This window comes from Lampris incognitus, chromosome 2 (assembly GCF_029633865.1).
Source record: "Lampris incognitus isolate fLamInc1 chromosome 2, fLamInc1.hap2, whole genome shotgun sequence".
In the NCBI taxonomy this organism is placed as follows: Eukaryota; Metazoa; Chordata; class Actinopteri; order Lampriformes; family Lampridae; genus Lampris; species Lampris incognitus.
Window position 1 is genome coordinate 80538007 of NC_079212.1, and position 72089 is coordinate 80610095.

The 72089-nt window shown below is 41.6% G+C and overlaps 1 protein-coding gene across 1 annotated transcript; it reads right to left on the reverse strand.

Annotated features, from left to right (window-relative positions):
- Positions 1–3597: 3597 nt before the first annotated feature.
- inpp1 (inositol polyphosphate-1-phosphatase) lies at positions 3598–56171 on the reverse strand. Its single transcript, XM_056274628.1, has 6 exons — positions 55775–56171; positions 54956–55168; positions 54770–54830; positions 43603–43803; positions 43315–43489; positions 3598–4801 (listed from the first exon to the last, which is right to left on the reverse strand). The coding sequence occupies exons 2-6, from the start codon at positions 55157–55159 to the stop codon at positions 4291–4293; spliced, it is 1152 nt and encodes a 383-aa protein (XP_056130603.1). The 5' UTR covers positions 55160–55168; positions 55775–56171; the 3' UTR covers positions 3598–4290.
- Positions 56172–72089: the final 15918 nt, after the last annotated feature.

The following is a 72089-nucleotide window of genomic DNA, read 5'->3' on the forward strand; positions in this document are numbered from 1 at the left end:
GGCACGGATCTGGGGAAGGGTACAAAAAAATGTCTACAGCTTTGAAGGTCCGGAAGAGCACAGTGGTCGCCATCATTCGTAAAAGGAAGAAGTTTGGATCCACCAGGACTCTTCCTAGAGCTGGCCGCCCAGCCAAAATGAGCAATCGGGGGAGAAGGGCCTTGGTCAGGGAGGTGACCAAGAACCCAATGGTCACTCTGACAGAGCTCCAGCGTTCCTCTGTGGAGATGGGAGAACCTTCCAGAAGGACAACCATCTCTGCAGCACTCCACCAATCGTGCCTTTATGGTAGAGTGGCCAGACGGAAGCCTCTGCTCAGTAAAAGGCACACGACAGCCAGCTCGGAGTTTGCCAGAAAGCACCTAAAGGACTCTCAGACCATGAAAAACAAGATTCTCTGGTCTGATGAAATCAAGATTGAACTTTGGCCTGAATGCCAAACGTCACGTCTGGCGGAAACCAGGCACCTCTCATCACCTTGCTAATACCATCCCGACAGTGAAGCATGGTGGTGGCAGCATCATGCTGTGGGGATGTATTTCAGCGGCAGGAACTGGGAGACTAGTCAGGATCGAGGGAAAGATGAATGGAGCAAAGTACAGAAAGATCCTTGATGAAAACCTGCTCCAGAAGCGCTCAGGACCTCAGACTGGGGCGAAGGTTTACCTTTCAACACGACAATGACCCTAAGCACACAGCCAAGACAACGAAGGAGTGGCTTCGGGACAAGTCTGTGAATGTCCTTGAGTGGCCCAGCTAGAGCCCAGACTTGAACCCCATTGAACATCTCTGGAAAGACCTGGAAATAGCTGTGCAGCGACGCTCCCCATCTAACCTTACAGAGCTTGAGAGGATCTGCAGAGAAGAATGGGAGAAATACCCCAAATATAGGTGTGCCATGCTTGTAGCTTCATACCCAAGAAGACTTGAGGCTGTAATCGCTGCCAAGGGTGCCTCAACCAAGTACTGAGTAAAGGGTGTGAATACTTATGTACATGCAATATTTCAGTTTTTTATTTTTAATAGATTTGCAAAAATTTCTAAAAAATCTTTTTCACTTTGTCATTATGGGGTATTGTGTGTAGATTGATGAGAAAAAAGGAATTTAATCCATTTTGGAAAAAGGCTGTAACATAACAAAATGTGGGGAAAGTGAAGCTGTATATCTAGGGCAGTGTGAGGAATACATCTGCCCTCTGGCAAACACTTTAGTCCTGTGTGTGTGTGTGTGTGTGTGTGTGTGTGTGTGTGTTGTAGGGGGCATTTTCCTGGAATGGTTTACTCCACGGTCACTGCAAATCAAAACAGTTATTGTGAGTGATCACCTTTATCCATGATGAGACATGTCTTTCCTGATGGGAGAGGTCTCTTCCAGGATGATGATGCCCCTATCCACAGGGCACGAGGAGTCAATGGATGGTTTGATGAGGATGAACATGATGTAAATCATATGCAATGGCCTTCACAGTCACCACATCTCAACCCAGTTAAACACCTATGGAAGGTTTTGGACCGACATGTTAGACAGCGCTCTCCACCACACTCATCAAAACACCAAATGAGGGAGTATCTTCTGCAAGAATGGCGTTCATCCCTCCAGTAGACTTCATCCCTAGAGTACAGTTCATCCCTCCAGTAACTTCATCCCTCCAGTAGAGTTCATCCCTCAAGTAACTTCATCCCTCCAGTAACTTCATCCCTCCAGTAGGCTTCATCCCTCCAGTAGACTTCGTCCCTCCAGTAGACTACATCCCTCCAGTAACTTCATCCCTCCAGTAGACTTCATCCCTCTAGTACCCACATCCCTCCCGTAGAGTTCATCTCCAGTAACGTCATCCATCCAGTAGACTTCATCCCTCCAGTAACTTCATCCCTCCAGTAGAGTTCATCCCTCCAGTAACTTCATCCCTCCAGTAGAGTTCATCCCTCCAGTAACTTTATCCCTCCAGTAGACTACATCCCTCCAGTAACTTCATCCCTCCAGTAGACTTCATCTCTCCAGTAACTTCATCCCTCAAGTAGATTTCATCCCTCCAATAACTTCATCCCTCCAGAAGATTTCATCCCTCCAGTAACTTGTCCTTCCACTTGTCCCTCATTTCATTTTTAACATGTGCCTGTACATTGTTTTTAATGAAAATACATTGAATTGAATTGAATTGAACTTCATCCCTCCAGTAGAGTTCATCCCTCCAGTAACTTCACCCCTCCAGTAGACTACATCCCTCCAGTGGAGTTCATCCCTCCAGTAACTTTGTCCCTTCAGTAGACTTCATCCCTCCAGTATCTTCATCTCTCCAGTAGAGCTCATCCCTCCAGTAACTTCACCCCTCCAGTAGACTACATCCCTCCAGTGGAGTTCATCCCTCCAGTAACTTTGTCCCTCCAGTAGACTTCATCCCTCCAGTATCTTCATCTCTCCAGTAACTTCATCCCTCCAGTAGAGTTCATCCCTCCAGTAGACTACATCCCTCCAGTAACTTCATCCCTCCAGTAGACTTCATCTCTCCAGTAACTTCATCCCTCCAGTAGATTTCATCCCTCCAATAACTTCATCCCTCCAGAAGATTTCATCCCTCCAGTAACTTGTCCTTCCACTTGTCCCTCATTTCATTTTTAACATGTGCCTGTACATTGTTTTTAATGACAATACATTGAATTGAATTGAACTTCATCCCTCCAGTAGAGTTCATCCCTCCAGTAACTTCACCCCTCCAGTAGACTACATCCCTCCAGTGGAGTTCATCCCTCCAGTAACTTTGTCCCTTCAGTAGACTTCATCCCTCCAGTATCTTCGTCTCTCCAGTAGAGTTCATCCCTCCATTAGACTTCATCCCTCCAGTAGAGTTCATCCCTCCAGTAACTTCACCCCTCCAGTAGACTACATCCCTCCAGTGGAGTTCATCCCTCCAGTAACTTTGTCCCTCCAGTAGACTTCATCCCTCCAGTATCTTCATCTCTCCAGTAGAGTTCATCCCTCCAGTAACTTCATCCCTCCAGTAGACTACATCCCCCCAGTAACTTCATCCCTCCAGTAGACTACATCCCTCCAGTGGAGTTCATCCCTCTGGTAACTTCGTCCCTCCAGTAGACTTCATCCCCCCAGTATCTTCATCTCTCCAGTAGAGTTCATCCCTCCAGTAGAGTTCATCCCTCCAGTAGACTATATCCCTCCAGTAGACCTCATCCCCCCAGTAGACCTCATCCCTCCAGTAACTTCATCCCTCCAGTAGAGTTCATCCCTCCAGTATCTTCATCCCTCCAGTAGAGTTCATCCCTCTAGTAACTTCATCCCTCCAGTAGAGTTCATCCCTCCAGTAACTTCATCCCTCTAGTAGAGTTCATCCCTCCAGTAGAGTTCAGACACTTGTAGCATCAAGGAGCATTGATGCTGTTCTGGGGACTCAACAACTTCCCAAGACACTTTATGTTGCTTTCTCATTTAATTTTTCACCTGTACACACACACACACACACACACACACACACACACACACACACACACACACACACACACACACACACACACACACACATACACACACACACAGAGTCAAAGCACATCATTGTTTAACAAATCCCCAGGCCCGAGACAAACTGTATTCATGAGTACTTATGTTTATTTGTGGCTGCTGTAAGTAAAAGATGGGCAAGTTTACTACAGCATATTCACTACGTAAGACACGTGCCCTACAGGAAAAATAAGGTTTACTACAGCACATTCACTACATAACACAACTGCCCTACAGGAAACATAAGGTTTACTACAGCACGTTCTCTATGTAATACAACTGCCCTACAGGAAACATAAGGTTTACTACAGCATGTTCACTACTTAAGACACGTGCCCTATAGGAAACATAAGGTTTACTATAGCACGTTCTCTACGTAACACAACTGCCCTACAGGAAACATAAGGTTTACTACAGCACGTTCTCTACGTAACACAACTGCCCTACAGGAAACATAAGGTTTACTACAGCACGTTCTCTACGTAACACAACTGCTCTACAGGAAACATAACATGTTTTCTTCTGATTGTCTGAACCTCTGTGGTGAGCATTGTATCACACATCAGGCACGAAAGGCCAAAAACACAATTACTCAGCCCGGGTATGACATATTCCTACCTACATTTATAATTGCATATATATGTATGTTAAATATGAGAAAGCATAGTTGATCATAACAATAATTTTCCCCATCCCGAACCCTACTTTTTCACAAACTAGAAAGGATGAATAAGAGCTCAGCAGCAGCAGCAGTTACAGCAGCTGGACTGCCTCTTCACTCATAGTTTGCCCCTCATGCCCCCAGTGACAGCACAGAGCAGAGCACCGTCTAGATAAGCCACCAAGCCCCCCTGGTTGGCCCAGCGGTCTGCCCCCTGGTGCTCATTGTGAGGCAGGTGGTATGTGAGTTCTGCCTGGTGACCCTCTGTTCCCTCGCTGGAGCGGAGACACTTGGTCAGGTCTGCCACGCCGCCCCCCAGCGCCCGCAGCAGGGCGTGAGGCGCACAGGAGTCCCACTTGAAGGTGCTGCCCTCTGAGAGGACATAGATATCAGCCAAGCCCTGGATCACACACAGGATCTTGTAGCCAGCTCCAGAGGCGTACATCAGCCTGTCAGGGCCACACAGTGGGACCAGGGCTTCCTTCACCACCTGCTTCTCACTGGAGCTCAGCACCACCGACAGCCCTCTTCCACCCCCTCTGCTCTTGTTAGGTCCATGTTTGGGTTGGGAGACGGAGCAGGCATTGATGCTTCCATATGACACACCCCAGAATTGTTTTCCTCTCCAGCTGTGGAGAGCATGAATATGAGTTAGCATCATTTCCTCTGGTGTTACAGTATCACATCTACATGTAGCTGCAGCTGTATCATCACTTCACACTGCCTCCTGCTATGAGAGAACAACGTCAAATCCAGACTGACCTCATAACCTACAGTTGTTTTAAGCCACACCATCTCTGCAGACATCAGTTCTACTAGTTTCATTAAGTTTCTTTAATGGTGAACAGCAAAAGGGTATAATTTCTGTCTGCCACTACAATATGAGTTTGCTCGCCTCTATTTTATTGGGTAGTTTATTTGTATTCAATTGATATACTTATTTTACCAATATTTGTCGCTATTGCTACTTAGTTTCATTTATAGATTTAGTCAAGTCTTAGGACAACAATGACATAGGGATGTAAAACAGCTCAGTAATTCACAGACAAACAGTTCTTTTTCATAAGGGATCAAGCTCAAATGATAAAAACGGAGTTGATGAAAAGGTAATTGAAGTGATATATTTGCTCTTAAAATCTAATTTGGTTTTCATAAAGACATGAGTTATTTGATACAAACACACTTGATTCTAACACATTAATTGATACAGACAGGCCTGATTTGATAAAGGCCTTTATCATTCACCACAATTGTGTCTGCCATTTATTATATAATGCATATTGCTTATTGTTTATTGCCATTTATTGCATGCACTTCCATTGTCACCGATGAGGCTGCATCAATGGTGGGACAACACAAGAGCTTGGTGAGCAGGCTTGCTGCTGTTAAGCCAGTGCTCTTAGCATTTCACTGCATTATTCACACATCAGTGTTGTGCACTAAACTGTGTGTGTGTGTGTGGGGGGGGTGAAGGGTGACGGATGCTGTGACGAGACTGGTAAATTTGGTTTGCGATAGTTCAGTCTGCAACATCGCCTTTTCAGAGCACTGCTGGAGGAAATGTCAGCGGAACACAAGGCTCTTTTGCTGCATAATGACGTTCGCTGGCTGAGTAAAGGTCGTGTGTTGGAGAGGGTGTGCGACCTGCGTGATAAGCTTGTGTCATTTTTATCTGGATTGCAGAACCAAAAAGCCCAAGAATATCAGAGGTTTTTAAGTGACAATAAGGTGATGGCATATGTTTTTTTTCTGCCATCTGCCACATCCAACGGCAAGGTGCAAGACGTGCAGCGGCTGCTGGTGCTGGGCCCTGAAAAGGGCCGTTGGTTCAATGTTTTCTTGTCAGAAGACATGGAAAAGGCTCTTAATAGGAAAAGCTCTTTGACAAGGGAAGCTCTTTCAGTGTGAAAACATAGGACGGAATAACGACAGTTTCACCAGTCTCACATAGGCCACTGAGTCAGCTCTGCCCATATCATTTGCCCACTCAGTGGGCACCGTGTTGCAGTTTTCAATGTGAGTGTGCATTTCACACGAGGACAAGCCTGTAAGGTGGAGCCAGATGGCAGAGCCTGCATGAAATCGAACAGATTGATATATTTGAATCCAGAACCCCAGCCACCCCAACTATGGACTGTTCCAGCTGCTACCGTCAGGCAAGCAGTACCGCAGCCTTAAAGCCCAGAGCAGTCGGCTCCGGAATAACTTTTTTCACCAAGCAACCAGGCTTTTGAACAAAGAATATTAAAGACACTAAGCCTGGTGCCGGACTGACTGGTACTGACCTATGGTCTTCAGCCGATCATCAGTTTACACACAAACACACTCGCGCAGACGTAGCTTGGCATACACAAACACACAAATATACAAACAACTACATACGCATATGCACATTTATTAAGGTTGGGCCTACACACACACACACACACACAATACCCTGCATACACCACACACTATTTATTATTGTTACTGCTTTTTTAAAGATTCTTGAATCTTGAATTTGTAAAGGCTTTACCAGGGCTTTCCCTGGCTCATGCTTGAGTTCAGTCTGCCAATCAATTTGAAAGGCACGGTACATTGTGCATGGCTGAGCACAGGATGCACTTGTTAAATATGATGTCTACATATTGTAAAGACCACGGATGACTAGACTCACTAGCCCTTGGCTAACAAGTTGGACCTTTTAGTTGACTGGTTAGCGCAGTTGCCCATGATCCGGGCGACCGGGGTTCGATTTCCCCAGCTCTTCATCCTTGGATTCTTGCCAGAGTAATCTATGCAGGTGTACTTCTCAGTCTTCTAACCAAAAGGAATTTTACATCTTTTTTATGTCACCCAGAGCAGCGTATACTTCACCCCTGTATCTGAGAAGAACAGCACAAATCTGGACCTTTCATTAGCAAGTCGTTCTAGCTCATGCCTCTGAACAACATCCTCTTACATCGCTTAGATACTTGGGTTGGCATCAAGGGCTCGGCTCTAAACTTATTAAGCTCTTACCTCACCAACAGAACTTTTTCTGTTGTTGTGGGTAACTCTGCCTCCTCAGTGGCTCAGTTGAGTTGTGGTGTCCCTCAAGGCTCAGTTCTTGGCCCCCTTCTCTTTTCTATATACAGTGCATCCGGAAAGTATTCACACCCCTTCACTTTCCCCACATTTTGTTATGTTACAGCCTTATTCCAAAATGGATTAAATTCATTTTTTTGCTCATCAATCTACACATAAAACCCCATAATGACAAAGTGAAAAGGTTTTGTAGAAATTTGTGCAAATTTATTGAAAATAAAAAACTGAAATATTGCATGTACATAAGTATTCACACCCTTTGCTGTGACACTCAAAATTGAGCTCGGGTTCATCCTGTTTCCACTGATCATCTTTGAGATGTTTCTATACATCTTGATTGGAGTCCACCTGTAGTAAATTCATTTGATTGGACATGATTTGGAAAGGCACACACCTGTCTATATAAGGTCCCACTGTTGACAGTGCATGTCAGAGCAGAAACCAAGCCATGAAGTCAACCAAGATTGATCTCTTTGGCCTGAATGCCAAACGTCACGTCTGGATGAAACCAGGCACCTCTCATCACCTTGCTAATACCATCCCTACAGTGAGCATGGTGGTGGCAGCATCATGCTGTGGGGATGTTTTTCAGCGGCAGGAACTGGGAGACTAGTCAGGATTGGGGGAAAGGTGAATGGAGCAAAGAACAGAGATCCTTGATGAAAACCTTCTCCAGAACGCTTAGGACCTCAGACCGGGGCGAAGGTTTACCTTTCAACACAACAACGACCCTAAGCACACAGCCAAGACAACGAAGGAGTGGCTTCGGGACAAGTCTGTGAATGTCCTTGAGTGGCTCAGCCAGAGCCCAGACTTGAACCCCAATTGAACATCTCTGGAAAGACCGGAAAATAGCTGTGCAGCTACGCTCCCCATCTAACCTTACAGAGCTAGAGAGGATCTGCAGAGAAGAATGGGAAAAATAACCCAAATATAGGTGTGCCAAGCTTGTACCTTCATACCCAAGAAGACTTGAGGCTGTAATCGCTGCCAAGGGTGTCTCAACCAAGTACTGAGTAAAGAGTGTGAATACTTCTGTACATGCAATATTTCAGTTTTTTATTTTTAATAAATTTGCAAAAATTTCTACAAAACCTTTTTCGCTTTGTCATTATGGGGTATTGTGCGTAGATTGATGAGAGAAAAAAGGAACTTAATCCATTTTGGAATAAGGCTGTAACATAACAAAATGTGGGGAAAGTGAAGGGGTGTGAATACTTTCCGGATGAACTGTACATGCTGCCTCTTGGCCATGTCATTCAAAATCACGATGTGCTCTACCATTTTTATGCTGATGACACTCAGTTATACATGCCACTAAAACCCACAGATCCTAGCACCCTAGCAAATCTCACAACTTGCCTCAGTGACATTAAATTCTGGATGTCCAATAATTATCTTAAATTTAATGATGATAAGTCCGAGGCATTCTGTTCGGTCTCAAAAATTCCATCAGTCTGTTTGCTACTAATCTTGGTGGTCTGTCAGGTAGTCTTAAACAGGCTGCTAGGAATCTTGGGGTAATATTTGATGCTAACCTCAATTTTGACAATCAAATTAAACATGTTGTTCAGTCATGCTTTTTCCAACTCAAGCTAATCTCCAAAATTAGATCATTTTGATCAATTGCCGATTTGCAAAAAGTTGTACACGCTTTTACCTTTTCTTGGCTCGACTACTGTAATGCACTTTATTCTGGTATCAGCAAGGGCTCACTCCACCATCTACAGTTGGTACAAAATGCTGCTGCTTGGCTCATTACAGGGACAAGGAGGCATGACCATATCACTCCTATGCTTACCTCCCTACACTGGCTCCCTGTTATATATCGAATTGATTTTAAAATTGGAGTCCGCGGTGGTGTAGTGGTCTAAGCATCGGCTTTGTGTCGATGCAGTTGCCCACTGGGGACCGGGGTTCGCGCCCCGGTCTTGTCAGCTCCGACTATGGCCGGACTCGATGAAGCAGCAATAATTGGCAACGTTGTCTTCGGGAGTCGGCTTGTATTTGTCACATGAATGTGTCTGTGTGTGTGTGTCGGAAAAGCAGTGGTTCGGCCTGGATTCACCTTGTCACGAAAGTGGCGAGGCGTCTCCTTCGAGACAGCCGGCCGAAGAGATGCAGTCGGCGAACGCATGCAGTACGGGGATGGTGTTTAAACTTAAATAGGGATCGATTGACCACTAAATTGGGAGAAAAAGGAAAAAAAAAACCCCAAAAAAATTACTGCTCACTTTTAAGGCTTTAAATGGTCTTGCTCCTTTATACATTTGTGATTTATTGACTTGGTATGCCCCTCCCCCCGACCATTAAGGTCTGCAGATGGAGCCCTGCTGGTTATTCCCAGGTTGGTTACAAACCACTCGGTTGGTTACAAAGGGTGGTCGGGCTTTTGCTGTTAGAGCCCCCACACTATGGACCTCTCTTCCTGCTGAGCTAAGACGAACTAAGTCTCTAGCTTCTTTTAAATCTCGTCTTAAAACTTTTCTTTTTATGAAAACTTTTATAAATGTTAGATATTTGTTGAAATTTTTACTGTTTTTATTTTCACTCTTATCTGATCTTATTCTTATTCCTGCCTTGTCTGGTTTTATCTGTTTTTTGTTTTGTTTTTTGCTTTTTCTTTTGTGAAGCACTTTGTAACATTGTTTTAGAAAGGTGCTATATAAATACAATTATTATTATATTATAATTATGGGCCACATGTGTCAGTTGTAGCGCCCCCTATGGACTAAATTTCACAAAATTTGGCATGCTTCCAAAGAATGTTGTGGCGATTGTGCATAACAAGTTTCGTTAAGTTTGGACAATCACATCACTAGATATAGGCAATACAATCACAATGGGCCACACTCTAAATTTTGATTGACAAGTAACTTCGAAATGGAATGACATATCAAAATTCGTTTGACAACTTTTTATCAGCATTGTCTGGAGATGACGCATACCAAATGTCATGCAAATCGGATGAACAGCCTCAGGCTAGTTCATTTTACTGTCACTTCCAGTTTTTTGAAAATGGCGGGAAATTTGGCAGGCGGAAATTGGCGGGTGCGTTGGATTCGGGAGCTTTCAGGGAATTAGAGTATAAAATAATTTCTCAAAAAATTCCATACAGAGCCCGAGATATTGCCAAAACATAAATACGCTTATTGTAGCGCCCTGCGGAAACAACAACAACAATAATAATCTTTGGAGAAACGATAGGGTTCCCGCAGCTAGCGCCGCTTGCACCCCTAAACAACAAGCTCACTGAGGATGTCGCGTGAAAATACTCTGGCCCAGACAGCTGTAGTATATTCCATTTTTTAAAGAATGCTTATTCCAGATTGGCTGGACATTTAGTTTTTCAGACAGAGGGTTGGTTGTACCCAGTCAGTGTTGTCTTTCTACATGTCTTTACAAGACAGCTCCATCTCATATCTTGTAGGAGACCGGAGGGACATGGTTCCTGGGTCTCCTTGTTCACTTGGCAATCATCACATCGGAAGAGTGAATCAGAGGCCTATCCTCAACTCAAATACGTACAACTCTTCTTAGAGGGACAATAACTTTATCATTGCTGCGGGACACTGAATAGTTGAGGTAAGACAGAAAAGTCTTTCAAAATGATTTGAAAACAAATGATTCAGATGAGTTACAGTACTTTTGAAATATTTCAGCTGAAAATCTGTATTTATTAGACAGAGGAATGTGTTTAGAGCAAAATAACCTAAGAATGATCAATGGAAATCAAAATCATTAGCCCATTAAGGTCTGGATTCAGAATCATACTCAAAATCAAAGTGGAAAATGAGAACATAGGCTGATCCAACTTCTGTGGAAATTCTTCAAGACGATTCAAAATGAGGCTCAGTAGTGTGTGTGGCCTCCACGTGCCTGTATGCACTCCCTACAACGTCTGGGCATGCTCCTGATGAGACGACGGATGGTCTCCTGAGGGATCTCCTCCCAGACCTGGATCAGGGCATCGGTCAACTCCTGGACAGTCTGTGGTGCGACATCGTGTTGGCGGATGGTACGAGACATGATGTCCCAGAGGTGCTCGATTGGATTCAGGTCTGGGGAACGTGCAGGCCAGTCCATAGCATCAATGCCCTCGACATACAGGAACTGCTGACACACTCTGGCCACATGAGGACGAGCATTGTCATGCATGAGCTGGAACCCAGGGCCCACTGCACCAGCATATGGTCTGACAATGGGTCTGAGGATCTCATCCCGGTACCTAATGGCAGTCATGGTACCTCTGACTAGCACGTAGAGGTCTGTGCGGCCCTCCAAGGATATGCCTCCCCAGACCATCACTGACCCACCGCCAAACCGGTCATGCTGGAGGATGTTGCAGGCAGCAGAACGTTCTCCACAGCGTCTCCAGACTCTCTCACGTCTGTCACATGTGTTCAGTGTGAACCTGCTCTCATCTGTGAAGAGCACAGGGCGCCAATGGCGAATCTGCCAACCAAGATGTTCTCTGGCAAAGGTCAATCGGGCTGCACGGTGTTGGGCTGTGAGCACAGGCCCCAATTGTGGACGTCGGGCCCTCATACCATCCTCATGCATTCTGTTTCTCACTGTTTGAGCAGAAACCTGCACATTAGTGGCCTGTTGAAGGTCGTTTTGTAGGGCTCCGGCAGTGCTCCTCCTGTTCCTCCTTGCACAAAGGACCAGATAGCGGTCCTGCTGCAGGGTTGTTGTCCTCCTGCGGCCCCCTCCACGTCTCCTGGTGTACTGGCCTGTCTCCTCCATGCTCTGGACACTGTGCTGGGAGACACATCAAATCTTCTTGCCACAGCACGCATTGATGTGCCATCCTGGATGAGCTGCACTACCTGAGCAACTTCTGTAGGTTGCAGATACCGCCTCATGCCACCTCTAGTGGTGAGGGCACTAGCAAAATGAAAAACTAACCAAAGATCGGCCAGAAAAGATGAGGACAGGCAAATGGTCTGTGGCCACCACCTGCAAATCCATTCCTTTTATAGGGGTTGTCTTGCAAATTGTCTAATTTCCACCTGGTGGAAATTAGACAATTTACCAACGGGTGAAATTGATTCACAAATCAGTGTTGCTTCCTAACTGGACAGGTTGATATCTCAAAAGTGTGATTGACTTGAAGCTACATGTCATTGCTTATGTGTTCCCTCTATTTTTTTGAGGAGTGTATATATGTATATGCATGTAAGGTAGTATTGTAAATCCACCACAGGGTGGCACTGTTACGCTGTATGTTCTCCTGGGAATGCCGCAAATGGCGATGTTTGTCCCTTTTGCAACACCGTACCCCTAAGTCTTGTCCCGGACAAAAGGCTACGTTGATCAAATGTTTTTTTGTTTCTTCTGCCGGAAGGTGAGCAGTGTTACTGGCGGTCTGCATTATCATAAAAATATTGATTTATATCGCACATATTGTCTAACTGTTTATTCTGTGGTGTTAATAGACAAGTTTGCTTATAACCTAGTTAAAGTTTGATGTCGAACATTGTATTTGGCAAGAGAAATGTGACAAAAAGTGTTGGCTAGCCTGTTGAGCATTAGCATGGCATATAACGCAGGATGCAGTATTATTTGAGCAGATTATCCATGGTTTTTTTGTTTAATTTTATGGGTAATAAGTGCCTTATTTAATTTATAATGGATGACATTTACTTTGGTTTTGCCGTAAAGTAGCATTTTGATATGAGATGTGTTTATTTGCACATTTGCACTTTTTATTTTAATTTTATTGAGAAAGAGAAATGTTTTTTTGTTTCTTCTGCCGGAAGCTGTGAGTATGATGAGGCCAGCGGCCAGCTGATGGATGAGAGGTGAAGTGCAAGCGAGTGCCAATAAAGTGTCCAGGTCTCAGCCACGATCCCAAGCCTCCGCCTCCTTCCTTTTCCACGCAAACATCATACTACAACAAACACAACGCAGAGTCCCAGGGCGTGTAGGGAGACGACGGCCGAACGCAAAGTGCGGGTTACATACACATACACACACACACATATATACACACATATACACACACACACGCACACAGAGGCGCCGGCAGCCGTAATTCTGTACGCACCGTGCGTCCATTTTTAATTATTTTGTTCGTCTTTTTTTTTTTCATTCACGCCGTTTGACGCAAATACATTTGATTGGTGTTAACATCACTGGCTAACAGCGCACGCAGCCGGCTAATAGCGCCACCAGCCGGTGCGTACAGGGATCTGTACGCACCGGCTGCCGGCGCCACTGTATATATATTTATATAGATATAGACGTATAGATATATATATGTCATGTGCATAAACGACAGGCAAGGGAGTCGCGATTAATAACGTGCTTTATTCAGCCATCTGCTTCCAGTCCCCGACCCGGACAATTCCCAGAATGCGCCAGTACAGAACCGCGCTAAAACATATAGTTGCGTGCCCCTCCTCTTACGTACACAGCATGCTGGGCACTGTAGTTCTCATCACAATATAGATATAGATATATACGTATAGATATAGATATATATGTATAGATATAGATATAGATAGATGTAGGAAAAACCTTTAATACTAGCAGTACAAGCTGGTTTCGTGCGTCGCGTACTCATCAGCTGCCTATATTGTGGGAGTGCAGGAATGAGACGGAGCGATCGAGTCGAGTCAATTCTGTTTACTCGCCACACCAAACAACACCGATACCACACAATCTCCAATGGCAACATGCTAACCGCTAGGCTGCTGAAAACATGGTTCCACTTCCTGGGAATCTCTAAGCAGTGCCTACGTCAGCACTCTGAACGTCTGCCTTAAAGGAGCAGCAGCCCCTGGTGAATCTACCCTCAATTGTGTATCACCACACAGCCCCCTGCTCCCTCACAATTCACCATCACGAAATAATGCAAAACAGTAATGTAACACAACAGTACTCAGTGAAACACAAACAGCCAATAAGCGAACAGTTCCCAGTGAAACAGTCAACATCTCATGGGGCGGACTAGGCGGCCAAAACGGCTGCGCTGAACGGGTATGGGGGCGGGGGCAGGGGCAGGGGACAGAGCCGGAGCCCGAGAAGGGGGGCGTCCACGCCGCGAGGGCAGGGCCAGTTCGACTGGCCCACCCAGGTCCAAATGGGCAGGCTTGAGATGGTCCACTGAGTCGCGCTCCGGCTTGCCCCCCATGTCCACCAAAAAGTTATTAGGCCCTGCTTCCAGGACACGGGCTGCAGGGGGGGTACGGTAGCAGATTCTTGGGGACGTAGAACTGAGGGAGGCAGTCAGTGGTGAGATGTAGGGATTGGAGCGAAAGCGTTGGCATCGTCCCGGGCCACAGCCCGTTGAGAAGCTGCAGACCAGGGGGCCACGGCGTCCGGGAGAAACTCACCCGGGACACGCAGCGGCTGGCCGTAAACCAGCTCGGCAGACGAGGACTGGAGGTCTTCCTTGGGGGCAGAGCGAAGGCCGAGCATGACCCACGGGAGGCGATCGACCCAGTTGATGTCCGTGAGGCTGGCACGAACAGCGGCCTTCATAGACCGATGAAACTGCTCACAAAGTCCGTTGCCCTGCGGGTTGTACGCTGTGGTGCGGTGGAGCTTCACCCCCAGCCCCTCCGCGACTGCACTCCAGCGATCCGACGTGAACTGCGGGCCCCTGTCAGAGGTGAGGTCAGCCGGCGTGCCAAAACGGGCCACCCAGGACCCGATGAACGCCCGGGCCACCGCAGTAGACGTGGTCGATGACAGGGGAACAGCTTCCGGCCACCTGGTGGTCCTGACCACCATGGTGAGAAGGTGAGTGAACCCGTGAGAGGGGGAGAGGGGGCCCACCAGGTCCACATTCACATGGTCGAAACGCCTCTCGGGCACCAGGAATGGCGCCAAGGGGGCTTTGGTATGACGGTGTACTTTGGAACGTTGGCACGCCACACAGGAGTCAGTATAGTGTTCTCAACACTACAGCTGTGTAATATAGTGTTGTTCTCAACACTACAGCTGTAATATGGTGTTGTTCTCAACCAAGGCCAGCGCCAAGGCCAGCGCAGCCTTGGCGTCGTCGAAAGCGTCGTCCATCCCCGGGGACCAGTCTACCTCAACCTTGACTTCCTTGCTCTCCAGGGCCTTGTACAAGGGCCGCATGCGGTGAGCTGTGCGGGGAATGAACCTGTTATAAAAGTTCACCATGCCCAGGAACTCCAGCAGGGACTTCACGGTGCAGGGGCATAGGAAACTGGCGACGGCGTCCACTCAGGCGGGAAGTGGAACGGCTCACGCGGTGGGTGAGGAAGTTAATGGACAACAGGCCAAACTGGCACTTGGCTGGATTGACTATGAGTCAATGCACACTGAGCCACTCAAACAACTGCTGGGGGTGCGTCAGGTGCTCCTCCGCGGATGCGCTGCCCCCGAGAATGTCATCCAAGTAAACAAACAACAACGGCATATCCAGTAGCACAGAGTCCATCAGCCACTGGAACGTCTGCGCTGCCCCCTTGAGGCCGAAGGGCATCCTCAGCAACTTGAAGAGTCAAAATGGCGGGATGACCGCTGTCTTGGGCACGTCCCGAGGGTGGACTGGTACCTGGTGGTAGCCCCGCATCAAATCTACTTTGGAAAAGATGGTGGCCCCCGCCAGATGGGCGGAGAGGTCCTGTATGTGCAGGACGGGGTACCGGTCGGGGATTGTGGCGTTGTTCAGGCGACGAAAATCGCCACAGGGGCGCCAACCGCCATCAGCCTTAGAAAACATGTGCAGGAGGGAGGCCCACGGGCTGTCCGAGCGGTGCACAATGCCGAGGCGTTATATATATTTCACAGCTGTTGTGTTGAGAACAACACTATATTACACAGCTGTAGTGTTGAGAACAACACTATATTACACAGTTGTAGCGTTGAGAACAACACTATGTTGCAATGTTGTAGTGTTGAGAACAACACTATATTACACAGCTGTAGTGTTGAAAACAACACTATATTACAACAACACTATATTACACAGCTGTAGTGTTGAGAACAACACTATATTACGCAGCTGTAGTGTTGAGAATAACACTGTGTTACACAGCTGTAGTGTTGAGAACAACACTGTATTAAAACAACGCTACATTACACAGCTGTAGTGTTGAGAACAACACCATATTACGGCTGTAGTGTTGAGAACAACACTATATTACACAGTTGTAGCGTTGAGAACAACACTATGTTACAATACCACTACTAGTGTTGTTCTCAACACCACAGCTGTGTAACAGTGTTGTTCTCAACACTACGTCTGAGTAATATAGTGTTGTTCTCAACACTACAGCTATGTAATATAGTGTTGTTGTAATATAGTGTTGTTTTCAACACTACAGCTGTGTAATATAGTGTTGTTCTCAACACTACAGCTGTAGTGTTGAAAACAACACTATGTTACACAGTTGTAGCATTGAGAACAACACTATGTTACAATGCTGTAGTGTTGAGAACAACACTATATTGCACAGCTGTAGTGTTGAAAACAACAATATATTACAACAACACTATATTACATAGCTGTAGTGTTGAGAACAACACTATATTACTCAGACGTAGTGTTGAGAACAACACTGTTACACAGCTGTGGTGTTGAGAACACTATATTACAACAACACTATATCAGACAGCTGTAGTGTTGAGAATAACACTGTGTTAAACAGCTGTAGTGTCGAGAACAACACTATATTACGCAGCTGTAGTGTTGAGAATAACACTGTGTTACACAGCTGTAGTGTTGAGAACAACACTGTATTACAACAATGCTACATTACACAGCTGTAGTGTTGAGAACAACACCATATTACACAGCTGTAGTGTTGAGAACAACCCTATATTACACAGCTGTAGTGCTGAGAACAACACCATATGACACAGCTGTGGTGTTGAGAACAACACTATATTACACAGCTGTAGTGTTGAGAACAACACCATATTACACAGCTGTAGTGTTGAGAACAACACTATATTACACAGTTGTAGCGTTGAGAACAACACTATGTTACAATACCACTATATTACACAAATGTAGTGTTGAGAACAACACTATATGACACAGCTGTGGTGTTGAGAACAACACCATATTACGGCTGTAGTGTTGAGAACACTATATTACACAGTTGTAGCGTTGAGAACAACACTATGTTACAATACCACTATATTACACAAATGTAGTGTTGAGAACAACACTATATGACACAGATGTGGTGTTGAGAACAACACCATATTACAGCTGTAGTGTTGAGAACAACACTATATTACACAGCTGTAGTGTTGAGAACACTATATTACACAGTTGTAGTGTTGACAACAACACTATATTAAACAGTTGTAGTGTTGAGAACAACACTATATTACTCAGATGTAGTGTTGAGCACAATACTGTGACACAGCTCTAGTGTTGAGAACAACAATATATTACAACAATATATTACACAGCTGTAGTGTTGAGAAACCACTATGTTACATATCTCTAGAATTGAGAACAACACTATATTACAAACCACACTATATTGCACAGCTGTAGTGTTAATTACAAAGCTGAAATGTTGAGAACAACACTATGTTACGAGACCACCAAATTGCACAAATGTAGTGTTGAGAACAACACTATATTACACAGTTGTAGCGTTGAGAACAACACTATATTACACAGCTGTGGTGTTGAGAACAACACCATATTACAGCTGTAGTGTTGAGAACAACACTATATTACACAGCTGTAGTGTTGAGAACAACACTATATTACACAGCTGTACTGTTGAGAACAACACTATATTACACAGTTGTAGCGTTGAGAACAACACTATGCTACAAGACCACTATATTACACAAATGCAGTGTTGAGAACAACACTATATGTCAAAGCTGTGGTGTTGAGAACAACACTATATTACACAGCTGTAGTGTTGAGAACAACACCATATTACACAGCTGTAGTGTTGAGAACAACCCCATATTACACAGCTGTAGTGTTGAGAACAACACTATATTACACAGCTGTAGTGTTGAGAACAACACCATATTACACAGCTGTAGTGTGGAGAACAACACTATGTTACAACAACACTATATTTCACAGCTGTTGTGTTGAGAACAACACTATATTCACAGATGTGGTGTTGAGAACAACGATATGTACACAACTGTAGTGTTGAGAATAACACTGTGTTATACAGCTGTAGTGTTGAGAACAACACTATATTACAGCTGTAGTTTTGAGAAAACCACTGTGTTACACAGCTGTAGTGTTGAGAACTACACTGTATTTCACAGCTTTTGTGTTGTGAACAAAACTATATTACACAGCTGTAGTGTTGAGAACAACACTATATTACACAGTTGTAGCATGGAGAACAACACTATGTTACAAGACCACTATATTACACAAATGTAATGTTGAGAACAACACTATATGACACAGCTGTGGTGTTGAGAACAACACCATATTACACAGCTGTAGTGTTGAGAACAACACCATATTACACAGCTGTAGTGTTGAGAACAACCCCATATTACACAGCTGTAGTGTTGAGAACAACACTATATTACACAGCTGTAGTGTTGAGAACAACACCATATTACACAGCTGTAGTGTTGAGAACAACACTATGTTACAACAACACTATATTTCACAGCTGTAGTGTTGAGAACAACGCTATATTACACAGCTGTAGTGCTGAGAACAACACCATATGACACAGCTGTGGTGTTGAGAACAACACTATATTACACAGTTGTAGCGTTGAGAACAACACTATGTTACAATATCACTATATTACACAAATGTAGTGTTGAGAACAACACTATAAGACACAGCTGTGGTGTTGAGAACAACACCATATTACAGCTGTAGTGTTGAGAACAACACTATATTACACAGTTGTAGTGTTGAGAACAACACTATATTACACAGTTGTAGTGTTGAGAACAACACTATATTACTCATATGTAGTGTTGAGAACAACACTGTGACGCAGCTGTAGTGTTGAGAACAACACTATATTACAACAACACTATATTACACAGCTGTAGTGTTGAGAAACCACTATGTTACATATCTCTAGAGTTGAGAACAACACTATATTACAACAACACTATATTGCACAGCTGTAGTGTTAATTACACACCTGCAGTATTGAGAACAACACTATGTTACAAGACCACTATATTACACAAATGTAATGTTGAGAACAACACTATATGACACAGCTGTGGTGTTGAGAACAACACCATATTAAAGCTGTAGTGTTGAGAACAACACTATATTACACAGCTGTAGTGTTGAGAACAACACTATATTACACAGTTGTAGCGTTGAGAACAACACTATATTACACAGCTGTAGTGTTGAAAACAACACTATATTACAACAACACTATATTACACAGCTGTGGTGTTGAGAACAACACTATATTACAACAACGCTACATTACACAGCTGTAGTGTTGAGAACAACACCATATTACACAGCTGTAGTGTTGACAACAACCCTATATTACACAGCTGTAGTGCTGAGAACAACACCATGTGACACAGCTGTGGTGTTGAGAAAAACACTATATTACACAGCTGTACTGTTGAGAACAACACCATATTACACAGCTGTAGTGTTGACAACAACACTATATTTCACAGCCGTTGTGTTGAGAACAACACTATATTCACAGATGTGGTGTTGAGAACAACGATATATACACAACTGTAGTGTTGAGAATAACTCTGTGTTCTACAGCTGTAGTGTTGAGAACAACGCCATATTACACAGCTGTAGTGTTGAGAACAACCCTATATTACACAGCTGTAGTGCTGAGAACAACACCATATGACACAGCTGTGGTGTTGAGAACAACACTATATTACACAGCTGTAGTGTTGAGAACAACACCATATTACACAGCTGTAGTGTTGAGAACAACACTATATTACACAGCTGTAGTGTTGAGAACAACACTATATTACACATTTGTAGCATGGAGAACAAACTATGTTACAAGACCACTATATTACACAAATGTAGTGTTGAGAACAACACCATGTTACATATCTCGAGAATTGAGAACAACACTATATTACAAAAACACTATATTGCACAGTTGTAGTGTTAATTACACAGCTGTAGTGTTGAGAACAACACTATGTTACAAGACCACCAAATTGCACAAATGTAATGTTGAGAAGAACACTATATTACACAGTTGTAGCGTTGAGAACAATACTATGTTACAAGACCAATATATTAAACAAATGTAGTGTTGAGAACAACACTATATTACACAGCTGTGGTGTTGAGAACAACATCATATTATAGTTGTAGTGTTGAGAACAACACTGTATTACAACAACGCTACATTACACAGTTGTAGTGTTGAGAACAACACTATATTAAAGAGTTGTAGTGTTGAGAACAACACTATATTACTCATATGTAGTGTTGAGAACAATACTGTGACACAGCTGTAGTGTTGAGAACAACACTATATTACAACAACACTATATTACACAGCTGTAGTGTTGAGAAACCACTATGTTACATATCTCTAGAATTGAGAACAACACTATATTACAACAACACTATATTGCACAGCTGTAGTGTTAATTACAAATCTGTAGTGTTGAGAACAACACTATGTTACAAGACCACCAAATTGCACAAATGTAGTGTTGCGAACAACACTATATTACACAGTTGTAGTGTTGAGAACAATGCTATATTACACAGCTGTGGTGTTGAGAACAACACTATATTACACAGTTGTAGCGTTGAGAACAACACTATGTTACAATATCACTATATTACACAAATGTAGTGTTGAGAACAACACTATATTACACAGCTGTAGTGTTGAGAACAACACCATATTACACAGCTGTAGTGTTGAGAACAACACTATATTAGACAGCTGTAGTGTTGAGAATAACACTGTGTTACACAGCTGTAGTGTTGAGAACAACACTATATTACGCAGCTGTAGTGTTGAGAATAACACTGTGTTACACAGCTGTAGTGTTGAGAACAACACCATATTACACAGCTGTAGTGTTGAGAACAACCCCATATTACACAGCTGTAGTGTTGAGAACAACACTATATTACACAGCTGTAGTGTTGAGAACACCATATTACACAGCTGTAGTGTTAAAAACAACACTATGTTACAACAACACTATATTTCACAGCCATTGTGTTGAGAACAACACTATATTCACAGATGTGGTGTTGAGAACAACGATATATACACAACTGTAGTGTTGAGAATAACACTGTGTTCTACAGCTGTAGTGTTGAGAACAACGCCATATTACACAGCTGTAGTGTTGAGAACAACCCTATATTACACAGCTGTAGTGCTGAGAACAACACCATATGACACAGCTGTGGTGTTGTGAACAACACTATATTACACAGCTGTAGTGTTGAGAACAACACCATATTACACAGCTGTAGTGTTGAGAACAACACTATATTACACAGCTGTAGTGTTGAGAACAACACTATATTACACATTTGTAGCATGGAGAACAAACTATGTTACAAGACCACTATATTACACAAATGTAGTGTTGAGACCAACACCATGTTACATATCTCGAGAATTGAGAACAACACTATATTACAAAAACACTATATTGCACAGTTGTAGTGTTAATTACACAGCTGTAGTGTTGAGAACAACACTATGTTACAAGACCACTATATTAAACAAATGTAGTGTTGAGAACAACACTATATTACACAGCTGTAGTGTTGAGAACAACACTATATTAAGCAGCTGTAGTGTTGAGAATAACACTGTCTTACACAGCTGTAGTGTTGAGAACAACCCTATATTACACAGCTGTAGTGCTGAGAACAACACCATATGACACAGCTGTGGTGTTGAGAACAACACTATATTACACAGTTGTAGCGTTGAGAACAACACTATGTTACAATATCACTATATTACACAAATGTAGTGTTGAGAACAACACTATAAGACATAGCTGTGGTGTTGAGAACAACACCATATTACAGCTGTAGTGTTGAGAACAACACTATATTACACAGTTGTAGTGTTGAGAACAACACTATATTACACAGTTGTAGTGTTGAGAACAACACTATATTACTCAGATGTAGTGTTGAGAACAACACTGTGACGCAGCTGTAGTGTTGAGAACAACACTATATTACAACAACACTATATTACACAGCTGTAGTGTTGAGAAACCACTATGTTACATATCTCTAGAATTGAGAACAATACTATATTACAACAACACTATATTGCACAGCTGTAGTGTTAATTACACAGCTGCAGTGTTGAGAACAACACTATGTTACAAGACCACCAAATTGCACAAATGTAGTGTTGAGAACAACACTATTTTACACAGTTGTAGCGTTGAGAACAATACTATGTTACAAGACCACTATATTACACAAATGTAGTGTTGAGAACAACACTATATTACACAGCTGTACTGTTGAGAACAACACTATATTACACAGCTGTAGTAGCGTTGAGAACAACACTATGCTGCAAGACCACTATATTACACAAATGTAGTGTTGAGAACAACACTATATGTCACAGCTGTGGTGTTGAGAACAACACAATATGTCCCAGCTGTGGTGTTGAGAACAACGATATATACACAACTGTAGTGTTGAGAATAACACTGTGTTACACAGCTGTAGTGTTGAGAACAACACTATATTACGCAGCTGTAGTGTTGAGAATAACACTGTGTTACACAGCTGTAGTGTTGAGAACAACACCATATTACACAGCTGTAGTGTTGAGAACAACCCCATATTACACAGCTGTAGTGTTGAGAACAACACTATATTACACAGCTGTAGTGTTGAGAACACCATATTACACAGCTGTAGTGTTAAAAACAACACTATGTTACAACAACACTATATTTCACAGCCATTGTGTTGAGAACAACACTATATTCACAGATGTGGTGTTGAGAACAACGATATATACACAACTGTAGTGTTGAGAATAACACTGTGTTCTACAGCTGTAGTGTTGAGAACAACGCCATATTACACAGCTGTAGTGTTGAGAACAACCCTATATTACACAGCTGTAGTGCTGAGAACAACACCATATGACACAGCTGTGGTGTTGTGAACAACACTATATTACACAGCTGTAGTGTTGAGAACAACACCATATTACACAGCTGTAGTGTTGAGAACAACACTATATTACACAGCTGTAGTGTTGAGAACAACACTATATTACACATTTGTAGCATGGAGAACAAACTATGTTACAAGACCACTATATTACACAAATGTAGTGTTGAGACCAACACCATGTTACATATCTCGAGAATTGAGAACAACACTATATTACAAAAACACTATATTGCACAGTTGTAGTGTTAATTACACAGCTGTAGTGTTGAGAACAACACTATGTTACAAGACCACTATATTAAACAAATGTAGTGTTGAGAACAACACTATATTACACAGCTGTAGTGTTGAGAACAACACTATATTAAGCAGCTGTAGTGTTGAGAATAACACTGTCTTACACAGCTGTAGTGTTGAGAACAACCCTATATTACACAGCTGTAGTGCTGAGAACAACACCATATGACACAGCTGTGGTGTTGAGAACAACACTATATTACACAGTTGTAGCGTTGAGAACAACACTATGTTACAATATCACTATATTACACAAATGTAGTGTTGAGAACAACACTATAAGACATAGCTGTGGTGTTGAGAACAACACCATATTACAGCTGTAGTGTTGAGAACAACACTATATTACACAGTTGTAGTGTTGAGAACAACACTATATTACACAGTTGTAGTGTTGAGAACAACACTATATTACTCAGATGTAGTGTTGAGAACAACACTGTGACGCAGCTGTAGTGTTGAGAACAACACTATATTACAACAACACTATATTACACAGCTGTAGTGTTGAGAAACCACTATGTTACATATCTCTAGAATTGAGAACAATACTATATTACAACAACACTATATTGCACAGCTGTAGTGTTAATTACACAGCTGCAGTGTTGAGAACAACACTATGTTACAAGACCACCAAATTGCACAAATGTAGTGTTGAGAACAACACTATTTTACACAGTTGTAGCGTTGAGAACAATACTATGTTACAAGACCACTATATTACACAAATGTAGTGTTGAGAACAACACTATATTACACAGCTGTACTGTTGAGAACAACACTATATTACACAGCTGTAGTAGCGTTGAGAACAACACTATGCTGCAAGACCACTATATTACACAAATGTAGTGTTGAGAACAACACTATATGTCACAGCTGTGGTGTTGAGAACAACACTATATGTCACAGCTGTGGTGTTGAGAACAACGATATATACACAACTGTAGTGTTGAGAATAACACTGTGTTCTACAGCTGTAGTGTTGAGAACAACACCATATTACACAGCTGTAGTGTTGAGAACAACCCTATATTACACAGCTGTAGTGCTGAGAACAACACCATATGACACAGCTGTTGTGTTGAGAACAACACTATATTACACAGCTGTAGTGTTGAGAACAACACCATATTACACAGCTGTAGTGTTGAGAACAACACTATATGACACAGCTGTAGTGTTGAGAACAACACTATGTTACACATTTGTAGCATGGAGAACAAACTATGTTACAAGACCACTATATTACACAAATGTAGTGTTGAGAAGAACACTATGTTACATATCTCGAGAATTGAGAACAACACTATATTACAAAAACACTATGTTGCACAGTTGTAGTGTTAATTACACAGCTGTAGTGTTGAGAACAACACTATGTTACAAGACCACCAAATTGCACAAATGTAATGTTGAGAACAACACTATATTACACAGTTGTAGCGTTGAGAACAATACTATGTTACAAGACTACTATATTAAACAAATGTAGTGTTGAGAACAACATTATATTACACAGCTGTGGTGTTGAGAACAACATCATATTATAGTTGTAGTGTTGAGAACAACACTGTATTACAACAACGCTACATTACACAGCTGTAGTGTTGAGAACAACACCATATTACACAGCTGTAGTGTTGAGAACAACGCTATATTACACAGCTGTAGTGCTGAGAACCACACCATATGACACAGCTGTGGTGTTGAGAACAACACTATATTACACAGTTGTAGCGTTGAGAACAACACTATGTTACAATATCACTATATTACACAAATGTAGTGTTGAGAACAACACTATAAGACACAGCTGTGGTGTTGAGAACAACACTATATTACACAGTTGTAGTGTTGAGAACAACACTATATTACTCAGATGTAGTGTTGAGAACAATACTGTGACACAGCTGTAGTGTTGAGAACAACACTATATTACAACAACACCATATTACAGCTGTAGTGTTGAGAACAACACTATATTACACAGATGTAGTGTTGAGAACACTATATTACACAGTTGTAGTGTTGAGAACAACACTATATTAAACAGTTGTAGTGTTGAGAACAACACTATATTACTCATATGTAGTGTTGAGAACAATACTGTGACACAGCTGTAGTGTTGAGAACAACACTATATTACACAGTTGTAGCATGGAGAACAACACTATGTTACAAGACCACTATATTACACAAATGTAATGTTGAGAACAACACTATATGACACAGCTGTGGTGTTGAGAACAACACCATATTACAGCTGTAGTGTTCAGAACAACACTATATTACACAGCTGTAGTGTTGAGAACAACACTATATTACACAGTTGTAGCGTTGAGAACACTATATTACACAGCTGTAGTGTTGAAAACAACACTATATTACAGCAACACTATATTACACAGCTGTGGTGTTGAGAACAACACTATATTACAACAACACTATATTAGACAGCTGTAGTGTTGAGAATAACACTGTGTTACACAGCTGTAGTGTTGAGAAAAACACTGTATTACAACAACGCTACATAACACAACTGTAGTGTTGAGAACAACACCATATTACAAAGCTGTAGTGTTGAGAACAACCCTATATTACACAGCTGTAGTGCTGAGAACAACACCATATGACACAGCTGTGGTGTTGAGAACAACACTATATTACACAGTTGTAGCGTTGAGAACAACACTATGTTACAATACCACTATATTACACAAATGTAGTGTTGAGAACAACACTATATGACACAGCTGTGGTGTTGAGAACAACACCATATTACAGCTGTAGTGTTGAGAACAACACTATATTACACAGATGTAGTGTTGAGAACACTATATTACACAGTTGTAGTGTTGAGAACAACACTATATTAAACAGTTGTAGTGTTGAGAACAACACTATATTACTCATATGTAGTGTTGAGAACAATACTGTGACACAGCTGTAGTGTTGAGAACAACACTATATTACAACAACACTATATTACACAGCTGTAGTGTTGAGAAACCACTATGTTACATATCTCTAGAATTGAGAACAACACTATATTACAACAACACTATATTGCACAGCTGTAGTGTTAATTACAAATCTGTAGTGTTGAGAACAACACTATGTTACGAGACCACCAAATTGCACAAATGTAGTGTTGAGAACAACACTATATTACACAGTTGTAGTGTTGAGAACAACGCTATATTACACAGCTGTAGTGCTGAGAACAACACCATATGACACAGCTGTGGTGTTGAGAACAACACTATATTACACAGTTGTAGTGTTGAGAACAACACTATGTTACAATATCACTATATTACACAAATGTAGTGTTGAGAACAACACTATATTACACAGCTGTAGTGTTGAGAACAACACCATATTACACAGCTGTAGTGTTGAGAACAACACTATATTAGACAGCTGTAGTGTTGAGAATAACACTGTGTTACACAGCTGTAGTGTTGAGAACAACACTATATTACGCAGCTGTAGTGTTGAGAATAACACTGTGTTACACAGCTGTAGTGTTGAGAACAACACCATATTACACAGCTGTAGTGTTGAGAACAACCCCATATTACACAGCTGTAGTGTTGAGAACAACACTATATTACACAGCTGTAGTGTTGAGAACACCATATTACACAGCTGTAGTGTTGAAAACAACACTATGTTACAACAACACTATATTTCACAGCCGTTGTGTTGAGAACAACACTATATTCACAGATGTGGTGTTGAGAACAACGATATATACACAACAGTAGTGTTGAGAATAACTCTGTGTTCTACAGCTGTAGTGTTGAGAACAACGCCATATTACACAGCTGTAGTGTTGAGAACAACCCTATATTACACAGCTGTAGTGCTGAGAACAACACCATATGACACAGCTGTGGTGTTGAGAACAACACTATATTACACAGCTGTAGTGTTGAGAACAACACCATATTACACAGCTGTAGTGTTGAGAACAACACTATATTACACAGCTGTAGTGTTGAGAACAACACTATATTACACATTTGTAGCATGGAGAACAAACTATGTTACAAGACCACTATATTACACAAATGTAATGTTGAGAAGAACACTATATTACACAGTTGTAGCGTTGAGAACAATACTATGTTACAAGACCAATATATTAAACAAATGTAGTGTTGAGAACAACACTATATTACACAGCTGTGGTGTTGAGAACAACATCATATTATAGTTGTAGTGTTGAGAACAACACTGTATTACAACAACGCTACATTACACAGTTGTAGTGTTGAGAACAACACTATATTAAAGAGTTGTAGTGTTGAGAACAACACTATATTACTCATATGTAGTGTTGAGAACAATACTGTGACACAGCTGTAGTGTTGAGAACAACACTATATTACAACAACACTATATTACACAGCTGTAGTGTTGAGAAACCACTATGTTACATATCTCTAGAATTGAGAACAACACTATATTACAACAACACTATATTGCACAGCTGTAGTGTTAATTACAAATCTGTAGTGTTGAGAACAACACTATGTTACAAGACCACCAAATTGCACAAATGTAGTGTTGCGAACAACACTATATTACACAGTTGTAGTGTTGAGAACAACGCTATATTACACAGCTGTGGTGTTGAGAACAACACTATATTACACAGTTGTAGCGTTGAGAACAACACTATGTTACAATATCACTATATTACACAAATGTAGTGTTGAGAACAACACTATATTACACAGCTGTAGTGTTGAGAACAACACCATATTACACAGCTGTAGTGTTGAGAACAACACTATATTAGACAGCTGTAGTGTTGAGAATAACACTGTGTTACACAGCTGTAGTGTTGAGAACAACACTATATTACGCAGCTGTAGTGTTGAGAATAACACTGTGTTACACAGCTGTAGTGTTGAGAACAACCCCATATTACACAGCTGTAGTGTTGAGAACAACCCCATATTACACAGCTGTAGTGTTGAGAACAACACTATATTACACAGCTGTAGTGTTGAGAACACCATATTACACAGCTGTAGTGTTAAAAACAACACTATGTTACAACAACACTATATTTCACAGCCATTGTGTTGAGAACAACACTATATTCACAGATGTGGTGTTGAGAACAACGATATATACACAACTGTAGTGTTGAGAATAACACTGTGTTCTACAGCTGTAGTGTTGAGAACAACGCCATATTACACAGCTGTAGTGTTGAGAACAACCCTATATTACACAGCTGTAGTGCTGAGAACAACACCATATGACACAGCTGTGGTGTTGTGAACAACACTATATTACACAGCTGTAGTGTTGAGAACAACACCATATTACACAGCTGTAGTGTTGAGAACAACACTATATTACACAGCTGTAGTGTTGAGAACAACACTATATTACACATTTGTAGCATGGAGAACAAACTATGTTACAAGACCACTATATTACACAAATGTAGTGTTGAGACCAACACCATGTTACATATCTCGAGAATTGAGAACAACACTATATTACAAAAACACTATATTGCACAGTTGTAGTGTTAATTACACAGCTGTAGTGTTGAGAACAACACTATGTTACAAGACCACTATATTAAACAAATGTAGTGTTGAGAACAACACTATATTACACAGCTGTAGTGTTGAGAACAACACTATATTAAGCAGCTGTAGTGTTGAGAATAACACTGTCTTACACAGCTGTAGTGTTGAGAACAACCCTATATTACACAGCTGTAGTGCTGAGAACAACACCATATGACACAGCTGTGGTGTTGAGAACAACACTATATTACACAGTTGTAGCGTTGAGAACAACACTATGTTACAATATCACTATATTACACAAATGTAGTGTTGAGAACAACACTATAAGACATAGCTGTGGTGTTGAGAACAACACCATATTACAGCTGTAGTGTTGAGAACAACACTATATTACACAGTTGTAGTGTTGAGAACAACACTATATTACACAGTTGTAGTGTTGAGAACAACACTATATTACTCAGATGTAGTGTTGAGAACAACACTGTGACGCAGCTGTAGTGTTGAGAACAACACTATATTACAACAACACTATATTACACAGCTGTAGTGTTGAGAAACCACTATGTTACATATCTCTAGAATTGAGAACAATACTATATTACAACAACACTATATTGCACAGCTGTAGTGTTAATTACACAGCTGCAGTGTTGAGAACAACACTATGTTACAAGACCACCAAATTGCACAAATGTAGTGTTGAGAACAACACTATTTTACACAGTTGTAGCGTTGAGAACAATACTATGTTACAAGACCACTATATTACACAAATGTAGTGTTGAGAACAACACTATATTACACAGCTGTACTGTTGAGAACAACACTATATTACACAGCTGTAGTAGCGTTGAGAACAACACTATGCTGCAAGACCACTATATTACACAAATGTAGTGTTGAGAACAACACTATATGTCACAGCTGTGGTGTTGAGAACAACACTATATGTCACAGCTGTGGTGTTGAGAACAACGATATATACACAACTGTAGTGTTGAGAATAACACTGTGTTCTACAGCTGTAGTGTTGAGAACAACACCATATTACACAGCTGTAGTGTTGAGAACAACCCTATATTACACAGCTGTAGTGCTGAGAACAACACCATATGACACAGCTGTTGTGTTGAGAACAACACTATATTACACAGCTGTAGTGTTGAGAACAACACCATATTACACAGCTGTAGTGTTGAGAACAACACTATATGACACAGCTGTAGTGTTGAGAACAACACTATGTTACACATTTGTAGCATGGAGAACAAACTATGTTACAAGACCACTATATTACACAAATGTAGTGTTGAGAAGAACACTATGTTACATATCTCGAGAATTGAGAACAACACTATATTACAAAAACACTATGTTGCACAGTTGTAGTGTTAATTACACAGCTGTAGTGTTGAGAACAACACTATGTTACAAGACCACCAAATTGCACAAATGTAATGTTGAGAACAACACTATATTACACAGTTGTAGCGTTGAGAACAATACTATGTTACAAGACTACTATATTAAACAAATGTAGTGTTGAGAACAACATTATATTACACAGCTGTGGTGTTGAGAACAACATCATATTATAGTTGTAGTGTTGAGAACAACACTGTATTACAACAACGCTACATTACACAGCTGTAGTGTTGAGAACAACACCATATTACACAGCTGTAGTGTTGAGAACAACGCTATATTACACAGCTGTAGTGCTGAGAACCACACCATATGACACAGCTGTGGTGTTGAGAACAACACTATATTACACAGTTGTAGCGTTGAGAACAACACTATGTTACAATATCACTATATTACACAAATGTAGTGTTGAGAACAACACTATAAGACACAGCTGTGGTGTTGAGAACAACACTATATTACACAGTTGTAGTGTTGAGAACAACACTATATTACTCAGATGTAGTGTTGAGAACAATACTGTGACACAGCTGTAGTGTTGAGAACAACACTATATTACAACAACACCATATTACAGCTGTAGTGTTGAGAACAACACTATATTACACAGATGTAGTGTTGAGAACACTATATTACACAGTTGTAGTGTTGAGAACAACACTATATTAAACAGTTGTAGTGTTGAGAACAACACTATATTACTCATATGTAGTGTTGAGAACAATACTGTGACACAGCTGTAGTGTTGAGAACAACACTATATTACAACAACACTATATTGCACAGCTGTAGTGTTAATTACAAATCTGTAGTGTTGAGAACAACACTATGTTACGAGACCACCAAATTGCACAAATGTAGTGTTGAGAACAACACTATATTACACAGTTGTAGCGTTGAGAACAACACTATATTACACAGCTGTGGTGTTGAGAACAACACCATATTACAGCTGTAGTGTTGAGAACAACACTATATTACACAGCTGTAGTGTTGAGAACAACACTATATTACACAGCTGTACTGTTGAGAACAACACTATATTACACAGTTGTAGCGTTGAGAACCACACTATGTTACAACAACACTGTATTTCACAGCTGTTGTGTTGAGAACAACACTATATTCACAGATGTGGTGTTGAGAACAACGATATATACACAACTGTAGTGTTGAGAATAACACTGTGTTATACAGCTGTAGTGTTGAGAACAACACTATATTACAGCTGTAGTGTTGAGAAAACCACTGTGTTACACAGCTGTAGTGTTGAGAACTACACTGTATTTCACAGCTTTTGTGTTGAGAACAAAACTATATTACACAGCTGTAGTGTTGAGAACAACACTATATTACACAGTTTTAGCATGGAGAACAACACTATGTTACAAGACCACTATATTACACAAATGTAATGTTGAGAACAACACTATATGACACAGCTGTGGTGTTGAGAACAACACCATATTACAGCTGTAGTGTTCAGAACAACACTATATTACACAGCTGTAGTGTTGAGAACAACACTATATTACACAGTTGTAGCGTTGAGAACACTATATTACACAGCTGTAGTGTTGAAAACAACACTATATTACAGCAACACTATATTACACAGCTGTGGTGTTGAGAACAACACTATATTACAACAACACTATATTAGACAGCTGTAGTGTTGAGAATAACACTGTGTTACACAGCTGTAGTGTTGAGAAAAACACTGTATTACAACAACGCTACATAACACAACTGTAGTGTTGAGAACAACACCATATTACAAAGCTGTAGTGTTGAGAACAACCCTATATTACACAGCTGTAGTGCTGAGAACAACACCATATGACACAGCTGTGGTGTTGAGAACAACACTATATTACACAGTTGTAGCGTTGAGAACAACACTATGTTACAATACCACTATATTACACAAATGTAGTGTTGAGAACAACACTATATGACACAGCTGTGGTGTTGAGAACAACACCATATTACAGCTGTAGTGTTGAGAACAACACTATATTACACAGATGTAGTGTTGAGAACACTATATTACACAGTTGTAGTGTTGAGAACAACACTATATTAAACAGTTGTAGTGTTGAGAACAACACTATATTACTCATATGTAGTGTTGAGAACAATACTGTGACACAGCTGTAGTGTTGAGAACAACACTATATTACAACAACACTATATTACACAGCTGTAGTGTTGAGAAACCACTATGTTACATATCTCTAGAATTGAGAACAACACTATATTACAACAACACTATATTGCACAGCTGTAGTGTTAATTACAAATCTGTAGTGTTGAGAACAACACTATGTTACGAGACCACCAAATTGCACAAATGTAGTGTTGAGAACAACACTATATTACACAGTTGTAGTGTTGAGAACAACGCTATATTACACAGCTGTAGTGCTGAGAACAACACCATATGACACAGCTGTGGTGTTGAGAACAACACTATATTACACAGTTGTAGTGTTGAGAACAACACTATGTTACAATATCACTATATTACACAAATGTAGTGTTGAGAACAACACTATATTACACAGCTGTAGTGTTGAGAACAACACCATATTACACAGCTGTAGTGTTGAGAACAACACTATATTAGACAGCTGTAGTGTTGAGAATAACACTGTGTTACACAGCTGTAGTGTTGAGAACAACACTATATTACGCAGCTGTAGTGTTGAGAATAACACTGTGTTACACAGCTGTAGTGTTGAGAACAACACCATATTACACAGCTGTAGTGTTGAGAACAACCCCATATTACACAGCTGTAGTGTTGAGAACAACACTATATTACACAGCTGTAGTGTTGAGAACACCATATTACACAGCTGTAGTGTTGAAAACAACACTATGTTACAACAACACTATATTTCACAGCCGTTGTGTTGAGAACAACACTATATTCACAGATGTGGTGTTGAGAACAACGATATATACACAACAGTAGTGTTGAGAATAACTCTGTGTTCTACAGCTGTAGTGTTGAGAACAACGCCATATTACACAGCTGTAGTGTTGAGAACAACCCTATATTACACAGCTGTAGTGCTGAGAACAACACCATATGACACAGCTGTGGTGTCGAGAACAACACTATATTACACAGCTGTAGTGTTGAGAACAACACCATATTACACAGCTGTAGTGTTGAGAACAACACTATATTACACAGCTGTAGTGTTGAGAACAACACTATATTACACATTTGTAGCATGGAGAACAAACTATGTTACAAGACCACTATATTACACAAATGTAGGGTTGAGAACAACACCATGTTACATATCTCGAGAATTGAGAACAACACTATATTACAAAAACACTATATTGCAGAGTTGTAGTGTTAATTACACAGCTGTAGTGTTGAGAACAACACTATGTTACAAGACCACCAAATTGCACAAATGTAATGTTGAGAAGAACACTATATTACACAGTTGTAGCGTTGAGAACAATACTATGTTACAAGACCACTATATTAAACAAATGTAGTGTTGAGAACAACACTATATTACACAGCTGTGGTGTTGAGAACAACATCATATTATAGTTGTAGTGTTGAGAACAACACTGTATTACAACAACGCTACATTACACAGTTGTAGTGTTGAGAACAACACTATATTAAAGAGTTGTAGTGTTGAGAACAACACTATATTACTCATATGTAGTGTTGAGAACAATACTGTGACACAGCTGTAGTGTTGAGAACAACGCTATATTACACAGCTGTAGTGCTGAGAACAACACCATATGACACAGCTGTGGTGTTGAGAACAACACTATATTACACAGTTGTAGTGTTGAGAACAACACTATGTTACAATATCACTATATTACACAAATGTAGTGTTGAGAACAACACTATATTACACAGCTGTAGTGTTGAGAACAACACCATATTACACAGCTGTAGTGTTGAGAACAACACTATATTAGACAGCTGTAGTGTTGAGAATAACACTGTGTTACACAGCTGTAGTGTTGAGAACAACACTATATTACGCAGCTGTAGTGTTGAGAATAACACTGTGTTACACAGCTGTAGTGTTGAGAACAACACCATATTACACAGCTGTAGTGTTGAGAACAACCCCATATTACACAGCTGTAGTGTTGAGAACAACCCCATATTACACAGCTGTAGTGTTGAGAACAACACTATATTACACAGCTGTAGTGTTGAGAACAACACTATGTTACAACAACACTATATTTCACAGCCGTTGTGTTGAGAACAACACTATATTCACAGATGTGGTGTTGAGAACAACGATATATACACAACAGTAGTGTTGAGAATAACTCTGTGTTCTACAGCTGTAGTGTTGAGAACAACGCCATATTACACAGCTGTAGTGTTGAGAACAACCCTATATTACACAGCTGTAGTGCTGAGAACAACACCATATGACACAGCTGTGGTGTCGAGAACAACACTATATTACACAGCTGTAGTGTTGAGAACAACACCATATTACACAGCTGTAGTGTTGAGAACAACACTATATTACACAGCTGTAGTGTTGAGAACAACACTATATTACACATTTGTAGCATGGAGAACAAACTATGTTACAAGACCACTATATTACACAAATGTAGGGTTGAGAACAACACCATGTTACATATCTCGAGAATTGAGAACAACACTATATTACAAAAACACTATATTGCAGAGTTGTAGTGTTAATTACACAGCTGTAGTGTTGAGAACAACACTATGTTACAAGACCACCAAATTGCACAAATGTAATGTTGAGAAGAACACTATATTACACAGTTGTAGCGTTGAGAACAATACTATGTTACAAGACCACTATATTAAACAAATGTAGTGTTGAGAACAACACTATATTACACAGCTGTGGTGTTGAGAACAACATCATATTATAGTTGTAGTGTTGAGAACAACACTGTATTACAACAACGCTACATTACACAGTTGTAGTGTTGAGAACAACACTATATTAAAGAGTTGTAGTGTTGAGAACAACACTATATTACTCATATGTAGTGTTGAGAACAATACTGTGACACAGCTGTAGTGTTGAGAACAACACTATATTACAACAACACTATATTACACAGCTGTAGTGTTGAGAAACCACTATGTTACATATCTCTAGAATTGAGAACAACACTATATTACAACAACACTATATTGCACAGCTGTAGTGTTAATTACAAATCTGTAGTGTTGAGAACAACACTATGTTACGAGACCACCAAATTGCACAAATGTAGTGTTGCGAACAACACTATATTACACAGTTGTAGTGTTGAGAACAACGCTATATTACACAGCTGTAGTGCTGAGAACAACACCATATGACACAGCTGTGGTGTTGAGAACAACACTATATTACACAGTTGTAGCGTTGAGAACAACACTATGTTACAATATCACTATATTACACAAATGTAGTGTTGAGAACAACACTATATTACACAGCTGTAGTGTTGAGAACAACACCATATTACACAGCTGTAGTGTTGAGAACAACACTATATTAGACAGCTGTAGTGTTGAGAATAACACTGTGTTACACAGCTGTAGTGTTGAGAACAACACTATATTACGCAGCTGTAGTGTTGAGAATAACACTGTGTTACACAGCTGTAGTGTTGAGAACAACACCATATTACACAGCTGTAGTGTTGAGAACAACCCCATATTACACAGCTGTAGTGTTGAGAACAACACTATATTACACAGCTGTAGTGTTGAGAACACCATATTACACAGCTGTAGTGTTAAAAACAACACTATGTTACAACAACACTATATTTCACAGCCATTGTGTTGAGAACAACACTATATTCACAGATGTGGTGTTGAGAACAACGATATATACACAACTGTAGTGTTGAGAATAACACTGTGTTCTACAGCTGTAGTGTTGAGAACAACGCCATATTACACAGCTGTAGTGTTGAGAACAACCCTATATTACACAGCTGTAGTGCTGAGAACAACACCATATGACACAGCTGTGGTGTTGTGAACAACACTATATTACACAGCTGTAGTGTTGAGAACAACACCATAATACACAGCTGTATTACACAGCTGTAGTGTTGAGAACAACACTATATTACACATTTGTAGCATGGAGAACAAACTATGTTACAAGACCACTATATTACACAAATGTAGTGTTGAGACCAACACCATGTTACATATCTCGAGAATTGAGAACAACACTATATTACAAAAACACTATATTGCACAGTTGTAGTGTTAATTACACAGCTGTAGTGTTGAGAACAACACTATGTTACAAGACCACTATATTAAACAAATGTAGTGTTGAGAACAACACTATATTACACAGCTGTAGTGTTGAGAACAACACTATATTAAGCAGCTGTAGTGTTGAGAATAACACTGTCTTACACAGCTGTAGTGTTGAGAACAACCCTATATTACACAGCTGTAGTGCTGAGAACAACACCATATGACACAGCTGTGGTGTTGAGAACAACACTATATTACACAGTTGTAGCGTTGAGAACAACACTATGTTACAATATCACTATATTACACAAATGTAGTGTTGAGAACAACACTATAAGACATAGCTGTGGTGTTGAGAACAACACCATATTACAGCTGTAGTGTTGAGAACAACACTATATTACACAGTTGTAGTGTTGAGAACAACACTATATTACACAGTTGTAGTGTTGAGAACAACACTATATTACTCAGATGTAGTGTTGAGAACAACACTTTGACGCAGCTGTAGTGTTGAGAACAACACTATATTACAACAACACTATATTACACAGCTGTAGTGTTGAGAAACCACTATGTTACATATCTCTAGAATTGAGAACAATACTATATTACAACAACACTATATTGCACAGCTGTAGTGTTAATTACACAGCTGCAGTGTTGAGAACAACACTATGTTACAAGACCACCAAATTGCACAAATGTAGTGTTGAGAACAACACTATTTTACACAGTTGTAGCGTTGAGAACAATACTATGTTACAAGACCACTATATTACACAAATGTAGTGTTGAGAACAACACTATATTACACAGCTGTACTGTTGAGAACAACACTATATTACACAGCTGTAGTAGCGTTGAGAACAACACTATGCTGCAAGACCACTATATTACACAAATGTAGTGTTGAGAACAACACTATATGTCACAGCTGTGGTGTTGAGAACAACACAATATGTCCCAGCTGTGGTGTTGAGAACAACGATATATACACAACTGTAGTGTTGAGAACAACCCTATATTACACAGCTGTAGTGCTGAGAACAACACCATATGACACAGCTGTTGTGTTGAGAACAACACTATATTACACAGCTGTAGTGTTGAGAACAACACCATATTACACAGCTGTAGTGTTGAGAACAACGCTATATTACACAGCTGTAGTGCTGAGAACCACACCATATGACACAGCTGTGGTGTTGAGAACAACACTATATTACACAGTTGTAGCGTTGAGAACAACACTATGTTACAATATCACTATATTACACAAATGTAGTGTTGAGAACAACACTATAAGACACAGCTGTGGTGTGGAGAACAACACCATATTACAGCTGTAGTGTTGAGAACAACACTATATTACACAGTTGTAGTGTTGAGAACAACACTATATTACTCATATGTAGTGTTGAGAACAACACTGTGACGCAGCTGTAGTGTTGAGAACAACACTATATTACAACAACACTATATTACACAGCTGTAGTGTTGAGAAACCACTATGTTACATATCTCTAGAGTTGAGAACAACACTATATTACAACAACACTATATTGCACAGCTGTACTGTTAATTACACAGCTGCAGTATTGAGAACAACACTATGTTACAAGACCACTATATTACACAAATGTAATGTTGAGAACAACACTATATGACACAGCTGTGGTGTTGAGAACAACACCATATTACAGCTGTAGTGTTGAGAACAACACTATATTACACAGCTGTAGTGTTGAGAACAACACTATATTACACAGTTGTAGCATTGAGAACAACACTATATTACACAGCTGTAGTGTTGAAAACAACACTATATTACAACAACACTATATTACACAGCTGTAGTGTTGAGAACAACACTATATTACTCAGACGTAGTGTTGAGAACAACACTGTTACACAGCTGTGGTGTTGAGAACAACACTATATTGCAACAACACTATATTAGCCAGCTGTAGTGTTGAGAACAACACTATATTAAGCAGCTGTAGTGTTGAGAATAACACTGTGTTACACAGCTGTAGTGTTGAGAACAACACTATATTACAACAACACTATATTAGACAGCTGTAGTGTTGAGAACAACACTATATTACAGCTGTAGTGTTGAGAACAACACTATATTACAGCTGTGGTGTTGAGAACAACACTATATTACACAGCTGTAGTGTTGAGAACAACACTATATTACACAGCTGTGGTGCTGAGAACAACACTATATTACAGCTGTGGTGTTGAGAACAACACTATATTACACAGCTGTAGTGTTGAGAACAACACTATATTACACAGCTGTGGTGTTGAGAACAACACTATATTACAGCTGTAGTGTTGAGAACAACACTATATTACACAGCTGTGGTGCTGAGAACAACACTATATTACAGCTGTGGTGTTGAGAACAACACTATATTACACAGCTGTGGTCTTGAGAACAACACTATATTACACAGCTGTGGTGTTGTTCTCAACACTACAGCTGTGTAATATAATGTTGTTGTAATATAGTGTTGTTCTCAACACTACAGCTGTGTAATATAGTGTTGTTGTAATATAGTGTTGTCGAGAAACCTGAAAGTGAGTTTTCACATTCACCAATGCGGCGCTTCAGAGACACACAGCAGACTGTTATTATTATTATGACTGCTAATGGAGAGATATGCCGACAACATAGGAGAGACTGTTTAAATTCATGTTTGTTTGCCTTTAAGAAAGCTACAGTTACACTTAGTAAAGTTAGTAAAGTGTTTCAGCAAATCTAGAAGCAGTTGAGCTGTTTTATACAGCTGTAGTGTTGAGAACAACACTATATTACAGCTATAGTGTTGAGAATACCACTGTGTTACACAGCTGTAGTGTTGAGAACTACACTGTATTTCACAGCTGTTGTGTTCAGAACAACACTATATTACACATCTGTAGTGTTGAGAACAACACTATATTACACATTTGTAGCATGGAGAACAACACTATGTTACAAGACCACTATATTACACAAATGTAGTGTTGAGAACAACACTATATGACACAGCTGTGGTGTTGAGAACAACACCATATTACAGCTGTATTTTTGAGAACAACACTATATTACACAGCTGTAGTGTTGAGAACAACACTATATTACACAGTTGTAGCGTTGAGAACAACACTATGTTACAATGCTGTAGTGTTGAGAACAACACTATATTACACAGCTGTAGTGTTGAAAACAACACTATATTACAACAACACTATATTACACAGCTGTAGTGTTGAGAAAAACACTATATTACTCAGACGTAGTGTTGAGAACAACACTGTTACACAGCTGTGGTGTTGAGAACAACACTATATTACAACAACACTATATTAGACAGCTGTAGTGTTGAGAATAACACTGTCTTACACAGCTGTAGTGTTGAGAACAACACTATATTAAGCAGCTGTAGTGTTGAGAATAACACTGTCTTACACAGCTGTAGTGTTGAGAACAACACTGTATTACAACAACGCTACATTACACAGCTGTAGTGTTGAGAACAACACCATATTACAGCTGTAGTGTTGAGAACAACCCTTTATTACACAGCTGTAGTGCTGAGAACAACACCATATGACACAGCTGTGGTGTTGAGAACAACACTATATTACACAGTTGTAGCGTTGAGAACAACACTATGTTACAATATCACTATATTACACAAATGTAGTGTTGAGAACAACACTATAAGACACAGCTGTGGTGTTGAGAACAACACCATATTACAGCTGTAGTGTTGAGAACAACACTATATTACACAGTTGTAGTGTTGAGAACAACATTATATTACACAGTTGTAGTGTTGAGAACAACACTATATTACTCAGATGTAGTGTTGAGAACAACACTGTGACGCAGCTGTAGTGTTGAGAACAACACTATATTACAACAACACTATATTACACAGCTGTAGTGTTGAAAAACCACTATGTTACATATCTCTAGAATTGAGAACAATACTATATTACAACAACACTATATTGCACAGCTGTAGTGTTAATTACACAGCTGCAGTGTTGAGAATAACACTATGTTACAAGACCACCAAATTGCACAAATGTAGTGTTGAGAACAACACTATTTTACACAGTTGTAGCGTTGAGAACAATACTATATTACACAGCTGTACTGTTGAGAACAACACTATATTACACAGTTGTAGTAGCGTTGAGAACAACACTATGCTGCAAGACCACTATATTACACAAATGTGGTGTTGAGAACAACACTATATGTCACAGCTGTGGTGTTGAGAACAACACTATATTACACAGCTGTGGTGTTGAGAACAACACTATATTACAGCTGTACTATATTACAGCTATAGTGTTGAGAACAACACTATATTACACAGCTGTGGTGCTGAGAACAACACTATATTACACAGCTGTGGTGTTGAGAACAACACTATATTACACAGTTGTAGTGTTGAGAACAACACTATATTACACAGCTCTGGTGTTGAGAACAACACTATATTACAGGTGTAGTGTTGAGAACAACACTATATTACAGCTGTGGTGTTGAGAACAACACTATATTACACAGCTGTGGTGCTGAGAACAACACCATATTACAGCTGTAGTGTTGAGAACAACACTATATTACACATCTGTAGTGTTGAGAACAACACTATATTACACATTTGTAGCATGGAGAACAACACTATGTTACAAGACCACTATATTACACAAATGTAGTGTTGAGAACAACACTATATGACACAGCTGTGGTGTTGAGAACAACACCATATTACAGCTGTAGTTTTGAGAACAACACTATATTACACAGCTGTAGTGTTGAAAACAACACTATATTACAACAACACTATATTACACAGCTGTAGTGTTGAGAACAACACTATATTACTCAGACGTAGTGTTGAGAACAACACTGTTACACAGCTGTGGTGTTGAGAACAACACTATATTACAACAACACTATATTAGCCAGCTGTAGTGTTGAGAACAACACTATATTAAGCAGCTGTAGTGTTGAGAATAACACTGTGTTACACAGCTGTAGTGTTGAGAACAACACTATATTACAACAACACTATATTAGACAGCTGTAGTGTTGAGAACAACACTATATTACAGCTGTAGTGTTGAGAACAACACTATATTACAGCTGTGGTGTTGAGAACAACACTATATTACACAGCTGTAGTGTTGAGAACAACACTATATTACAGCTGTGGTGTTGAGAACAACACTATATTACACAGCTGTAGTGTTGAGAACAACACTATATTACACAGCTGTGGTGCTGAGAACAACACTATATTACAGCTGTGGTGTTGAGAACAACACTATATTACACAGCTGTGGTGCTGAGAACAACACTATATTACAGCTGTGGTGTTGAGAACAACACTATATTACACAGCTGTGGTCTTGAGAACAACACTATATTACACAGCTGTGGTGTTGTTCTCAACACTACAGCTGTGTAATATAATGTTGTTGTAATATAGTGTTGTTCTCAACACTACAGCTGTGTAATATAGTGTTGTTGTAATATAGTGTTGTCGAGAAACCTGAAAGTGAGTTTTCACATTCACCAATGCGGCGCTTCAGAGACACACAGCAGACTGTTATTATTATTATGACTGCTAATGGAGAGATATGCCGACAACATAGGAGAGACTGTTTAAATTCATGTTTGTTTGCCTTTAAGAAAGCTACAGTTACACTTAGTAAAGTTAGTAAAGTGTTTCAGCAAATCTAGAAGCAGTTGAGCTGTGTTTTTTTTCTTATTTCCCCTTTTTTCTCCCCAGTTGTACTTGGCCAATTACCCCACTCTTTTGAGCTGCTCCAGTCACTGCTCCACCCCCTCTGCTGATCCGGGGAAGGCTGCAGACTACTACATACCTCCTCCAAGACATGAGGAGTCACCAGCTGCTTCTTTTCACCTGACAGGGAGGAGTTTCTCCAGGGGGACGTAGCACGTGGGAGGATCACGCTATTCCCCTCGGTTCCCCCACCGAACAGGCACCCCGAATGACCAGAGGAGGTGCTAGTGCAGCGACCAGGACGCTTACCCACATCCAGCTTCCCACCTGGAGAAACGGCCAGTTGTATCTGTAGGAATGCCCGACCAAGCCAGAAGTAACACTGGGATTCGAACCGGCGATCCCCGTGTTGGTAGGCAACAGAATAGACCGCCACGCCACCCAGACGCCCAGTTGAGCTGTATGTTGATGTCCCTACAGTACTGTAGTTGATCAAGATGAATAAAACCCTCAATAATTATGAGACTAATACTCATTCAGTAAAAGTTGTAATAAAGAAGGAATATGACTGATGGTGGAAAAGTCCGTAAGTAACTACCATCATGTGTTCTGTTGAACTTACCCACCACCTGCTGGGTCTTTGTAGTTAAAAGGTTGGTTAATGACCCCCATCACTGGTTCCCCTGTGTTACGGTGGTATACTCCTATCAGAACCAGAGCACAATGCAGACCTGATGGAGACAGATGGCCTTCTTCCAAAACCTCCTCACGACCTTCAATATACTGGCTGGTAGCATCTGAATAAAAACACCCCACAAAAACAAATCAAATATTTAACCGCACACGGGATTTGTATCAAATCTGCTCTCGGTAATGTAATGACATGTAATTCAGAATAAATTGATTTTACCTATCGGGTCGATCCAAATACCCAGCTCAGAGGGACTGAGGGGCACACTGAGACTCTCGGTGCCCATGTCTGTGCTTACTGGGTCTTGATGGATGGCCCGTGCCAGGAGAGAAGCTGCCATGTTGTCCCCATTTAACACTGTCGCCAGTAGGGCTGCAGTCTCCTCTTGTGTAGCACACACTGTGACGGTCACACTCTCTCCTGTGTGGCACACACACAACGTCAGCTAGTCTTCATCACTTGTGTGGCACACACACAACGTCAGCTAGTCTTCATCACTTGTGTGGCACACACACAACGTCACCTAGTCTTCATTACTTGTGATGCCGCAGCACAAAAGACTTAGCATGAGTGCAACAAACATTTTTACTTTGAGCTCCACAGTGGCATACTCTTGTAAATTACTGAAAAGACTCACTGACCGACTGGCCAGGGGGTCGAGCCCTTTAGTCGAGCGGTTAGCGACGTCGCCTCTTGGTGCAGTATAACGCTGGTTCGAATCCCCCAGCGGGCGGAAATATGCTTGGTTACACACTGTTTGGCTCTTCTTTGATTCCTCAAAGAAATATGCAAAATGATGGTGTTTTGTTGCCTCACACAGCCTCCGACACAGCTGATTTTTTGACAACATACGTATTAATCTGGAAAGGATCCACTGAAAATTGACTGAGCCCAGCAGCTGGAAGCGGACACATGAGTGACCTATGGGGAGGGTTCAAATGATGACGACCAGTAAACAGCGACGTATTTATAAAACAAGAACAATGGCTGCACGGTTCACTGGTCGTCCTCATCCAAACCCTCTCCATACTTCACTGACCAAAGCTGGTGCTCTCAGCTCATACTAGTACCATGTTGTCCAGACCTACAGACAGACCTGTACACCCAGTGGGAATTTTGAGCTCATGAGATATAGGAGTGGCTGTGCAAGGTGAGGTGTCCGGAGCAAAATGTCAACATTAACCCTAAGAATTCTTAAATAAACATCCAAAAACTTACAGTCCCGTCTGTCCTTTCAATGAAACATGTCTGGACAAGACTTTAGTACGAAAGAACCGCTCATTTTTATGCAGTAACAAACTCTGGAGGTTATGACTAAATTCATATCAGCTCTAATTGTCAGCGTATTTAAAAGCTTATTAAGAGGTTAGTTTTCCAGCTTAGTTAGTGAACTGTAACTACATTTGGTCTTACACTGCTCTGCTGATAATGAAGTCAAGTCTCACATTTACAGTCTGAAAGGGCTTGACATTTCAACCATGAAGACCAGTAGATACAGTAGACAACACCAGGGACAGAACTCAGGACAGGCATCAAAAATCTTGATTCTTCCTCCAGGACTGATAGATGTACAGCAGATTGGGCAAGGTGGAAAAGGACGTAACAGATGTAGAATTAAAATGCTTAAGCTTAAGGAGCGTCCGAGTGGCGTAGCGGTCTATTCCGTTGCTGCCAATACGGAAATCACCGGTTCGAATCCCCGTGTTACCTCCGGCTTGGTCAGGCATCCCTACAGACACAATTGGCCGTGTCTGTGGGTGGGAAGCCGGATGTGGGTATGTGTCCTGGTCACTGCACTAGCGCCTCCTGTGGTCGGTCAGAGCGCCTGTTCGGGGAGGGAGAACTGGGGGGAATAGCATGATCCTCCCACACGCTTTGTCCCCCCGGTGAAACTCCTCACTGTCAGGTGAAAAGAGGCGGCTGGCAACTCCACATGCATCAGAGGAGGTATGTGGTAGTCTGCAGCCCTCCCCAGATCAGCAGAGGGGCAGGAGAAGCGACCGCGATGGCTCGGAAGAGTGGGGTTATTGGCCAAGTACAACTGGGGAAAGGGGGAAAAGAAAAAAAAAGAAAAAAGAAAAATAATTAAAATGCTTAATGAAAACATTTAATGAATGCAGCGATAAAGAAGCACTGCAAAGCACAACACAGATTAAAAACAAAAACACTACAGGGCTAATATGGAAATAAAGCCATGTAGCCAGACACAACACACAGCAGAGTCCCAGCACCTGGTGCATGGTGTGAACCTCTTTCTAAGTGTGAACTGTGTGGAATGTTTGGTCTCAGAGATCCTGATTCTATTAAGGAAGAAAAAAGTAATCTTACTGGAAGTGAATGGAGCTCCATAAACGTCCATGCATTTTAACTCTTGTGGTATGTCTATGTGTACAGGTATTTAATGTATGAGGCTCTGTACAGAGGGTGAAAACAACTCTCTTCTTGTCATACAATAAAGTATCTCGACACATTTATCTATCTGAAAAAAGATAGCATGATACATTCATGAATTATGGTCATTTTTGTATAACAGGCATTGGCCCAAATAATTTAAAGGTCAATCATAGCAAAACAGTATTGAATGTCAGAAAAACAAACAAAAAACAAATGGAAAACTTTTTGTCATGCTGTTCCATGTGTTATGTCCCAAAATTGGTGAAGACTGGACCACATTTGTATGCCTTGAAAGAAAAACTGTTTTTCGGACAAAATTTAAAATTTGCGGAAAACGTTGTATGTGGAAACAGGGGTTGGTTAAACTAAATGCATCTTAATTCAAGGAATCCAGGAACCATCAGACCAATTTTTTTGTTTGTTCACCGCCTGACCATCTGCCAGTTCTGGTAACTATAACGTTTACAGCTTCTAAAATGCAGATACTATTAGTTTAGAGTTTCTGAAATCTAGATAGTATTAGTTTACAATTTCTGAAATCTAGACACTATTAGTTTACAGTTACTGAACTCCAGATACTATTAGTTTACAGTTTCTGAACTCCAGATACTATTAGTGCAGAATAACATTAATAAGCATAGTCGCAAGTAGCAATTGGAGAGTTAAAGCCCCCACAAACAACCAGTTCTTCCCAAATCACATAGAGTGCATCCGGAAAGTATTCACACCCCTTCACTTTCCCCACATTTTGTTATTTACAGCCTTATTCCATAATGGATTAAATTCTTTTTTTTCTCATCACACACACACATCACACACACAATACCCCATAATGAAAAATTTTTGCAAATTTATTGAAAATAAAAAACTGAAATATTGCGTGTACATAAGTATTCAAACCCTTTGCTATGACACTCAAAATTGAGCTCAGGTTCATCCTGTTTCCACTGATCATCCTTGAGATGTTTCTACATCTTGATTGGAGTCCACCCGTAGTAAATTCAATGGATTGGACATGATTTAGAAAGGCAAACACCTGTCTATATAAGGTCCCACTGTTGACAGTGCATGTCAGAGCAGAAACCAAGTCATGAAGTCAAAGGAATTGTCTGTGGACCTCCGAGACAGGATTGTATTGAGGCACAGATCTGGGGAAGGGTACAAAAAAATGTCTACAGCTTTGAAGGTCCCGAAGAGCACAGTGGTCTCCATAATTCGTAAATGGAAGAAGTTTGGATCCACCAGGACTCTTCCTAGAGCTGGCCGCCCAGCCAAACTGAGCAATCGGGGGAGAAGGGCCTAGGTCAGGGAGGTGACCAAGAACCCGATGGTCACTCTGACAGAGCTCCAGCGTTCCTCAGTGGAGATGGGAGAACCTTCCAGAAGGACAACCATCTCTGCAGCACTCCACCAATCAGGCCTTTATGGTAGAGTGGCCAGACGGAAGCCTCTGCTCAGTAAAAGGCACATGACAGCCCGCTTGGAGTTTGCCAGAAAGCACCTAAGGACTCTCAGACCATGAGAGACAACATTCTCTGGTCTGATGAAACCAAGATTGAACTCTTTGGCCTGAATGCCAAACGTCGTCACGTCTGGAGGAAACCAGGCACCTCTCATCACCTTGCTAATACCATCCCTACAGTGAAGCATGGTGGTGGCAGCATCATGCTGTGGGGATGTTTTTCAGCGGCAGGAACTGGGAGACTAGTCAGGATCGAGAGAAAGATGAATGGAGCAAAGTACAGAGAGATCCTTGATGAAAACCTGCTCCAGAGCGTTCAGGACCTCAGACTGGGGCAAAGGTTTACCTTTCAACACGACAATGACCCTAAGCACACAGCCAAGACAACGAAGGAGTGGCTTCGGGACAAGTCTGTGAATGTCTTTGAGTGGCCCAGCCAGAGCCCAGACTTGAACCCCACTGAACATCTCTGGAAAGACCTGAAAATAGCTGTGCAGCTACGCTCCCCATCTAACCTTACAGAGCTCGAGAGGATCTGCAGAGAAGAATGGGAGAAATACCCCAAATATAGGTGTGCCAAGCTTGTAGCTTCATACCCAAGAAGATTTGAGGCTGTAATCGCTGCCAAGGGTGCCTCAACCAAGTACTGATTAAGGGTTGTGAATACTTATGTACATGCAATATTTCAGTTTTTTATTTTTAATAAATTTGCAAAAATTTCTACAAAACCTTTTTTTGCTTTGTCATTATGGGGTATTGTATGTAGATTGATGAGAGAAAAAAAGGAATTTAATCCATTTTGGAATAAGGCTGTAACAACAAAATGTGGGGAAAGTGAAGGGGTGTGAATACTTTCCGGATGCACTGTATATCCATAGCGCTGATCCCTCGGTGGTAGTATTTCTACCTCTATGTGAAATGACTTGAGTTCTCCAGAGTGAATTTTATAAATAAACGAAATCTCAGACTGTTTCAATATTAAGGTAGCAATGCTACTCAGATTTCAGTTGAGTCAACCTTTCTTGATTCTGTTGATCGTTGAGAACATGCCATTTTGAGCATCTCAAACCAGCATTCTGCTTTAACCAGCATTCTGCTTTAAAAACAGACTCACTTATCAGTACAATAACATGAATGAGGCTCACTGTGAGAACTTTCATTATGACATTATATTGTGTTGAATATTTTGCAATAATGAGTATTTAGAAATTTGAATGGAGTTTCTACCATTTACAGTGTCAGAAGAGAAACTTCAAAGAGGACATGACGAACACACAGCTAGACAGCATGCAAGGCCAACAGTGGAGCAGAGGGAGGTACGGATAGCACAAGCCACAGTCATCTCAGGTGGGTAAGAAAACAGCCCAGAAAGTGACCTCCAGGCAGACGCAGTGTAAATGGTGTGGTGACATGAGAGGTCACAGCATGCAGCAATGTCCAGCCAGGGAAGTACGGTGCAACCACTGTAAGAAACAGGGACATTATGCCAGGGTGTGCAGAGCTAAAACGGCAGAAGGTGCACACATAGCCACACTGACAAATGATGTGGACGACTATAATGAGGACAATGTGGGGGATGAGGAGAATGCATATCTGGGAACTATGACTGTGGATGCAGATGATGGCCCATGGATGACGGAAGTAAAAATGGACCAGTGCAACATTGTGTGGAAAATAGACACAGGTGCGGACGTGATGGCAGTGCCAGAGACTTTGTGTAGTCAGGATCAACTGTGGAGACTAGGAAGACCAGCAAAGTCCTTAAAGGGGCCAGGAGGACGACCACTTAATGTGAAAGGGAAATTCACAGCCACGCTTAAGAAAGGCAAAAAGCACACAAGACAGGATGTTTATGTGGTAGAGGGACTGGCTGTGCCACTGCTGGGCAGGTCGGCTGCCACAGTGCTGCAGTTGGTGGCCAAGCAGGACGCCATCTGTCAAGCGCTGGACTCAAAAGAGGCTGTAAAACAAGAATTCCCGATGCTCTTCAGTGGTCTGGGAAGGATGCAGGAAGAGTACAACATCGTGCTAAAACCGGGAGCTAAGTCATTCTCCAGCTCCACTCCCAGGCGAGTCTCCCTACCTCTTTTACCAAAAGTAAAGGAAGAACTGAAATGCATGGAGCAACAGGGGGTCATTTCAAAAGTGGAACAACCAACTGAATGTTGCACGCCAATGGTTGTGGTGCCCAGACAGACAGGGAGAGTGAGAATTTGCACAGACCTCACAGAAGAGAACAAGTCTGTTATGAGAGAGACACCCACTCCCCTCAGTGGAACACACGCTGGGACAGTTGGCCGGAGACCAAGTGTTCTCCAAGCTGGATGCGAATTCAGGATTCTGGCAAATCCCGCTTTCCAAAGAGTCTGCACTACTTACCACCTTCATGACACCATTCGGGCGGTACTGCTATAACCGCTTGTGCTTTGGAATATCCTCCACTCCAGAGCACTTCCAGAAGCGCATGACACAGATCCTGGAGGGCCTGGAGGGCGTTGTGTGTCAGATGGACGATGTGCTCATCTGGGGAGCAACACAACAGCAGCATGATGAGAGGCTCTGCGCTGCACTGACATGGCTCCAGGAGGCCGGGGTCAGGCTCAATGAGAAATGTGAGTTTTCCAAGAGCAAACTCAAGTTTCTGGAACAGGTCATCGAGGCATGGGGGGTGAGTGCTGACCCTGACAAAGTGGAGGCGGTCAAAGCCATGAAAGAGCCTAGGAACGCAAGAGAAGTGCGGGGGCTGCTGGGGATGATAAATCATCTTGGCAAATTTCTACCTCATCTCGCTGAGAAGACCCGTCCACTCAGAGACCTGCTGAAGAAATCAAACATGTTGGCCTGGGGGTCCGCTCAGCAGGAGGCCTTTGACAAGGTTAAAGAGGAACTGACCACACCCCCTGGACTGACCCTGTATGACCCAAACGCAGAAACCATGGTCTCCGCAGACACCTCATCCTATGGGCTGGGGGCTGTCCTTCTCCAGAGGCAACAGAAACAAGCATGGAAACAGTGGCGTATGCTTCATGAGCCCTCAGTAGCACAGAGCAGAGGTACGCCCAAATAGAAAAAGAGGCATTAGCCTCCACCTGGGCCTGCGAGAAGTTTTCAGAGTTTCTCATTGGAAAAGACTTCCATATCGAGACTGACCACAAACCTCTGGTCCCCCTGCTGGGATCAAGGACCCTCGATGACCTGCCACCACGCATACAGCACCTCAGAATGAGACTAATGAGATTCTCCTACACAATATCACACATGGCAGGCAAGAACATTGCAACAGCAGATGTGCTCTCCAGGGTTCCTGTTAGCACAGCGGATGGAGTACAGCAGGAGGACATGAACCTGTATGTCGACTCTATCATGGGAAGTCTGCCTGCAACCGAGAAACGGCTCAGAGAGATCCAAACACACCAGAACAGTGACCCTATAGTTCGCCAGCTGAAGAGGTACTGTGTGGTAGGATGGCCAGATAAGTTCTCCATCCGTCATGAAATTCAGCCCTACCTGCCGTTCTCAAGAGAGTTCACAGTGCAGAATGGTCTCCTGCTAAAAGGGGTGAGGATAGTCATCCCAGCGTCACTCCGTGCAGACATCCTGAACAAGCTGCACAAAGGACACCTCGGGATAACAAAATGCAGGGAGAGGGCTAAACAATCGGTGTGGTGGCCAGGCCTCAGTAAGGAACTGCAAAATGCTGTGGAAAATTGTGACACATGTGCGCGCGAGAGAGTGAACTTTAGAGAGCCGATGATACCTGCAGAGTTCCCAATCAGACCGTGGTCCACTGTCGGAGCAGACCTGTTCCAAGAAAACAACCAAAACTACCTCGTCATTGTTGACTACTACTGCAGATACTTGGAAGTTGCTAAACTGACATCCACAACATCAGGTGGTGATCCAGCACTTCAAGTCCATCTTCTCTCGCCATGGAATCCCGGAGGTAGTACGCTCACACAACGGACCCCAATTTGCGTCCGTAGCCTTCCGGAAGTTCGCACAGGACTGTTGTTTTCATCATGTGACGTCCAGCCCCCGCTTCCCGCAGAGCAACAGGGAAGCGGAGCGAGCAGTGAGAACAGTCAAAAGTCTGCTTAAAAAGTCACAGGATCCCTACCTGGCACTCATGGCCTACCGCGACACCCCGCTGGTGAATGGGTATAGTCCCACAGAGCAACTCAGGAGGAGAAGGATCAGAACTCCTGTTCCAGTCATCCCATCCCAACTCAAACCAAAATGTACAGACACAGGGAAACTGAGAAAGACTGAACAAGCCTACAGAGACAGCCAGCAACGCAACTATAACCGCCAACACAGAACACATCACATGCCCCTCATCCAGCCAGGCAAACATGTGTGGATAAGAGACACTGACCAGCGAGGGACAGTGGTGTCTATGGCAGGCACACCAAGGTCTTACCTGGTTGAGACACCAGGAGGTACGCTGCAGAGAAACAGGCTTCATCTCTCTCCAACTCCTGTGGCTCCAGATAATACAACCAACTTACCTGAGTCATTGCCAGAAGGCAACCACACAGCAGATGCAGGGAAAACACAGGTCACAGAAGTGGGACACAACCCAAATCAACAGCAGCAGAGCTTAATGACTGAGAACCGATACCCACCTAGACTGAGGAGACCTCCCGAGTACCTCAAGGACTTTGTGCGCAAGTGAAAAAAAAAAGAGGGAGAGAGAGTATGGGCGTGGGTTGAAAATAATTGTTTGTTCATGGGTTGAAAAGAACTGTTAGTTCAGACTACTGGTATTGTTCATATTACCACACTGTTATTAGAAAGAACTGTTAGTTCAGACTACACTTCAGATTACCGTTATGTGGTTGATTTTAGAACAAGTAATATTTTATTAGAAAGAACAGATTTGAGTTATTTACATCATTAATACTGTTTAGTTATACTGTTTAGTTAACACAGGGAAAGCTACATATTTCAGAAAGGGAAATGTAGTATCACGTCTTATAGGGCTAGGAACCTTAATGTATGGGAAGGGTCCCCGGGGGTGGCAATAAAGGTCGGACCCGACCAGTAAAGACATCGGTGTTGGTGAGTTCTTTTTTATAAGTTAATGTTTAGTGTCATAAGACACACTAACTGAACACTATCCATACTCCAAGTTTGGTGTAACTTGAAAGTACAATGTAGGCGATATGGCCTATCAAAGTGGAAAATCTGGATCTTTAATTATAGCATTACCATCTGGTTGGAGCTGACAGGCAATTTTTTTTTTTGCCTCCATTTAATGGGCAAAATTCGATGTCTATATATTATGTGCTATAGCACGGGAAATTGAGGAAATACTTTTGAAGTTCAAAGAAAGATATCAATAAATCAATATGAAAAAAAATAAGTTCTTCGCCTTTCGGGCTTGAAAGCAACCCCAAGACGGTCGTTATGACTGTTTTGGATTTTCAAAGTTTTGTGGGGGAAAAGAAAGATACAGACCTGCTGCTCCCCGAGTTCTCCTAAAAGTGCATATATTTGCATTTAAAATGAGTTTTAGATCAATTGCACACACACATAAAAAAAACTGTTATGATAAGATCTACCTAAAACGACAATGAGCGGTCAAAATGGTCGCTCATAATTTGCGCGTGATCGTGCGCGCGTCATACCACTCTTTATGACGCGTGTTGGTGGCGTCATTTCCTTCGTGTTCGTTGCACACTAGCGTCCTCCGGTGCAGAGAAACAGTCTAAACGTGATTTATGATTATGTCCAACATGTCTGGTTGCAGACGCACCATGACTACCACCGAGGTATGGCAGTGAATTCAGGCGTTGGACAGTGGACATCGTTTGAAAAATAGTATTAAAAGTTGTTAAAATGTTAATGTTGGTGTCAGTTAGTTTCTTAACAGGCACACTAACATGTGTAATGCATTAATATCTCAAGTGAGTATTTATCTTGACAGAATATAGAGTTTAAAAACTGCAGCGCTCAAAATGACCGCCCACGGTCGTTCTAGTAGTTTTTAAGTTCCGGTCGTTGTTTGGGACTGTTTCAATATTTATTTTCAGTTCCTTTTTTTACATTTCACGTTTTATAGGCCTTGTTACGTTTGTTTGATTAGCAATATGTGTTTTCTGTTTTGTTTTTCAGGTAATATTTTCACTTTTTGTGGATTTGGTTCAATGGGGACTCCTAAAACATCTAAAAGGGTGTTGACAACTAAAGACCAATAATTTTGAAGTGCAGAGCATGACCAAAACATATGGGTTAGATCTGCGGGTGAATGAGAGCACCGTGCATCTAGGCCTGGATATATCTCATCTAGCCTGGATTTACTAAAATAGATTCTATGTAAAACCTTAAATGGAATGTGTGCTCTTATCTTTGAACACTAAACAAAGTGATATTGTTGCATTCATATCTCTTCTGGCTCGCCGAAGGATTTTTTTAGCCTGGAAATCTCCCTCATCACCACCACATTTTGGATGGTTAGACGTTATAATGTCATATTTAACCTTAGAAAAATTAAATATACTTTGAGGGGATCAAAAGAATGTTTTTACTGCAAATGGCAGCCTATTTTGCAAACCTGTCTGTATTACCCTCAGAGTAGAAATCAGATGGTGATGTGTCCTAAGTCTATCAAAACTATGCTGAATTTGTCATTATTCACCCTTGCAGCTTTGGCTGGCTTGCTTAATTTTTACATGTACTTTACAAATGTACATTGTTTAATGCTCTTGCCTATGACACTTAATCAATGCAAACCCGTGAACCTATTATGAACAGATGACACTGAGATATGGTATTGTCATTTCCGATACTCCTAAGGCACGGGGGGGTTCATTTGTTGTTTTGTCTGTTCTGTTGTTTTGCATTTCTTTAAAACTATAATATGTGAATATATCTGTTAATATTGGAAACTGTATGTGCACCTACATCTCCAATAAAATACGTTTGAAACAAATATTTTCACTTTTGCTATTTAAGTTCGACCATGTCTCTCTGAAGTTTAAATGGTTTACATATAGTATTATAGTTGTTAAAATGTTAATTTTTGGTGTCAGTCGTTTCCTAACATATATACTAAGATATGCAATGGATTAATATCTCAATTGGGTATTTATCGTGACAGAATATAGTTTAAAACCGTCATTTTGACCGCCCATGGTCGTTTTAGGTAGGAATGGAATACCGGTCGTTCTAATTTAATGACAAGAATAACATGTCCATTAACAATGGGATCCCAGTACTCCGTGCTCGTACTCGAATGTGCTGTGAAAGCACTGCTACTGGGTAAGACGTTTTAAGCATATGGAAGTGGTGTACAGGTCCTTGTATCGGCGTTTTTGCTCACAGCTGTTTATCAAATTTAATCTTAATTTGCCGAAAACCTTTTGACACATAGAGCCTTGATTTCTGGAGAAAAAACCCCAAATCAAATTCAGTCGTTCTGCTGTCACCTCATACCTGACCAAGGAAGAGACTGTTGAACAATATCACTAAACAGTTTAGGCTTTGCTGTTTAAATACAGAGCTCACAGTGTAATATAAGATAATTACCAAGCCCGTTTTCAAACTTGTTGGACTCCTCTCCATGTATGAAGTCAGTCATTTCAGGAAACTGAACAAAAAAGGAGTGTAGGAGAGCATTAAAATCAGCTAGATATTCAACATTTCAGCAGGGAACAGGGCAATATTCTGTACAGGTAGAATGCGACAGGCTTGCTCCCGGGTAGGAAGACCTACCTGGGCTCCGACATCATGACGGATCATCTCCTGAATCACCACATCGGCAAGAGTTTTAAAGTCCTGAACAAACTTCTTGTTTTTGTCATCTCCGGTTTTCTCCTGTACGAGAAGCTGAAAGAGAAGAGCTTCCTGCCTGCAGACTCGAGCCACGTTAGCGGCTTTCTCAGCCACCCGAAGAAGCAGCCTCAGCAGATCAGCCATGTCTGAAACCTATGCGAGAGGGGGAAATATGTCAGAGAACGGGCAGATGAGACGGGGAGGGGGGAGGGAGGAAGGGAGGGGGGGTAGAGGCAAAGGGAGTGGAAAGGAAGGGGTGGGGGGTTAGATGTGTGATTCGATAGAGGCTGGCCTAATTACTGCATCAAAAAGGAAAATAGGGCATTTCTGGAAGAAGAAAAAATACAGTTTCAGATGGATATGGCCTAGATTGCGTGTATGCAAAACAGTACAACGTTCTAATAAGAACAAAGGGAATTTTCAAGAACCTATATAATGCGTTACATCGGTGGTCTTCACTACTTCCGCCTACTAACCAGGCGACCGTGACCATCCTGATGAAGGTCCGTGGAACCACAGGCTCGTGAACCTCCGTGTGGTCGCTCTAGCAACCGTATCAACCACCGCAGCTCGATACCGCGAATGAGACTTGTCGTGTGACGGATCCGTGTGAAACCCCGTTTGACAGGTTCCGTGTGAAACCCCACGTTTGAAACCTCACGTTTGAAAGGTTCCGTGTGAAACCCCACGTGTGAAACCTCACGTTTGACAGGTTCCGTGTGAAACCTCACGTTTGAAAGGTTCCGTGTGAAACCTTACCCGGACCGCGGAGTGACGAGCTGTGACGGCTTCCTGCACCGTGTTTCTTCTTCTGTCTCGTCTCCGCGCCCACGCGCCGTGTCCAAACACCACAGATGTAGTAAACAAATGTAGTAAACAGGCGTGACCGCTCGTGGTACAGTAACAGGTCCAAAGTAATCTAAATAGAACGGTACTTTCCGGACTCAGATTTCCATGTTATTGTTTCGTCAGTGTTTAGTGTCGGAGAGACGGACTACTGTGTTCTCCTGAGCAGGACAAGTCAGAAGTCAGTCCGGCTGGAGAACCGGTGACCAACGTGATGTCGACCAGACGACTTTGTTTGGTAAACGATGCGGAAAGTCGTCAGTATGGTTAAATGTAGGCCTACGCTGAGCCTGGTAACCTGACACAGATTCCCCACATAGTGATAGTCCCGTCACATCACGTCCTTCATATGACGCAGACTGCTGGACTGGGGGAGGCTGGATTTCCTCATACCTTCCGCCGCTCCTGCTGTACATGATGACGTTTGTGTGTGTGTGGGGGGGGAGTCATAGTTATGAAGTTATAATAATGTGCGGGGGGGTCGTAGTTATGAAGTTATGATGACATGTGGGGGGTCATAGGTATGAAGTTATGATGACGTGTGTGGGGGTCATAGTTATGAAGTTATGATGACGTGTGTGGGGGTTATAGTTATGAAGTTATGATGACGTGTGGGGGATCATAGTTATGAAGTTATGATGACTTGTGGGGGGTCATATTTATGAAGTTATGGTGACTTGTGGGAGGTCATAGTTATGAAGTTATGATGACGTGTGGGGGTCATAGTTATGAAGTTATGATGATGTGTGGGGGGTCATAGTCATGAAGTTATGATGATGTGGAGAGGGTCATAGTTATGAAGTTATGATGACGTGTGGGGAGTCATAGTCATGAAGTTATGATGACGTTTGGGGGATCATAGGTATGACGTTATGATGACGTGCTGGGGGGTCATAGGTATAAAGTTATGATGACGTGTGGGGGGGGTCATAGTTATGAAGTTATGATGACGTGTTGGGGGGTCATAGTTATGAAGTTATGATGGTGTGTGGGGGGTCATAGTTATGAAGATATGATGACGTGTGGGGGGGTCATATTTATTAAGTTATGATTATGTGTGGGGGTCATAGTTATGAAGTTATGATGACGTGTGTGGGGGGTCATAGTATTGAAGTTATGATGACTTGTGGGGGGTCATAGTTATGAAGTTATGATGACTTGGAGGGGGTCATAGTCATGAAGTTATGATGACATCCGAGAGCTCATAGTTATGAAGTTATGATTACGTGTAGGGGTCATAGGTACGAAGTTATGATGACGTGTGGGGGGTCATAGTTATGAAGCTATAATAACATGGGAGCTCATAGTTATGAAGTTATGATTGTGTGTGGGGGGTCATATTTATGAAGTTATGATGATGTGTGGGGGGGTCATAGTTATGAAGTTACTATGATGTGTGGGGGGGTCATAGTTATGAAGTTATGATTATGTGTGGGGGGTCATAGTTATGAAGTTATGATGACGTGTGGGGGGGTCATAGTTATGAATTTATGATGACGTGTGGGGGGTCATAGTTATGAAGTTATGATTATGTGTGGGGGTCATAGTTATGAAGTTATGATGACGTGTGTGGGGGGTCGTAGTTATGAAGTTATGATGACGTCTGGGGGTAATAGTTATGAAGTTATGATGACGTGTGGGGGTCATAGTTATGAAGTTATGATGACGTGTGGGGGGGTCATAGTTATGAAGTTATGATGATGTGTGGGGGGGTCATAGTTATGAAGTTACGATGACTTCTGGGGGGTCATATTTATGAAGTTATGATGACGTGTGGAGGGGTCATAGTTATGAAGTTATGATTATGTGTGGGGGTCATAGTTATGAAGTTATGATGACGTGTGTGGGGGGTCATAGTATTGAAGCTATGATGACTTGCGGGGGGTCATAGTTATGAAGTTATGATGACTTGGAGGGGGTCATAGTCATGAAGTTATGATGACATCCGATAGCTCATAGTTATGAAGTTATGATTACGTGTAGGGGTCATAGGTACGAAGTTATGATGAGGTGTGGGGGGGTCATAGTTATGACGTTATGATGACGTGTGGGGGATCATATTTATGAAGCTATGATGATGTGTGGAGGGTCATAGTTATGAATTTATGATGACGTCTGGGAGCGGATAGGATGATGTGTGGGGGGTCATAGTTATGAAGTTATGATGACGTGTGGGGGGTCATAGTTATGAAGCTATAATAACATGGGAGCTCATAGTTATGAAGTTATGATTGTGTTTGGGGGGTCATATTTATGAAGTTATGATGATGTGTGGGGGGGTCATAGTTATGAAGTTACTATGATGTGTGGGGGGGTCATAGTTATGAAGTTATGATTATGTGTGGGGGGTCATAGTTATGAAGTTATGATGACGTGTGGGGGGGTCATAGTTATGAATTTATGATTATGTGTGGGGGGTCATAGTTATGAAGTTATGATGACGTGTGGGGGGGTCATAGGTATGAATTTATGATGACGTGTGGGGGGGGTCATAGTTATGAAGTTATGATTATGTGTGGGGGTCATAGTTATGAAGTTATGATGACGTGTGTGGGGGGTCGTAGTTATGAAGTTATGATGACGTCTGGGGGTAATAGTTATGAAGTTATGATGACGTGTGGGGGGGTCATAGTTATGAAGTTATGATGACGTGTGGAGGGGTCATAGTTATGAAGTTATGATGATGTGCGGGGGGGTTCATATTTATGAAGTTATTATGATGTGTGGGGGGGTCATAGTTATGAATTTTTGATTATGTGTGGGGGGTCATAGTTATTAAGTTATGATGTTGTGTGGGGGGTCATAGTTATGAAGCTATAATAACGTGGGAGCTCATAGTTATGAAGTTATGATTACGTGTAGGGGTCATAGGTACGAAGTTATGATAACGTGTGGGGGGTCATAGTTATGAAGCTATGATTGTGTTTGGGGGGTCATAGTTATGAAGATATGATGACGTGTGGGGGGGGGTCATAGTTATGAAGTTATGATTATGTGTGGGGGGTCATAGTTATGAAGTTATGATGACGTGTGGGGGGTCATAGTTATGAATTTATGATGACGTGTGGGGGGGTCATAGTTATGAATTTATGATGACGTGTGGGGGGGTCATAGTTATGAAGTTATGATGACGTGTGTGGGGGGTCGTAGTTATGAAGTTATGAGGGGGTGTGTGGGGTCATAGTTATGAAGTTATGATGACGTGTGTGGGGGGTCGTAGTTATGAAGTTATGAGGGGGTGTGTGGGGTCATAGTTATGAAGTTATGATGACGTGTGGGGGGTCATAGTTATGAAGCTATAATAACGTTGGAGCTCATAGTTATGAAGTTATGATTGTGTGTGGGGGGTCATATTTATGAAGTTATGATGATGTGTGGGGGGGTCATAGTTATGAAGTTACTATGATGTGTGGGGGGGTCATAGTTATGAAGTTATGATTATGTGTGGGGGGTCATAGTTATGAAGTTATGATGACGTGTGGGGGGGTCATAGTTATGAATTTATGATGAGGTGTGGGGGGTCATAGTTATGAAGTTATGATTATGTGTGGGGGTCATAGTTATGAAGTTATGATGACGTGTGTTGGGGGTCGTGGTTATGAAGTTACGATGACTTGTGGGGGGCCATATTTATGAAGGTATGATGACGTGTGGAGGGGTCATAATTATGAAGTTATGATGACGTGTGGAGGGGTCATAGTTATGAAGTTATGATGATGTGCGAGGGGGTTCATAGTTATGAAGTTATTATGATGTGTGGGGGGGTCATAGTTATGAATTTATGATTATGTGTGGGGGGTCATAGTTATTAATTTATGATGTTGTGTGGGGGGTCATAGTTATGAAGCTATAATAACGTGGGAGCTCATAGTTATGAAGTTATGATTGTTTGTGGGGGGTCATATTTATGAAGTTATGATGATGTGTGGGGGGGTCATAGTTATGAAGTTACTATGATGTGTGGGGGGGTCATAGTTATGAAGTTATGATGGTGTGGGGGGTCATAGTTATGAAGATATGATGACGTGTGGGGGGGGTCATAGTTATGAAGTTATGATTATGTGTGGGGGGTCATAGTTATGAAGTTATGATGATGTGTGGGGGGGTCATAGTTATGAAGTTACTATGATGTGTGGGGGGGTCATAGTTATGAAGTTATGATTATGTGTGGGGGATCATAGTTATGAAGTTATGATGACGTGTGGGGAGGGTCATAGGTATGAATTTATGATGACGTGTGGGGGGGGTCATAGTTATGAAGTTATGATTATGTGTGGGGGTCATAGTTATGAAGTTATGATGACGTGTGTGGGGGGTCGTAGTTATGAAGTTATGATGACGTCTGGGGGTAATAGTTATGAAGTTATGATGACGTGTGGGGGTCATAGTTATGAAGTTATGATGACGTGTGGGGGGGTCATAGTTATGAAGTTATGATGATGTGTGGGGGGGTCATAGTTATGAAGTTACGATGACTTGTGGGGGGTCATATTTATGAAGTTATGATGACGTGTGGAGGGGTCATAGTTATGAAGTTATGATGATGTGCGGGGGGGTTCATAGTTATGAAGTTATTATGATGTGTGGGGGGGTCATAGTTATGAATTTATGATTATGTGTGGGGGGTCATAGTTATTAAGTTATGATGTTGTGTGGGGGGTCATAGTTATGAAGCTATAATAACGTGGGAGCTCATAGTTATGAAGTTACGATTACGTGTAGGGGTCATAGGTACGAAGTTATGATGACGTGTGGGGGGTCATAGTTATGAAGCTATAATAACATGGGAGCTCATAGTTATGAAGTTATGATTGTGTGTGGGGGGTCATATTTATGAAGTTATGATGATGTGTGGGGGGGTCATAGTTATGAAGTTACTATGATGTGTGGGGGGGTCATAGTTATGAAGCTATGATTGTGTGTGGGGGGTCATAGTTATGAAGATATGATGACGTGTGGGGGGGGTCATAGTTATGAAGTTATGATTATGTGTGGGGGGTCATAGTTATGAAGTTATGATGACGTGTGGGGGGTCATAGTTATGAATTTATGATGACGTGTGGGGGGGTCATAGTTATGAATTTATGATGACGTGTGGGGGGGTCATAGTTATGAAGTTATGATTATGTGTGGGGGTCATAGTTATGAAGTTATGATGACGTGTGTGGGGGGTCGTAGTTATGAAGTTATGAGGGGGTGTGTGGGGTCATAGTTATGAAGTTATGATGACGTGTGTGGGGGGTCGTAGTTATGAAGTTATGAGGGGGTGTGTGGGGTCATAGTTATGAAGTTATGATGACGTGTGGGGGGTCATAGTTATGAAGCTATAATAACGTTGGAGCTCATAGTTATGAAGTTATGATTGTGTGTGGGGGGTCATATTTATGAAGTTATGATGATGTGTGGGGGGGTCATAGTTATGAAGTTACTATGATGTGTGGGGGGGTCATAGTTATGAAGTTATGATTATGTGTGGGGGGTCATAGTTATGAAGTTATGATGACGTGTGGGGGGGTCATAGTTATGAATTTATGATGAGGTGTGGGGGGTCATAGTTATGAAGTTATGATTATGTGTGGGGGTCATAGTTATGAAGTTATGATGACGTGTGTTGGGAGTCGTGGTTATGAAGTTACGATGACTTGTGGGGGGCCATATTTATGAAGGTATGATGACGTGTGGAGGGGTCATAATTATGAAGTTATGATGATGTGCGGGGGTCATAGTTATGAAGTTATGATGACGTGCTGGGGGGTTCATAGTTATGAAGTTATTATGATATGTGGGGGGTCATAGTTATGAAGTTATGATTATGTGTGGGGGGTCATAGTTATGAAGTTATGATTACGTGTGGGGGTCATAGGTACGAAGTTATGATGAGGTGTGGGGGGTCATAGGTATGAAGTTAAGATGACGTGTGGGGGGTCATAGTTATGATGACGTGTGTGGGGGTCATAGTTATGAAGTTATGATGACGTGTGGGGGGTCATAGTTATGAAGTTATGATGGTGTGGGGGTCATAGTTATGAAGATATGATGACGTGTGGGGCGGGTCATAGTTATGAAGTTATGATGATGTGTGGGGGGTCATAGTTATGAAGTTATGATGATATGTGGGGGGGTCATTGTTATGAAGTTATGATGACGTGTGGGGGGTCATAGTTATGAAGTTATGAGGGGGTGTCTGGGGTCATAGTTATGAAGTTATGATGACGTGCGGGGGGTCATAGTTATGAAGTTATGATGACGTCTGGGAGCTCATAGGATGATGTGTGGGGGGTCATAGTTGTTAAGTTATGATGTTGTGTGGGGGGTCATAGTTATGAAGTTATGATGATGTGGGAGCTCATAGTTATTAAGTTATGATGATGTGTGGGGGGTCATTGTTATGAAGTTATGATGACGTGTGGGGGGGTCATAGTTATGAAGTTACTATGATGTGTGGGGGGTCATAGTTATGAAGTTATGATGGTGTGTGGAGGATCATAGTTATGAAGATATGATGACGTGTGGGGGGGGTCATAGTTATGAAGTTATGATTATGTGTGGGGGGTCAAAGTTGTGAAGTTATGATGACGTGTGGGGGGGTCATAGTTATGAATTTATGATGACGTCTGGGAGCGGATAAGATGATGTGTTGGGGGTCATAGTTATGAAGTTATGATGACGTGTGGGGGGGGGGTCATAGTTATGAAGTTATGATGACGTGCTGGGGGGTTCATAGTTATAAAGTTATTATGATGTGTGGGGGGGTCATAGTTATGAAGTTATGATTGTGTATGGGGGGTCATAGTTATTAAGTTATGATGTTGTGTGGGGGGTCATAGTTATGAAGCTATAATAACGTCGGAGCTCATAGTTATGAAGTTATGATTACGTGTAGGGGTCATAGGTACGAAGTTATGATGACGTGTGGGGGGTCATAGTTATGAAGCTATAATAACATGGGAGCTCATAGTTATGAAGTTATGATTGTGTGTGGGGGGTCATATTTATGAAGTTATAATGATGTGTGGGGGGGTCATAGTTATGAAGTTACTATGATGTGTGGGGGGGGTCATAGTTATGAAGTTATGATTATGTGTGGGGGGTCATAGTTATGAAGTTATGATGACGTGTGGGGGGGTCATAGTTATGAATTTATGATGACGTGTGGGGGGGTCATAGTTATGAAGTTATGATTGTGTGGGGTTCATAGTTATGAAGTTATGATGACGTGTGGGGGGGTCATAGTTATGAAGATATGATGACGTGTGGGGGGGGTCATAGTTATGAAGTTATGATTATGTGTGGGGGGTCATAGTTATGAAGTTATGATGATGTGTGGGGGGGTCATAGTTATGAAGTTACGATGACTTGTGGGGGGTCATAGTTATGAATTTATGATGACGTGTGGGGGGGTCATAGTTATGAAGTTATGATTATGTGTGGGGGTCATAGTTATGAAGTTATGATGACGTGTGTGGGGGGTCGTAGTTATGAAGTTATGAGGGGGTGTGTGGGGTCATAGTTATGAAGTTATGATGACGTGTGGGGGGTCATAGTTATGAAGCTATAATAACGTTGGAGCTCATAGTTATGAAGTTATGATTGTGTGTGGGGGTCATATTTATGAAGTTATGATGATGTGTGGGGGGGTCATAGTTATGAAGTTACTATGATGTGTGGGGGGGTCATAGTTATGAAGTTATGATTATGTGTGGGGGGTCATAGTTATGAAGTTATGATGACGTGTGGGGGGGTCATAGTTATGAATTTATGATGAGGTGTGGGGGGTCATATTTATGAAGTTATGATGACGTGTGGAGGGGTCATAGTTATGAAGTTATGATGATGTGCGGGGGGGTCATAGTTATGAAGTTATGATGACGTGCTGGGGGTTCATAGTTATGAAGTTATTATGATATGTGGGGGGTCATAGTTATGAAGTTATGATTATGTGTGGGGGGTCATAGTTATGAAGTTATGATTACGTGTGGGGGTCATAGGTACGAAGTTATGATGAGGTGTGGGGGGTCATAGGTATGAAGTTAAGATGACGTGTGGGGGGTCATAGTTATGACGACGTGTGTGGGGGTCATAGTTATGAAGTTATGATGACGTGTGGGGGGTCATAGTTATGAAGTTATGATGGTGTGGGGGTCATAGTTATGGAGATATGATGACGTGTGGGGGGGTCATAGTTATGAAGTTATGATTATGTGTGGGGGTCATAGTTATGAAGTTATGATGATGTGTGGGGGGTCATAGTTATGAAGTTATGATGATATGTGGGGGGTCATTGTTATGAAGTTATGATTATGTGTGGGGGGGTCATAGTTATGAATTTATGAGGGGGTGTCTGGGGTCATAGCTATGAAGTTATGATGACGTGCGGGGGGTCATAGTTATGAAGTTATGATGACGTCTGGGAGCTCATAGGATGATGTGTGGGGGGTCATAGTTGTTAAGTTATGATGTTGTGTGGGGGGTCATAGTTATGAAGTTATGATGATGTGGGAGCTCATAGTTATTAAGTTATGATGATGTGTGGGGGGTCATTGATATGAACTTATGATGACGTGTGGGGGGGTCATAGTTATGAAGTTACTATGATGTGTGGGGGGGTCATAGTTATGAAGTTATGATGGTGTGTGGGGGATCATAGTTATGAAGATATGATGACGTGTGGGGGGGGTCATAGTTATGAAGTTACGATGACTTGTGGGGGGTCATATTTATGAAGTTATGATGACGTGTGGAGGGGTCATAGTTATGAAGTTATGATGATGTGCGGGGGTTTCATATTTATGAAGTTATTATGATGTGTGGGGGGGTCATAGTTATGAATTTATGATTATGTGTGGGGGGTCATAGTTATTAAGTTATGATGTTGTGTGGGGGGTCATAGTTATGAAGCTATAATAACGTGGGAGCTCATAGTTATGAAGTTATGATTACGTGTAGGGGTCATAGGTACGAAGTTATGATGACGTGTGGGGGGTCATAGTTATGAAGCTATGATTGTGTATGGGGGGTCATAGTTATGAAGATATGATGACGTGTGGGGGGGTCATAGTTATGAAGTTATGATTATGTGTGGGGGGTCATAGTTATGAAGTTATGATGACGTGTGGGGGGTCATAGTTATGAAGTTATGATTATGTGTGGGGGTCATAGTTATGAAGTTATGATGACGTGTGTGGGGGGTCGTAGTTATGAAGTTATGAGGGGGTGTGTGGGGTCATAGTTATGAAGTTATGATGACGTGTGTGGGGGGTCGTAGTTATGAAGTTATGAGGGGGTGTGTGGGGTCATAGTTATGAAGTTATGATGACGTGTGGGGGTCATAGTTATGAAGCTATAATAACGTTGGAGCTCATAGTTATGAAGTTATGATTGTGTGTGGGGGGTCATATTTATGAAGTTATGATGATGTGTGGGGGGGTCATAGTTATGAAGTTACTATGATGTGTGGGGGGGTCATAGTTATGAAGTTATGATTATGTGTGGGGGGTCATAGTTATGAAGTTATGATGACGTGTGGGGGGGTCATAGTTATGAATTTATGATGAGGTGTGGGGGGTCATAGTTATGAAGTTATGAGGGGGTGTCTGGGGTCATAGTTATGAAGTTATGATGACGTGCGGGGGGTCATAGTTATGAAGTTATGATGACGTCTGGGAGCTCATAGGATGATGTGTGGGGTGTCATAGTTGTTAAGTTATGATGTTGTGTGGGGGGTCATAGTTATGAAGTTATGATGATGTGGGAGCTCATAGTTATTAAGTTATGATGATGTGTGGGGGGTCATTGTTATGAACTTATGATGACGTGTGGGGGGGTCATAGTTATGAAGTTACTATGATGTGTGGGGGGGTCATAGTTATGAAGTTATGATGGTGTGTGGGGGATCATAGTTATGAAGATATGATGACGTGTGGGGGGGGGTCATAGTTATGAAGTTACGATGACTTGTGGGGGGTCATATTTATGAAGTTATGATGACGTGTGGAGGGGTCATAGTTATGAAGTTATGATGATGTGCGGGGGGGGTCATATTTATGAAGTTATTATGATGTGTGGGGGGGTCATAGTTATGAATTTATGATTATGTGTGGGGGGTCATAGTTATTAAGTTATGATGTTGTGTGGGGGGTCATAGTTATGAAGCTATCATAACGTGGGAGCTCATAGTTATGAAGTTATGATTACGTGTAGGGGTCATAGGTACGAAGTTATGATGACGTGTGGGGGGTCATAGTTATGAAGCTATGATTGTGTGTGGGGGGTCATAGTTATGAAGATATGATGAAGTGTGGGGGGGGTCATAGTTATGAAGTTATGATTATGTGTGGGGGGTCATAGTTATGAAGTTATGATGACGTGTGGGGGGTCATAGTTATGAATTTATGATGACGTGTGGGGGGGTCATAGTTATGAAGTTATGATTATGTGTGGGGGTCATAGTTATGAATTTATGATGACGTGTGGGGGGGTCATAGTTATGAAGTTATGATTATGTGTGGGGGTCATAGTTATGAAGTTATGATGACGTGTGTGGGGGGGTCGTAGTTATGAAGTTATGAGGGGGTGTGTGGGGTCATAGTTATGAAGTTATGATGACGTGTGTGGGGGTCGTAGTTATGAAGTTATGAGGGGGTGTGTGGGGTCATAGTTATGAAGTTATGATGACGTGTGGGGGGTCATAGTTATGAAGCTATAATAACGTTGGAGCTCATAGTTATGAAGTTATGATTGTGTGTGGGGGGTCATATTTATGAAGTTATGATGATGTGTGGGGGGGTCATAGTTATGAAGTTACTATGATGTGTGGGGGGGTCATAGTTATGAAGTTATGATGACGTGTGGGGGGTCGAAGTTATGATGGTGTGGGGGTCATAGTTATGAAGATATGATGACGTGTGGGGCGGGTCATAGTTATGAAGTTATGATTATGTGTGGGGGTCATAGTTATGAAGTTATGATGACGTGTATGGGGGGTCATAGTTATGAAGATATGATGACGTGTGGGGGGGTCATAGTTATGAAGTTATGATTATGTGTGGGGGGTCATAGTTATGAAGTTATGATTATGTGTGGGGGGTCATAGTTATGAAGTTATGATTATGTGTGGGGGTCATAGTTATGAAGTTATGATGACGTGTGTGGGGGGTCGTAGTTATGAAGTTATGAGGGGGTGTGTGGGGTCATAGTTATGAAGTTATGATGACGTGTGTGGGGGGTCGTAGTTATGAAGTTATGAGGGGGTGTGTGGGGTCATAGTTATGAAGTTATGATGACGTGTGGGGGTCATAGTTATGAAGCTATAATAACGTTGGAGCTCATAGTTATGAAGTTATGATTGTGTGTGGGGGGTCATATTTATGAAGTTATGATGATGTGTGGGGGGGTCATAGTTATGAAGTTACTATGATGTGTGGGGGGGTCATAGTTATGAAGTTATGATTATGTGTGGGGGGTCATAGTTATGAAGTTATGATGACGTGTGGGGGGGTCATAGTTATGAATTTATGATGAGGTGTGGGGGGTCATAGTTATGAAGTTATGAGGGGGTGTCTGGGGTCATAGTTATGAAGTTATGATGACGTGCGGGGGGTCATAGTTATGAAGTTATGATGACGTCTGGGAGCTCATAGGATGATGTGTGGGGTGTCATAGTTGTTAAGTTATGATGTTGTGTGGGGGGTCATAGTTATGAAGTTATGATGATGTGGGAGCTCATAGTTATTAAGTTATGATGATGTGTGGGGGGTCATTGTTATGAACTTATGATGACGTGTGGGGGGGTCATAGTTATGAAGTTACTATGATGTGTGGGGGGGTCATAGTTATGAAGTTATGATGGTGTGTGGGGGATCATAGTTATGAAGATATGATGACGTGTGGGGGGGGTCATAGTTATGAAGTTACGATGACTTGTGGGGGGTCATATTTATGAAGTTATGATGACGTGTGGAGGGGTCATAGTTATGAAGTTATGATGATGTGCGGGGGGGGTCATATTTATGAAGTTATTATGATGTGTGGGGGGGTCATAGTTATGAATTTATGATTATGTGTGGGGGGTCATAGTTATTAAGTTATGATGTTGTGTGGGGGGTCATAGTTATGAAGCTATCATAACGTGGGAGCTCATAGTTATGAAGTTATGATTACGTGTAGGGGTCATAGGTACGAAGTTATGATGACGTGTGGGGGGTCATAGTTATGAAGCTATGATTGTGTGTGGGGGGTCATAGTTATGAAGATATGATGAAGTGTGGGGGGGTCATAGTTATGAAGTTATGATTATGTGTGGCGGGTCATAGTTATGAAGTTATGATGACGTGTGGGGGGTCATAGTTATGAATTTATGATGACGTGTGGGGGGGTCATAGTTATGAAGTTATGATTATGTGTGGGGGTCATAGTTATGAATTTATGATGACGTGTGGGGGGGTCATAGTTATGAAGTTATGATTATGTGTGGGGGTCATAGTTATGAAGTTATGATGACGTGTGTGGGGGGGTCGTAGTTATGAAGTTATGAGGGGGTGTGTGGGGTCATAGTTATGAAGTTATGATGACGTGTGTGGGGGTCGTAGTTATGAAGTTATGAGGGGGTGTGTGGGGTCATAGTTATGAAGTTATGATGACGTGTGGGGGGTCATAGTTATGAAGCTATAATAACGTTGGAGCTCATAGTTATGAAGTTATGATTGTGTGTGGGGGGTCATATTTATGAAGTTATGATGATGTGTGGGGGGGTCATAGTTATGAAGTTACTATGATGTGTGGGGGGGTCATAGTTATGAAGTTATGATTATGTGTGGGGGGTCATAGTTATGAAGTTATGATGACGTGTGGGGGGGTCATAGTTATGAATTTATGATGAGGTGTGGGGGGGTCATAGTTATGAAGTTATGATTATGTGTGGGGGTCATAGTTATGAAGTTATGATGACGTGTGTGGGGGGTCGTGGTTATGAAGTTACGATGACTTGTGGGGGGCCATATTTATGAAGTTATGATGACGTGTGGAGGGGTCATAGTTATGAAGTTATGATGATGTGCGGGGGGGTCATAGTTATGAAGTTATGATGACGTGCTGGGGGGTTCATAGTTATGAAGTTATTATGATATGTGGGGGGTCATAGTTATGAAGTTATGATTATGTGTGGGGGGTCATAGTTATGAAGTTATGATTACGTGTGGGGGTCATAGGTACGAAGTTATGATGAGGTGTGGGGGGTCATAGGTATGAAGTTAAGATGACGTGTGGGGGGTCATAGTTATGACGACGTGTGTGGGGGTCATAGTTATGAAGTTATGATGACGTGTGGGGGGTCGAAGTTATGATGGTGTGGGGGTCATAGTTATGAAGATATGATGACGTGTGGGGCGGGTCATAGTTATGAAGTTATGATTATGTGTGGGGGTCATAGTTATGAAGTTATGATGATGTGGGAGCTCATAGTTATTAAGTTATGATGATGTGTGGGGGGTCATAGTTATGAAGTTATGATGATATATGGGGGGTCATTGTTATGAAGTTATGATGACGTGTGGGGGGTCATAGTTATGAAGTTATGAGGGGGTGTCTGGGGTCATAGTTATGAAGTTATGATGACGTGCGGGGGGTCATAGTTATGAAGTTATGATGACGTCTGGGAGCTCATAGGATGATGTGTGGGGGGTCATAGTTGTTAAGTTATGATGTTGTGTGGGGGGTCATAGTTATGAAGTTATGATGATGTGGGAGCTCATAGTTATTAAGTTATGATGATGTGTGGGGGGTCATTGTTATGAACTTATGATGACGTGTGGGGGGGTCATAGTTATGAAGTTACTATGATGTGTGGGGGGGTCATAGTTATGAAGTTATGATGGTGTGTGGGGGATCATAGTTATGAAGATATGATGACGTGTGGGGGGGGGGTCATAGTTATGAAGTTACGATGACTTGTGGGGGGTCATATTTATGAAGTTATGATGACGTGTGGAGGGGTCATAGTTATGAAGTTATGATGATGTGCGGGGGGGTTCATATTTATGAAGTTATTATGATGTGTGGGGGGGTCATAGTTATGAATTTATGATTATGTGTGGGGGGTCATAGTTATTAAGTTATGATGTTGTGTGGGGGGGTCATAGTTATGAAGCTATAATAACGTGGGAGCTCATAGTTATGAAGTTATGATTACGTGTAGGGGTCATAGGTAAGAAGTTATGATGACGTGTGGGGGGTCATAGTTATGAAGCTATGATTGTGTGTGGGGGGTCATAGTTATGAAGATATGATGACGTGTGGGGGGGGTCATAGTTATGAAGTTATGATTATGTGTGGGGGGTCATAGTTATGAAGTTATGATGACGTGTGGGGGGTCATAGCTATGAATTTATGATGACGTGTGGGGGGTCATAGTTATGAATTTATGATGACGTGTGGGGGGGTCATAGTTATGAAGTTATGATTATGTGTGGGGGTCATAGTTATGAAGTTATGATGACGTGTGTGGGGGGTCGTAGTTATGAAGTTATGAGGGGGTGTGTGGGGTCATAGTTATGAAGTTATGATGACGTGTGTGGGGGGTCGTAGTTATGAAGTTATGAGGGGGGGTGTGGGGTCATAGTTATGAAGTTATGATGACGTGTGGGGGGTCATAGTTATGAAGCTATAATAACGTTGGAGCTCATAGTTATGAAGTTATGATGAGGTGTGGGGGGTCATATTTATGAAGTTATGATGATGTGTGGGGGGGTCATAGTTATGAAGTTACTATGATGTGTGGGGGGGTCATAGTTATGAAGTTATGATTATGTGTGGGGGGTCATAGTTATGAAGTTATGATGACGTGTGGGGGGGTCATAGTTATGAATTTATGATGAGGTGTGGGGGGTCATAGTTATGAAGTTATGATTATGTGTGGGGGTCATAGTTATGAAGTTATGATGACGTGTGTGGGGGGTCGTGGTTATGAAGTTACGATGACTTGTGGGGGGCCATATTTATGAAGTTATGATGACGTGTGGAGGGGTCATAGTTATGAAGTTATGATGATTTGCGGGGGGGTCATAGTTATGAAGTTATGATGACGTGCTGGGGGGTTCATAGTTATGAAGTTATTATGATATGTGGGGGGTCATAGTTATGAAGTTATGATTATGTGTGGGGGGTCATAGTTATGAAGTTATGATTACGTGTGGGGGTCATAGGTACGAAGTTATGATGAGGTGTGGGGGGTCATAGGTATGAAGTTAAGATGACGTGTGGGGGGTCATAGTTATGACGACGTGTGTGGGGGTCATAGTTATGAAGTTATGATGACGTGTGGGGGGTCATAGTTATGAAGTTATGATGGTGTGGGGGTCATAGTTATGAAGATATGATGACGTGTGGGGCGGGTCATAGTTATGAAGTTATGATTATGTGTGGGGGTCATAGTTATGAAGTTATGATGATGTGGGAGCTCATAGTTATTAAGTTATGATGATGTGTGGGGGGTCATAGTTATGAAGTTATGATGATATGTGGGGGGTCATTGTTATGAAGTTATGATGACGTGTGGGGGGTCATAGTTATGAAGTTATGAGGGGGTGTCTGGGGTCATAGTTATGAAATTATGATGACGTGCGGGGGGTCATAGTTATGAAGTTATGATGACGTGTGTGGGGGGTCGTAGTTATGAAGTTATGAGGGGGTGTGTGGGGTCATAGTTATGAAGTTATGATGACGTGTGTGGGGGGTCGTAGTTATGAAGTTATGAGGGGGTGTGTGGGGTCATAGTTATGAAGTTATGATGACGTGTGGGGGTCATAGTTATGAAGCTATAATAACGTTGGAGCTCATAGTTATGAAGTTATGATTGTGTGTGGGGGGTCATATTTATGAAGTTATGATGATGTGTGGGGGGGTCATAGTTATGAAGTTACTATGATGTGTGGGGGGGTCATAGTTATGAAGTTATGATTATGTGTGGGGGGTCATAGTTATGAAGTTATGATGACGTGTGTGGGGGGTCGTAGTTATGAAGTTATGAGGGGGTGTGTGGGGTCATAGTTATGAAGTTATGATGACGTGTGTGGGGGGTCGTAGTTATGAAGTTATGAGGGGGTGTGTGGGGTCATAGTTATGAAGTTATGATGACGTGTGGGGGTCATAGTTATGAAGCTATAATAACGTTGGAGCTCATAGTTATGAAGTTATGATTGTGTGTGGGGGGTCATATTTATGAAGTTATGATGAT

What these genes read in the sequence shown, in the direction of transcription:
- inpp1 (XM_056274628.1), bottom strand. Translation starts at nt 55,159, where the DNA reads ATGGCTGATCTGCTGAGGCTGCTTCTTCGGGTGGCTGAGAAAGCCGCT. An exon ending in GTCATGATGTCGGAGCCCAG is followed by an intron (nt 54,831 to 54,955) that starts GTAGGTCTTCCT and finishes TTTTTTGTTCAG; the next exon opens with TTTCCTGAAATGACTGACTT. An exon ending in CAAGTTTGAAAACGGGCTTG is followed by an intron (nt 43,804 to 54,769) that starts GTAATTATCTTA and finishes TGTGCCACACAG; the next exon opens with GAGAGAGTGTGACCGTCACA.